Raw genomic sequence first — 72,089 nt, forward strand, 5'->3', positions numbered from 1 at the left:
GTAGTTATAGGGAGAGATTGGATAGGCTGGATTTATTTTTGCAGCTACATAGGAGGTTGAGGGTTGACCTTATAGCTATTTATAAAATTATGAGGGGCATAAGTAGGATAGATAGGAACTTTTTTTCACAGGGCAGGAAGTCTATAACTAGAGGGGATAGGTCTGAGGTGAGAGAGAAGAAATTTCAAGGTAATTTGAGGGGGAAGTTTTTCACACAGGGTGGGTGAATAACTGGAAAGAGCTGCCAGAGGAAGTGGTGGAGGCAGATAAAATTACAACATTGAAAAGGCATTTGGACATGTACTTGCATAGGAAAGGCATAGAGGACTACAGGCCTAATGCAGGCAAATGAGATCTGTGTAGATAGATTTCATGGTTGGCATGGATGAGGTGGGTGGAAAAAGCTCAGTTCTGTGGCGTATCTTTCTATGATTCTATGAATTCAACCTGAACTATCCAGGTAGTAAAACTGGCCAAGGCTTACAAATAACACTGCATTCCTTTCATGGATTATTGTACAAGAAATGGAGTGCTATGTGGGAGGGTTCATGATGGATATTAGAGCAGGATAAAATGTTGGCACAACATTGTGGGCCGAAGGGCCTGTACTGTGCTGTAACATTCTATGTTCTAAATATCACACAAACAACATTATATTTAATATGCTATCTCTTTAATGTCATGCACTACTCATGTACAGAGTTCCCCTTAACTCTCTTAGGTTTCAAACACCCCTTACCAAGCAGTCATTCAGATGTACAGGCGTTCAATTCATCTGAAGTTCAATGTTTGCCCTTAAATGCACCTTTTCTATAGCATAGAAGTCAAACATAAAGATTGAACAATACAGCTTCTCCCCTTTGATTGTAAACCTTTAATCTTGTCTATGTCTATAATATGGCTGATTTGATTCTCTCTCACTTCGAGGTTCATTGTCACCTTGAGGAAATATCTTTAAGTGAAATGTAGGTGTTAGATGAAGATTAGTTCTGAGTTTATCAAAATCATGAAAGATTGTTGAATGTGTTTAACTCTGGCAATAACTATCAACTTTAGCAGCGGAAACAAATTGATACTCAGTGGAAATACAGTTGTCCCCTATCTTGATTTGCAAATATTGGTATCAGTATAGCCTCAGGAGTTTTAAGTACAGTAAAGACAGTCAGATTTAAACAATCATATCATTGTGTAATAAAAAACAGAAAATGTTGTAAATGTTCAGTGAGTCAGACAGCATCTGTGGAAAGAGAAACAGAGTTAAAGTTTTAGGTTAAAGACTTCTTAGAATGGCATCTAAAGCTTTTTTTTCTAACTTTCAATATATCGTTGTGTGTCTGTTACTTCCTTGGTTAGTGTACTCAAGGCACACTAGTATATGAAGTTTGATCAATTAGATTTGTGACTGTTATAAAACTGCCTTTGCAGTATGACCTTCTGAACTCTTTAATCACGGTTTATTTTGAATTAAATGTGCCTTGTTGTAATCCTCACTCCTAAAGTACTCATATCTGTTTTATGGACAGTTACAGAGCACATGTTAATAGTTACAATGCATGAGAGCGATGACCTTACATAAAAATGAGTTGAAAGTCAGTGATTGTGTAGATGGAAATGAGCAAATGTCTATTGCCAGAGGGAGCTACAAGGTAAATGATCTGTGATGAATTGGAGTAGAGTTAAGAGGGCAGAGTGAGGGGATTGGATTAACGTGCTTTGCAGGAAGGTGGCACTCTTCTCGCATTATCTGACTTCAGGTAATTAAACAATGAGCAGGAGGGGAGAAAAAGTGCCCTCCTGGTGCTGACTTCTATTGTCATCTTCAACCATTTATTCTTGATGTTGGTTGTAACTTTCTTCCTCCCATTGCCCAAGAAGATGATGTCTATGTGGGACCTTAAAACACGCAGCCTGACATCTTCACTGAATACAGGAAGTTTTGATGTGTTCACAGTCCATTTCCCTCTCTTCATTGGCAGTGCAGGCAACTACAGAAAATTCAAGGTCAAAGTCCAGTTTATTGTCCTATGCACAAGTCTATATATGCACAGGTGCAATGAAAAACTTGCAGCAGTAGACAGAACTCCTGGTTTTAAAGCCCCTATAAAGTTCTACAAATGAGTGTGTGTGTGACATGATAATGCATGCTTTTTCAGGTTGTTTGGTAAATCCAGAACAAAAATGTTAATGAAATTCTGGAATTAAAGTTGCTCTAACAAATGCTCAATAAAAAGAAAATCCATTCTCTTCTCAGTGGTAAGTACCCTGTCTCCATTCCCAGCCAGGTGGGAGTTAAAATAATCACTGATTTCAGATAAACAAATATGGAAACAATTCCCAGTACAACATCTTAAAAATAGCATATGCTATAATTCAATATTTAGTCTATTATGTCAGGAAGAAATATTGATCAGACCAACATCCTGGTGTTTAAGTGCCGTCATCAGAGATTACATTTGTACCTATATAGATGTTTAGTAAACATCTCATCTCAAAGAATATTGTCATTACTGCAGTTTGGTCTCAGACTTGATATGGTTCTTAAATCCTTGAATGGTTCACAATTTAGAATCTTTTGTGTCCAGATTACTGATAGGATGACACATAGAGTCACACTAATGGATGATGTAAGTTTAAAATAATTAAAGAAACAAATGCTGCACCACAGGTTTGTTTGTGTATAGTAAACTCAGCATTAAAGTTATTTCAGCTGTTTATTATAGGAGGCAACACATTTACTGTCAGAAATTTACTATTTTGTTCTGTGAAAGTTAGCCAAGCTGCAATGATTCTTTCCCACTACACTTGTACTCTTTCATGTGATTATTATGAAAAAGTGCCTGGGCATAAAAATCCATTTTACTCTCTTGGAAGTTTTTATTTCATTTATTTTCAGATATCTGTAAACTAATGGTAAAAGATAATTTAATTAATTAATATTGTGCTGTAAAGCATGTACAAAAGTCTCAGATATGCAATGTATATAATAAAAATGATGAACTGACGTCAAAGGTTATGTGGGAAAGTGTTTTTTTAAGCTTGTAATAGCTCCTTCTCCTTCACTCATGCATTAGATAAAATGGAAGGCTAAACAACAAAATGTTACCTAGCAACCACAGTAGCACTATCAAATTGGTAAGGAAGAGAGCATTTAAATAACCAATTGAAATTATAATAATGGCTGTACTTCTTGACCTTATGATGCAATCTTCATTGAATCATAGTAGACATCGTTGTCTGCACTGATGAACAAAATATATTTTTAACAGATGGATCCCATTATCATTGCCAATTACACTGCAAACACATTCTCAATGATTAAAAACTACTAAAAGCTTTCACTTTTAACTTCTTAAATTTGAAATCAAGGATGTACCTGGTGTAGTGTGCAGATGTTTATGAAGTAAGGAAGAAAGGAAATTCTGCAAATAGCCAGTAAACATTCTTCTTTATATTTTAGTTGGTGCCAAGAATAGCATCATAATAATGATAGTTTATTGCTTAGGGAACATGTCAACCTGAATGAGGCAGGAGGTTGGCATTTGTAAACAAAATATAAGAACATTCGAAATAGGAGCATGAATAGTCCATTCAGCCTCTGGATCCTGCCCTGCCATTCAATCAGATTATTGCTGATCTTCTACCTGAACACAATTTCTAAACATTAAAGAATACAAGCTTAGCCTACTCAGTCTCTCCTCACCTCTCAGGAACAAGCTTTGTGAATCTTTTCTGCATTCATTTTTTTTTAGCAGAAATATCCTTTTTTTTTGTTAAAGAGACAAAATTTGAACACAACCCTCATGGTGTGTTCTCACCAAGGCCCTTTATAATTCTAGTAAGACACCTTGTACTCAAATCCTCTAACAATAAAGATCAACATATAGTTTGCCTTCTTAATTGCTTGTTTCACAAGCATGGTAGTTTTTAGTGACTTGTGTATACCTCAAAGATCCCTTTGAACATCCAAAATTCCAAATCTCTCACTATTTAAAAAAAATTCAATGTTTCTGTTTCCTCTACCAAAGAGCATGACCTCTCATTTTTCCCGATCACACTCCACATGGTAGATTGTTTCCCATTCATTTAGCCTATCTGTATCCTCTTGAAGCCTTCCTGCATCTTCTTCACTACTCACAATCTCACTTAGTTTGGTGCAGTCCGTAAACTTGCAAATGTTGCCTTTTGACCCCTCAGCCAAATTGTTGACATATATCATGAATAGTTGGGGTCCAAGTCCCAAGTGCTGAGAAACTCCACTCCTTACACCTTGCCAACCCTAGAAGGATCTGTTTATTCCTGTTCTTTGCTTTCTATCTTGAAACATTCTCCCAATCTACACTGGCATATTAATCCTAATTCCATGAGCTCCAACATTATTCAGCAACCTCTCATGTGGAACCTCAATAAAAATCCTCCAAAATTCAAAATATGCCATATCCAGTTATTCCCTGTCATCAATTCAACTGGAGATGTTCTCAGAGAAAGCCGATAGATTAATAAAGCATGATTTCGCTTTCAATCAATGTTGATTGTGCTCAATTATATTATTGTTTTCTGAGTGTCATGATATCACATTCTATTTATTACGTATTCCAGCATTTTCCCAAGTACCAATGTAAGGCCAACCGGATGGTAGATCCTGTTTTCTCTTTTCAACCTTTCTTAAATAGTCAAGTCGTATTTGCTCCCTTCCAATTGGCAGCAACCATTCCAGAATCTATAAACTTTTGGAAGATGATAACTAGAACATTCACTATCTTCATTGCCACCTCTTCAAAGCTTGGGATGTAGATCATCAGGTGATTTATCAGTTTTCAAGCTCAATAACTTCTTTCTATCATTCCCTTTATCCGCCCATTACCCTCCCTGACCTTCTTTGAATATCAAATATAGAACAGTACAGCACAGAACAGGAGGGATCAGCTATGTCAGTTTTGTGCTGACATAGCTAATCCTTCCTACCTACAGAATGCCCATATCCCTCTATTTTCCTCTCATTCATGTGTCCATCCAAGCCCCTCTTAAAAGCCCCAATGAACTTGCCTCCACCACCCTATCAGGCAATGCATTCCAGGCATCCACCACTCTCTCAGTAAAACACATACCCCTCACATCTGTTCTGAACCTATTCCCTCTCACCTTAAATGCATACCCTCTGGTATAGGATCTCTCAATAATGGGAAAAAAAGATATTGCTTGTCCACCCTATCTATGCCCCTCATAATTTTAAACACTTCCAACAGATCACACCTCAGCCTCTGCTGCTCCAGAGAAAAGAACCCAATTTTGTCCAGCCTCTGCTGATAGCACATGCCCTCTAATCCAGGCAGTAGCCTAGTAAACCTCTTCTGCAACTTCCCTAAAGCTTTGACATCCTTCCTATAGTGAGGTGACCAAAATTGTACGCAATACTCCAAATGTGGCCTAACCAGACTTCAATAGAGATGCATCATAACTTCTTGACTCCTATACTCAATACCCCAATTAATAAATGCAAGCATTCAATTAGCCACCTTAACTACCCTGTCTACCTGTGTAGCCACTTTCAATGAGTCATGGACTTGCATCTCAAGGTCTGTCTGCTCTTCAACACTGTTAGGTGTCTTGCCTTAAGAGTGAAGTATCTCTTGACATTAGTCCTGCCGAGTTGCAATACCTCACATTTATCCTGGTTAACCTCCATCTGCCTTTTCTCTGCCCACATCTGCAGCTGATCTATATCATGCTGTATCCATCACCAGTCTTCTACACTATTCACAACTCTACCAATCTTGGTATCATCTGCAAACTTACTAACCCATCCATCAACATACTCTTTCAGGTCATTTACGTACATTACAGACAACAGAAGTCCCAGCACAGATCCATGCGGAACACCACCATTCACAGGCCTCCAGCCTGAATAAGTCCCTTCAACCACCACCCTTTGTCTTCTACAGGAAAACCAGTTTTGGATCCACACAGCCAATTCTCCACGGACCCCATGCATCCGAACTTTCTTGATTAACCGATTATGTGGAACCTTGTCAAATGTCTTACTGATGTCCATATTGATGACATCCACAGCTCTACCTTCATCAAGAAATTTGGCATGTCCCCTTTGACACTCACCAACTTTTATTGATGCACCATAGAAAGCACCTATCTGGATGCATCACAGCTTGGTATGGCAACTGCTCTATCTTCATGGTACCCTGTTACCATGGCTAACTGATTTTATCTTGCTCTCAGTTTTGATGAAGGATCCCAGACCTGGAAAATTCACTGTTTCTCTATGCACTGATGCCGCGTGACCTGCTGAGATTTTCTAACACTTTCTGTTTTTATCCTATACATTTTAATATAGTTTCCTAATCTATCCCAAGCCAGTCTGCCCCGCATACATTCGTAGTATACTTTGTTTAGATTGGAAATCCCAGTTTCATTTGAACGGTATCACTTTCAAACTTGATATAAAATTCTACAATATTATGATTACTCTTTCCTAGGGGCTGCTTTAATCAAGGACCTCAATTAACCCTTTCTCATTGCATGGTACTAAATGTAGGTTAGCTCACTTCCTGTTTGGTTCCTCAACATATTGGTCTAGAAATCTGGAATACGGTCCAGGAATTCATTCTTTACATTATTAGGACTAAACTAATTTATTATCCTTGTTAGACTGGAATTGGAATTAGTATGGAATTGGTTTATTATTGTCACTTGTACTGACTTACAGTGAAAGGCTTGTCTTGCATACTGATCATACAGAACAATTCATTACACAGTGCATTGAGGTAATGCAAGGTAAAAATGCAGAATTCAGATTAAAGTGTCACAGCTACAGAGAAAGTGCAGTACAGGCAGACAATATGCAAGGTCATAACGAGGTAGATTGTGAGATCAAGAGTCCATCTTATTGTACTAGGGAACCGTTCAATAGACTTATAACAGCAGGACAGAAGCTGTCCTTGAGCTTGTTGGTAAGTGCTTTTAGGCTTTTGTATCTTCTGCCCGATTGGGGGGGTGGGGGTGGGAGAGAAGAGAGAATGGCTGGGGTGGGTGGGGTCTTTGATTATGCTGACTGCTTTACTGAGGCAGCAAGAAGTATAGACAAGAGTCCATTGTCGGGGAGGCTGATTTCCCTGATGTACTGAGCTGTGTCCACAACTCTGCTGTTTCTTTCGGTCCCTGGCAGAGCAGTTGCCATACCAAGCCATGATGCATCCAGATAGATGCTTTCTATGGTGCATCAATAAAAGTTGGTGAGTGTCAAAGGGGACATGCCAAATTTCATTAGCCCCCTGAGGAAGTCAAGGTTCTGGTGAGCTTTTTTGGCCGAGGCGTCTAAGTGGTTGGACCAGGACAAGTGATGTTCAGTCCTTGCAACTTGAAGCTTTCAACCCTCCGACCTCAGCATCATTGACGTAGATGGGAGCACGTGCACTGCCCGCCTTCCTGAAATCAATGACCAGCTCTTTTGTTTTGTTGACATTGAGAGAAAGGTTATTGTCATAGCATCATGTCACTAAGCTATCTCCTTCCTGTACTCCGACTCTTTGTTATTTGTGATACGGCCCACTATGGTGGTATCATCCTCAAACTTGTGGATGCAGTTAGGGCAGAATCTGGCCACGCAGTCATGAATATATAGGGAGTAGAGAACTGAGGATGCAGCCTTGCAGGGCACCAGTGTTGAGAATAATCGTGCCAGACATGTTGCTGCTGTGGTCTGTTGGTCATGAAGTCAAGGATCCAGTTGTAAAGGGAGGTGTCGAATCCCAGGTCTTGGAGTCTGGCAATGGATTTGCTTGGAACTATAATATTGACGGTGGGGCTGTAATCAATAAACAATAGTCTAACATAAATGTCTTGTATGATGCACATCTTTTCCCCTTCTTTACTACACTCGACATGAGTACTATAATTTAGCGAACTATAAACAGTTTGTACCAATGCTTTCTACCTCTTGTTGCTTCTTGGTTCCACCTAAACCTATTTTAATTTTATATAATGATCTGCCAGGCCAAAGTCCTTCCGAACTATTGCACTGGTATCTTTTCTTATTAACAGTGCTACCCCACCTCCTTTACCCTTTTGCCTGCCTTATTGTCAAATACTCTGGAATGTTTAGTTCTAAACTTTGGTAAATTTGCAACCTCATTTCTGTCATGAAAAATAGATGATGCCCATCATCTATGACGACTTGCACCATTAATTTATCCACCTTGTTGGGACGCAGCATAGATTTTCATACAGTGCCTTTATATTTTGTTTTTGAACATTTTTTGGTGCTCTGAGCTGTTTATTACTTGCCTTTGTTTCCTTGGCCTATTTATTTTCCTCACCACATTCCCATCTCCATCTTCCCCCTTTGTTTCTCTCTCTCCTCACTCTCTTCCCTGGTTCCCATGCCCCTGCCAAGCTTGTTTAAAACATTCACAAAAAAAAGAGCAAGAAATGATAAAAGAGCATCATTCCATTGACTTTTCCTTCAACAGGACATTGTGAAAAAATATTTGCATTATGAAATGCCATAACATATCTCAAAAGCTAACGTGCATTGGCCTTCCTTCCAGAGATATGTTGCAGAATGGCAACAATGAGATGAGAGGATGTATCCACAGAAAATCTCCCCCAGTCACTTGCATTACAGGTATTTCATTTCACAAAAGTCAGTGGAATGATTTTCAGAGGCAAGGGACTACAGTGTATCTGGCTGTACTGATTAAGGATGAAACTTCTATGCAGCATTTTCCCCTTCCTACCTTTGTACATTGGACAATTTAAGAACAGAGAAAAGAACAAAGTGGCAGGGGAATTCACATTCTCAAGCAGATACCCACCTGACTTTCTAAACAAACGGATGGAAGTCAACCAGACACCTTCTTCCCAACCCAAGCTTCCTTTATTTGTTTTTGATGCAAAATGCCTAAACTGGAAAACATATGTTCAGAACAATTTAATCATTGGGCAGAATCTTGTTGGCTGTGGCCAGCAGATTGATAGGAACTGCCATAATTCAATCATTCAAATGACTGTAAGTTGTGGATTTAATTGCACATGCTACTTTAGCTCTCCATGCCTTTCCTGGCTTCATTTTTCCACAATTTGAGAAATTCAGGAACCACCCTGTTTTCCACAGTGTGCAATCATTTCCATCATACTATGATTGAAAACATTCAGTCTCATCTTACCTGAGACACTAATTCAAAATGTCGACAATCCCTCCCCCCATCCCCACAGGTCCTGCTTGACCCACAGAGTTCCTCCAGCAGTTTGCTTTTTCTCCAGGTTCCAGTATAAGCAAACTCTTGTATCTCTGTGTTTGTTTTTGTTTTTTACTCAAAATAGCTTTTCCAGCAAATGAACTTTTTCTTTATTCCCCACACAGAGTCAGTTTTCGATCCTCATTTCCGTCTTTGCAATTTTCCATTGACTAGTCCAATATATGGCCCACCTCTGATCTTCTGGAACAGGCAATCTCTTGTTTCTTGATGAAAGTTATTATACAGCAGTATATTAATTTAGACAAAGCTGCAGTCTGCTTGGTCTGTGATAACCCTTGCAAGCCACAACACCAGTCAATGATCTGGCCAAACAATTATTGCCTGTTGTGTCTCACACAGACATCTGCATTATATCCTCAATGAACGTATCTGAAAGAATATCTTAAAAATTGTCATGGCTGCTTTTGAATCAAATTAGCTCACTTTGATCATGAAGATCAAATGACGTTCTTAAATTAATTTGGATTTTGACTTTTGCTGCAAGTTATCAAGTGTTTCATGCAAATATATGAGGCAAGGATAAAATGTTGACATAGTCAAGAGCTGCTATCAATGCTGTTAAATTTTTCCTGTGTCTTATTACCTTTCTACTATGTTCAAAATAAAATCAAAGCAAATTTAATTGGAATATGCTGTGAATGCAATATGCTGTATTAAACTTTTATGACAGAGATCAACGCTGAGTGGAATGCATGCCATTTGGAGATAGAAAAATTCTTGTGAAGAGAAGCCAGAAATAATCATTTTTTGATTGTGCTTTGGCAGAATATCTTTTAGGAATTATCCCCAGTGGTAGTGCTAAACACCCTATACAGCAGCAACTCACTTCCAACATGCAGTTCTAGGCGAAAGAGGTTAGAGCCAAAGCTCTAGAGGCCTTTCAATTCAATTGGTTTATACCAGTCAATATGAGCCTCCTTTCTCATTTCACCTTACTTCAATTAATTCATGAATACAAATATGGTTACTTTTTAATCCTTTAAACATTGAACAGAAATGCCTATAATTCAACATGAAGTTAGGAACTCCTGGAGTTAAATGTTTTCTTAATTACTGAAAACAGAATTATTTGCTGAAAATGTGAGCCTATAAGTTTATTGATGTCTGTAAGGGTGTGCCAAAGGTTCATTGAGAGGAGTGCCATTGACCAATACTGAGCTTACTGAGGCAAAACACAATAGTGAACAAAACCCAAGACCTTGGGCCTCACATAAAGGACTTCTCACATTTTGCTTTGCTCATTCCATCATTGCAAAGTGAGCAAAGGGAAATATCAGCTCAGGCCAGGAGATTTGCTAAGTCTGGGAGCTGACAGTGAGATAAAGAGGCAGAGAAGGCCAAAGGTTGCAGGTTACATTTGGACCACAGTCAGGAGTTGGCCGTCAAGTCTGGGATTGCAACCACAATTCAGGGGTAGTAGGAGGGTTGGGACTGAGGTAGGTGTTGGTGATTGGGGATTTAGCAGCCAGGGTTAGGAAACAAACTTATGGTTGGGGTTTGGAGCCAGTGTTAAGGAGTATTTAAGAAGTTGGAAATGTAAAGATCAGGGATATTGGGGTCAGGGCCTGATTTGTAGGGGTTAATAGAGTATTGTAGTGGGGATTAGAGGGGAGGGTTGGTGGTAGCGGGCCCAGGGGAAGGGAGGGGTATAAGAGAACCTACAAAAGCTGGTTCCAAGCTATGTGCTGGTTCATGCAAAGGGAGCAGTATGATTAAAACATGACTGTTCTGAGAGAGCTAAATGGCAGGCACACATCAGAACAAGATGATCAACTCTACCAGACAACACTCCCAAAGGAGTGCAACAAAGTGAATGTCGTTCCATGCTCTCCAAAACAAAAATCATTCCACAAGTACGGGAAGCACAATTGCGATCAGAATTGGACACAAGATTCTGAGAGTGCTGTGATTTGACTGGGAAATCATTTCAATCGCATTCCACACCAGACAGAACTGATTTTGATTTGCTTGCTGCTGAAAAACAGAAAACACATATGAATTTCTAACCGATAATGTGAACTGCATATAAAGTTATACTCTTTGCAACCTTTATTCTATGCAATTGTACAAATGATCTACATAAATATTGCAATCCTTGGTGGAATATTTCAAAAAACAAACTGGTTATACCATTGCTACATGGAATGACAGTGTTATGGATTAGGTTACTATTTGGTGAATGTCCCTTTAAGACATAGTACAGTAGTGTGTGTGTGTGTGTGTGTGTGTGTGTGTGTGTGTGTGTGTGTGTGTGTGTGTGTGTCTGTGCGTGTGTGTGTATGTGTGTGTGTTTGTGTGTGTGTGGCGTCATTACGACAACAACAGGAGATAACGACGTGCTGACATTTTGGCAGTCAGAAAAGAGAGAGAGGAAGAGAGAGACACTGCCTGCTGGTCTCTGTATCAATGGATGAAAAACAATAACTGTCTGACATGACGATCCACGTATGGATTTGTGGAGTAATCCAGTGGAGTCCACTTTGTCGTTAACCTGTAGAAGGAAACTGGTATTTCTGTGAACGACCATGTCTCAAATGCCTTTCGGGGTGGCAGATACATCGGAACATAGCAGTGGAGATCATCAGTGACTGACATGTCATATGGGTTCCATCGTGGAACATTTGGATTTCGTAATTTCTCTATTCTCTCTCCACATTTTCTCTTCAGTCAACGGTGGTTTTGCAAAAGCCTTTGCTCACGTTTCACCTTATGGCTTGCTGAACTGAACTTTGAGAACTACTCCTGGACTTGGAGTTTGGGAATTTGCCACACACACACTTCGGGTTTAGTTTTGGGGGTTAATGTTTAATATCTAACTTTTTTTTTCCTTTCTTATTATCATAAGTAGTTATTAATAAAATAGTTTCAACACTTATACACGACTTGGTGTGTTTCTTTTGTTGCTGGTACGTAACAACAGTATCATCTGCTAATTGTCTGGGCTACTTATATTTCTAACTCAGATATAATTAACATCAGCACCTTACATGGAGCTGCTTTCAGAAAAAAAAAAACACTATAGATTTCCCTGAAGTTAACAAAGTTTTGTTACAAATAATGATACAAGTTAACAGGAAATATATATTTTTACTAACAAAGCTGCTTATGGAAAAGCAATGCTCCATTCCTCCAAAGGCAATTTATCATTTCTAAGGAGCATTGACCAAACCTCCAAATGTGGTCACTGCTCATCATATTCCAATGATCTGAGTTCCTTTCCATTATTCTATTAGTTGACTAATTTCATAATGAATAACATTTTGCCTTTAATTTCATGAGCTTTAATTTTAGCTGACAGAATCTTACTGGATATTTATTAAATACCTGAGAACCCACATATATGAAGACTTTCGAGTTTTTGGAAATACAGGATTGTCACATGAGGAGAGATTGGTTCAACTGGGCCTGTAATCATAGGTGTAGAAGAATGAGAGGTGATCTCACTGAAGCATGTCAAGCTCTGACAGGGCTTGACTTGCTGAATGCAGGGAAGATATTTCCCCATGGCTGGGGGTCCAGACAAGGGGTCACAGTCTCTGGATATGGGATAAGACATTTAGGACTGAGATGAGAAACAAAAATCTTCCCGCGAGGTCAGTGAACCTGTAAACTTCTATACCATAGAAGACTGTGGAGGCTGAGTCACTGAATTTACTAGAAAGGAGATGGATAACTTTCTAGAAATCAAAGGCATCAGGGGTTATGAAGTGAGTGCGGGAATATGGCATTGAGATTGTGGATCAGCCATTATGGTATTGAATGACAGAGCAGACTCAAAGGGCAAAATGATCTGCTCCTGCTTCTATGTCACATGTTTTTATATTTCAATAAAAAGGGGATTAGATCTTGGCCCACTCTGAGGACACCCAAGTCAAATATAGTTACACTTCATATAGCAGGTTCTGAGGATTCTGTGTTCAGGAAAAGGTGAGAGAACAAAAGAATTTTCTCTTTCCTCCTTAGATGACAAAAGTAATGGAATATTGGAACATATTCCCACCTAAAACAGCCACTGGTTATGAATTGAATTATGCACCAAACTTTCCAAGGGTACGTAGAGATAGGAGTGTTCCAGCCATGACTGAAACCTATTTATTTCAGAGCTTCCAGAACCATGGAAATATCATGCAATGGGCTACCAATCTAGGGTGAATGATGTCACAGTCACATCTAATACTGGGAAGGTATTTTGGTGTGTCCTTTGATTTAATCTTTGAGAGCGACATATAGCAATTTGTACACCCGTCCTTATGAGATTAAAAAGATTCTCAGGGTCAAGACGAGCAGGTTGTACAAGCACTGTTGAATAAATAGGCTTGGTGGTCAGAATTCCTCTTCACATTCCATTGTTGCTAATGCTGTAAAGTTTGGAATACCAAACAATTCAAAACATCACAAAAAGATAAATTATTCAACAGTGAGCAATCTCTTTCAGGAATTAATTTGTCTGAAAATGCTCATGCACTGACAGCACCCTCCTAAGATCAATCTTTTGTCTTCAATTTCATTTCTGAATGGACCATTAATGTCTGCACTTCAATTGCTTCTCTTCAGGTGACTGGAGTTAAAGTACATTTATACAAGTACCAGATATATCAAACAGATGCTGTTAAGTGCATGAAGCCCAGACCTATGTTTGTCCTTAGCCAGACTGCATAAAATCAGATCTGCATGGAACTTCAGTCTGATCCTCAATATAAGCAAGTCCTATGGGGATAAAAGCAACTCCTGTTTTTTTTGAGTGAGAATGTATTTAGAATTTTATAAGTTTCAACCTCATTGGCAACTGTAGTTACTAATTATAGGTGCACATGCTCTTGTTTACATCAACTTCTCCATCACTTCTACTTCTTCAGGAGCCTAAAAAGATTTGGCAAGTTCCCTTTGACCCTCACCAATTTTTATCGATGCACCATAGAAAGCATCCTATCTGGATGCATCATGGCTTGGTATGGCAACTGCTTTGTCCATGACTGCATGAAACTGCAGAGAGTTGTGGACACAGCTCAGCACGTCACTGAAACCAGTCTCCCCTCCATGGACTCTGTCTAATCTTCTCACTGCCTCAATAAAGCAGCAAGCATAAGACCCCAACCATCCTGGACATTCTCTCTTCTTCCCCCTTCCATTGGGCAGAAGATACAAAAGCCTGAAAATACTTACCATCAGGCTCAAGGACAGCTTCTATCCCGCTGTTATAAAACTATCGAACAGTCAGTCTCCTAGTATGATAAGGTGGACTCCTGACCTCAAAATTTACCTCGTTATCACCTTGCACCTTATGGTCTACCTGCACTGCACTTTCTCTGTAACTGTAACACTTTATTCTGCCCTCTGTTATTGTTTTGCCTTGTACTGCCTCAATGCACTGTTATAATGAATTGATCTGTATGATCAGTATGTAAGGCAAGTTTTTCACTGTACCTCGGTACATGTGACAATAATAAACCAATTTACCAATTTATATTCTTAGATTACTGTTTCGTATTGCCAGCAGTCCTCAGCCATGACCTCTCTACAGTTCTGTACACTTTTCTTAGTGTTGGTGCAATGTCAGGCTTGAAATCTTACTGAAGAATGGTGTCCATAAGCTTGAAGTAAGAAGTTGACAACATGTACCTGAAAGGAGTTTCATTTGATCCTTTTGACACACATTTAAAAGTTATCAAGTGTGTGGTTGATATATTTCCAAACCCTTACATCATTACTGATGCTCCCAGCTGCAGATAGTTATTCAAAGGAGTTTAGAAATCTCAGACTGCTATGTCTTTAAATGAGATTAGCACAGATTTTGGAATAAGTTTTATTGTATGGCCTTATAGAGCCATATTCTGGCTGTTATAAAAGGTCTATATTTATGTAGCACTACCAATATGGCTAACTGCCAGACATATCTGAAACCTGTCTGCTTGAAACAATGCATGCACTTTGATTTGGTTTATTATGAACAATGTAATACAGTTTCAGTTCATCCATCATCATAAGACTACTTTGTATTGATTGGCCTTGTTGATGAAACAAAACTAAGTAGAAATGTGAGCAGTGATGAGGATGCAAAGAGACTCTTAGGGACAGAGATAAGCATGGTGGAGGCAGTACAATGTGGAACAAAGAGAGGTTATTCAATTCAGTGGGAAAAACAGAAAATGCTGAGTATTTTGTAAATGATGAAGATTACAAATGTTGATGTCCAAAGGGACAGATGTGTCCTTACACGCAATTCACTAAAAACTGAGATGCAGGTGCAGCAGGCAAGTAGAAAGACAAATAGTGTGTTAGCCTTATTGCATGAGATTCTGTGTATAAGAGTAAAGATTCAAAGATTCATAAATTCATAGAACAGTACAGCACAGAACAGGCCCTTCGGCCCACAATGTTGTGCCGACGTAGCTAATCCCTCCTACCCACAGAATGCCCATATCCCTCCATTTTCCCCTTATTCATGTGCCCATCCAGGCACCTCTTAAAAGCCCCCCCCCAATGAATTTGCCTCCACCACCCTATCAGGCAACTCATTCCAGGCATCCACCACTCTCTCAGTAAAAAATTTACCCCTCATGTCTCTTCTGAACCTACCCCCTCTCACCTTAAATGCATGCCTTCTGGTATTGGATCACTCAGTAAGGGGGGGGTAAAGATACAGCTTGTCCACCCTATCTATGCCCTCATTATTTTATACACTTCCAACAGATCACCCGTCAGCTCCACCACTCCAGAGAAAAAAGCCCAAGTTTGTCCAGCCTGTCCTGCTAGCACATGCCCTCTAATTCAGGCAGCATCCTGGTAAACCTCCTCTGCACCCTCTCTAAAGCCTCAACATCCTTCTTATAGTGATTGGTTTGTTGTTGTCAAAGGTGCAGGGGATCAAAATAGTGCAGAGCCTGGAGGCTAGGATAATATCGATTACACTCTAGGCAAGTCGTTCGATAACATTTATTTGATTGTACAACTTAACCCTGAGAAGTTAAGCCAATGGCATCACAAAACTTCCAAGCTGGCTAAATCTGTGCTTTCAATGGAGATGGCATCAAATCATTACATTGCCACTTTCTCCAATAAAGCTCTGTAGTACCTTGCTGAAAAGTACTCATAGTGCAGAGTCGTTTGGTAACATTTAGAACTGTGCAGCACAGAACAGGCCCTTCAGACAACAATGTTTTGCTGACATAGCTAATCCGTCCTATCTACGGAACGCCCATATCCCTCCATTTTCCTCTCATTCATGTGCCCATCCAAGCCCCTCTTAAAAACCCCCAATGAATGTGCCTCTACCATCCTATCAGGCAATGCATTCCAGGTATCCACCACACTCTGAGTAAAAAACGTACCTCTCGTGTCTCCAAGATGCTTCATTATAATTATGTATGGTTTTGATGATACCATATCTGGAATACTGAGTACAATTTTGGTCTTCTTACCACCCCGCCCCCCAAAATTTTTTTAACTTGTAATTGAGGGAGTGCAGGTCTGTCAACTGAGGAGAAATTGAACAGTCTAGGCCTATGATTTTCTGGAGTTTAGAAGAATGAGAGGTGACCTCTTTGAAACATACAAAATGCTTAGGTGGTTTGACAGGGTGGATGCAGAGAGGATCTTACCCCTTACTGAAATTACTTAGGCACTTAGGTAGTACTGAAGGCAGGAATCTATTTGAAAGAAAAGGTGATCTTGTTGAATGGCCTACCCCTGCTCCCATTCTTGCTTTCTTTTGTTCTTCACATGATACAGACCTCCTTTGGCACTTCATTATATCTCAATCTTTTTTTTTGCCAATAAATCTAAAGATATTCAACCAGAATGAAGTTATACAGCTTCTGGGCATCTAAACTGATATTCTTCAAGATTTCCCTTTCCTCCTCTTCTGGCCTCAGTCACCCTTGCCCGCTTCAGGCCCCCACCCCTGTAAGACTGCACTATGACTAAATGCCACCTCACTTTGGTATAATATCCGTCAATAATTTCCTGACTAGAAAAGAAGTAGTTAAAGAAGCCACAATCTATTCCTAAACTGTCAGCTATGATTTGAAGAGCATTAGATGGATTTACTCCAACAGCCTTGGCTTATCATATTGAACCTAGTTTGATTCAGATGCAAAGATGCATCAGCAACAACTTTGTGATTTATAACCATGCTCTTTAAATCTGTGTGTGTAAACAAAGGAAATTTTAAAAAATTACTACGTATAATTTCAAGGATTTTGTTGTTAATTTGCTTGTGCTGTTAAATGGTTTTTAAGGTCAATTCCATCTGCAATATAACACAGTTTTATTATATTAAGTATGGCTTATTTTTACAGTTTTATTGTGTCTATAGGTGACACAAAACAATATAAACACTGCACTTGGTATTTTGTAGAATTAGTCTACCCAGCCATTTCTATAACGTTGTAGAATATTGCACAGAAATTCAATTGCATAATGTTTTTTTTCCAGTGTTATGCAATTGAAAATGTCTTGCCCCCAGAGTGACACACAAGTTGTTTAGTATCACCGAAAATTTAATCAGGCATTTTATGATGTGAATCACCTTTGCAAGTCTAATGTAATTTCTGCATAAGTCAAGCATGGGTTGATATCAATCCCCATGCAATGTTCCTTCTGGAGCACTGTTGAGAACTAAAATCAGGCTGTCCCAGAAGCAAGTATAATTAGTCGCTCCTGGGACAACCAAGTTTCAGTCTGCCAAAATGGGACCTATGTTAAGCCTTGATGGCACAGTGCTCAACCAGCACGTGGCACTGGCTACCCTTCTGACCCACTAATCTCCCTCATGACCCCAAGCTCCATACCATGGTCCTACAATCCCTAAATGTTCCATCTCACTGATCATTCTGACCACATGACCTTCCAAGACACTTCCAGTCCTCCAATCTCTCAATAGTCCTATCACCTGGCATGAAAGTTCTAACTTGCCAAGGCCCTCTTGATGCTCCATCCTCTGCGTAAGGCCAGCTCAGTGATTCCCTGAGGCCTCCAATGTAGGACCAAATTTTCTGTCATTACTCATTCTCTGTCACTTCCCATCCCCATACAAACCTCAGCTCCTGGTCCTAAGCCCCACTCTAGCCGTAGGCCCATGATTCATGGCACTTGTGATCCTCAGACCTTCACAATATTTGGCCTTCACTTCCAAGTTTTCAATTCTTGCACCCCAACTTGATGACAATCCCACCCATTGCATTACCTCAGTCATTTATCCTACTCCACTGCCTTACTCCATCTCCAGCTGCCAACCTGCCATTCTTCCTCCTCACCACTGGATCCACAGTGGTTCAGTGTGGGAAATTCAATGTTGATATTGTTTACGGCTGAAATTTGCAGTGGGAGCCAATAACAAAACCATGGCAAAGCTAATCTTGCACATCCATTCCAAAGCAAGAGAATCTCCTGGTCTGGCCTTCTTTAACTTTCCATATCACTGGCACAACATAATCTACTTGGTGAAATGAAAAAGAAACTCAGTCTGGTATCAAGAAAAATCCTCTCCAAACCCCATAGACACTCAAAATTAATCAAACAAATTGCATTGGCACTGATCTGCATGACAGGATAAATAATTTACACAGTGATCTCCATCCCAGGCCATAGCTTCAATGAGCCAACATGCAGTATATGAGTTGTCATCCTGTCCCACATACCCACTAATCCCACCAAAGACCACTAATCCCTGGGAAAAGTAGATTTACCTAACACCCACCTATGCAAAAGTAAAACACTTTGGATGCTTGCAATCTGAAAATAAAGCAAAACAAAATGCTGGAAATCCTTAAGGGACCACATTATCTATGGAGGCTGAATTAATGTTTCAGGTATTAACTTTTATAAGAACTGAAAAAAAGTTAAGGATTTAATATGTTTTAAGCAGTTACAAAAACTGATAAAGAGGAAAAGAGGAAATAAACAAAAGTAAAGTACTGTGACAGAGCAGAATGCAGAAGAAATTAAGTGACAAAATGGTGACGCAAAGTGAAATCAATTGGTTATGGAACAAATGATAGAGATAGAGATGTAAATGGCAATAGCAGAATCTTTACAAATGGCAATTTTCTGAAAATGGGAACTGTATATGCTTAACCTGAAATTGTTGAACTCAATAAACTAGTCTGGAAGACTGGGTCTGTCAGTCTAATCCCTTCACCAGGATTGATGAGATCCATCACCTCTCCTGCTGATCTTGCCACCCAAACACAGTACCTATGCTTCTCTTGGCCATGCTGTTTGAGCCCTTCTGGATAATTTTCTATCTTAAACTTGAAATGAATGTTTCAGTTCTCTACTTCCTTCTCTCCAAAGCCTTAATATTCCCCACCACATGATGAAATCAAAGCTGGACACTTAAACCCAGGTTCTGCACAAGGATCATGCAATTTGCTTTGCTTTGGATTGAATTGCCTTCTGAGTATGCCATAAAGCCCTACATTCTTTATTTTTAGATTCATACCATTTGCCCTGGAGTTTAAGAGACTGATGCAACAAACATGCTGAATCACTTTCTTCTACCACTAACCTTACCTCTTTTCCCTGGAGGGCACGTTCATGCTCCAAAGTTCTCCTGCCTGGTCCCCATGCTTTGCATCCTCCATATGTGTGACCTTATCCAAGGATTGTGTATCTCAACTAAGAGCAAGTTAATTTGTCCATTTCCACTGTCCTCGCTGAACTGCAATGAATCACAGTTAAGCAAAACTCAGTGCTAAAATTCTATTCAATTTCAAAGTCCTTCCATTGCCTCGCCTGACCCTACCTCCTTCAGAACTTTAGAGTCAAAGAGTCATACAGCACAGAAACAGGCCCTTCAGTCCAACTGGTCCATGCCATTCCTGTTATCCTGGTCTCTTGCACTTCCTTGATTTTGATCTTTCCACCCCTTCCTAACTTTACTCTTACAAAATACAATCTCTGATTTTTAGGTCATGCTTCCTTGATTTCCTTGGTGTTTGGCACTTGACACAACCACTCCCATAGTACTGCTTATTACTAAGAAAATATGTCACATTTTGTTTGTTTATATAGAAATCTGTAATTAATATCACTTGGGACAAGTGACCTCAGTGTTTCTTATTAGCAGACAGTCATTTATGGTATGACTAAAGCAATCTTTTCCTGACTGATAGAATACAAAAAATATCAGGGTGAAAATTAGCATGTTCAATTTATTTTCAAGAAGGAGGCATTGCTTGTACAATAGCAATTTGATACAATTATGATAAGTATTTGCAGGATTGCTATCTGTTTGTTTCTCTCTCTCCTCTGAAGTGCTTTGGAACATTCATTATGTTAAAGGTGCTTTATACATGAGTTTGTTGTTTTTGTCATGTCAATGTAATTTTGTACCGTTTAAGCTCCATGCAATTAACTCAAGGTATCAAAATCATTGGATTCACATTCACTTTAACGTTATACGCTTTGACTTTTCAATCTGTGAATTCTAATCTAATGCCCTATGATATTTAATGTTTGTGGAGTCTAATGTTTATCTAATTTATTTTTACACTTTGTTTGATGGATCTGTTAGATGACTTGTTTCAAATGAGTTAATTGTCAAAACTTGATTGGAAGAAATGATGAATTAACAACATTTTCAGACTGATTTAGATATTTTTTGATTTGAATAGTTTACGATTTTATTGGAAAATGCATCTCTCTGGAAGTTATTTAATCCTTCTATTAATGTTGCTCTGAGAGAAGATGTTATGTATCTTTTTTCATTCTTTCCATCATTATTTTATGTTCACATCTCAGCACCACAGCCACTGCCTGATTCCATCACCATTCTTACGCCTGAATCCTAAAGGCAGGACATTGCCCTGAGAATTCATGTTGTGGATTTAATTAGCCTCTACTGATTCATCTCAACTAGTACTTACTATATTAATCTGAACAGTGAAATGAATCAGATGTTTTGGAAACCATTGCACTCATTACCAGAACTACAACACTTATTTCTCCCAGTATCCAACAAAAATCATGAGTTTCAAACCAAGAACAAACAAAAGCAACCAATATTGCTGATTATTAAGTTAAGGTTTGCTGAGACTAGAGCATATGTACTGTTATCCTTATTCAGATCAACTAAAACAATGCAAATTAAGTTGAACATCAACCTGTTTTCTTTGTTCATCATTCATTGTCACAGTCCAAGTTCCATTTATTTCCCAAGACTTCATGGTGATTCTACACTTAAAATATTTTTGTCAATAGTGTCATTTAATAAATCTGGAGGAAACTGAAGTCTTTCAAAACTACAGTCATTACTTAGGAGGAAAGATCAAGGTAAAGGTAAGGGAATGCAAATAATTGTATATCTCTTCCCAAGAGTCAAGGCAGGCAACTGATGTTTATAGTCAGCCTCAATGCTATAAGTTTCTGCAATTACCATTTGACAATAACGTAATAAACCAAACTATTTACAGTTCAGAGAGGTGTCAGATTTTAATGACAAAAGGTGAAGATATTTGATTACTTTATGCTGTTTCCTTCAGTATGACAAAATGCATCAATGTTTGCAGAGGGATTGAACATTTTTTATTGTGAAATGCAACACCAGACAATTTAGATGGCACAATATATCTATGTCATGTGCAGTGTAGGCAAATATTGACATCAGTCCTTTGGCGCTAGGTGTATTCAACTATTGCACTAATAAGCATGCACTGAAACCTCGCATTTAATAGCATAAAGGTCTCCCTACCTGTGTTTTTTAAAAGCATTCTAAGTAATGTGGTTCATTGCTGATTGAATAAGAATCATTATCATAGTTATAGAGATACAGCATAGAAACAGGCCCTTTGGCTTGCCGAGTCCACATTGACCATTACTGTTTTTTGAGAGATTGTTTATTGAAGACAAATGTAAACATGGAGTACTGAGATGTTAGTAAAGCCTTTATTGAAGCCTTCAGACTGAACCTGAATGGACGAGACATGGGACTATGAAGACTGTGCCACAGTGAGTCTCTCCTGACTGGGAAAATAAAGTGGAAACCAACTGAGAAGGAAAGAGAAGAGGAGAAGCAAGAAGATGAAGAGTAGAACCAGGAAGAGGAAGGCTGAGAGTGACATCGTTATTTTTTTAAATTTATTCTATTTTCTTGATCTGGATGTTACTGGCAATGTAAGCATTTATTTTCTTGAACATTATTTGGTCATTTCAAAGAGCTTTTAAAGGTACAACGACATTGGTGGGTCTGAAGTCACATAATAAGCTAGACTAGGTAAAAGTGCACTAAATGTACCTGATGACAATCCAATGTCACATAGGCTTTGTATTGGGCTTCCCCTTTTCCTATCTTCAGTCCTGAAGAAGGGTCCTGACCCGAAACATTGACCACCTGCTTTTCTCCAGGGATGCTGCCTGGCCTGCTGAGTTCCTCCAGCATCATTTTGTTTTTCATCTGCAGTCCTTTGTTTCTCTGGCCTTTCACAAGACCTGGAAATATGAAAAAATAAGCACATATTGGTTGCAGTAAAGGGGCATGAGTGGAGAGAGCAGAGGGAATGTCTGTAATTGGATAGAAACCAAAAAAATCCAAGTGACCCAATTACTGTTTGTGTCATCTAAGACAGAGTGATGAAGGCTTGTTAATCATGGATAATCTGTCTGGAGGAGCTATAAATGCAAGGAGATGAATGAAGATAGAAGAGAGAAAGACAAACAGTGCAGGAACTGAGAGGCGCAGAACACAGCAGTTGCTGGAAATCTGAAATAAGAGAGAACACAATAAATATTTAGCATATGAACATTCCTCATCCACTCCATATGCCAGAACCCATTCTTTGCATTGAGCAAACTGAATATCCTTGCCCTATTCTGGTCTGACAAAACATCTTCTGACATCTTCAGAGGGTAATGGCTCCTCTACAGAGCTCCATTAAGCTCCATTGTGTCTAGTTAAATTCCCAACTTGCCATTTTATTTCTTCAGATACTTGATAGATTTCTCACTGCACAGCAAACTGAATACCCGGCTTTAAGTTTCCCCTATGTAGTGCTAAAACAATTATATTTCCTCACAATTATGACTAGATATTATTTGCCTTGTATTTTTCCCTGTTCTCTGAAAGTATCTGCATGTGCTTCTGTGGGTTATGTGATGAAGCGATTGCCCATCTTGAAACCATTTGCATGATCCTTTCATGGTGTGCCTTTATCAATCCCAGCTGCTGTCCTGTACTACTTCTATGTATAGGTGTGATGTCCTTCTGATCTGCTATGATGAAATTCATATCACGGTTTTCTTGATTCTTTGAGTTCACCATCTTCAGAGAAGTCCTCCTAACCAGTTAATTTCCAAAGTGCACATTTGATACATGGGGAGGGGGTTCCTGCTCACATCTCTAATTCTCTCCTCCTGCCCTGTCCAGATCCTCCTGACCCACAGCAGGGACCTCAAAGCAGTGTTGAGATACCATCAAGGCTGTCTCTGCAAAATCCTCCAAATCCACTTGTAGGGTAAAGGAACCAGTGTTCAGATAGGGTAAGGGAAGGAAACCGAGGCCAACATCCCCAGCACTGAGGCTCTAAGTACACGCAACAGGCCACATCATTCACAATCCTGACACAAAACTACACAGAAAGAAATTATAAGTTGGAAGGAGATAAAGTTTCAAATTGTTCTCAAACCCTCTTCAAAAATATGTCACATCCCCAATGACTTTTGGTTCATGAGCACTTCAAAGAGAGATTTCAGATGGCATTAAAAACCTCATGTTCATGTTTCAGGAGCATACAAAAGCCCAGGTGAAGAATAGATGGAGCACACCAGCTCCCAAACTATCCACCCATCCAAATAAACACCTCCTGCCATCACCACAGTAGCGTCTAGCATCCTGCATTGATTTCATCAGCCAGCTCAGAACCCACAGAATTGAAATGGAAGCAAGTCACCTTCAATCCCAAGGAGCTAAATGAGAAGAAGAATTCTCTTTTTCTGATTCAACCCTGCATCTTAAAATGATTATTCCTGTTTGAGAACCCATTGCATTAAAATCTCCTATGTCAGAGGATTGTGGTCTTAAGTTTGCACTTCTTCCATGACCCCTGAAGTTGTCATGTTAAAAGGGCCAAATGATCGGTGATCAGGATATGGTATGGTCTCTCACGTGTATGCACACACACAAATACACGTACACACACACACACACACACACACACACACACACACACAGACAAGGTTTATGAGATCATTCACGTATGACCCTACAAGAAACAGGGACAACTCTTATCTTCAGTGCTGTCTTATATCGTATGTAGTTACAATTTCTAGTCCAAGTGAGTGAAAAAGGATGCCAAAATGCCAGAATAGTTGTTTGGATTTGCCCTCTGTTGAAGTTTATGGGAAATAACATTGTGGCAGCAGATACAGGTTGTTGAAACAGTTGAGTCACAATATGAGAAGCTGCAGGTTTACTGCTTTACTGATGCCACCCTGGAGACCTTGTTGGAAAGGGTGAAGAGATGATAAGGCACATTTTAACCTATGAAGGCCCAGGAACTCCTCCAGCTATATACCTCCATGGGCAGAATGAGGAGATTAACAAGGAAGTGAATGCCCAGAGTCAAACAGGACATGGTGGCCTTGGTTCAGACATTTCAATGAGCCCATATATGTACACACACAGTGAACACATCTTCAAACACAATGGCCCAGCAGTTGTATCATTGATTGCACTCTGCTCGATACATCGTGCACCACCCATAACCTATTCTGTTAATTAGTATTCATATCTAATATTCATATCCTTCACCTCATCCATTGAGTGGCAATGAGTACCAGAGTGCTCGTTTGTTTTCACTCCTCATTGGACTCTGTCCTGTTTGCAAACATTTTTAACAAGAATTAAGGAAAAATTATCCTGTTAGCAACTGAATATACCATTTTTATTTACAGAGATGTGTCCTCAGTCTCTAGCGTTAATGCACTCTACTTTTGGAATTGTATTGACCTTAATGATACTACAATTTGGAAGTGTAGTACAATATACAGAAGCTCTTATGCTGTGTATTCTAGGTATGTGACAAAGTCAAATTTCTACCACATTATTAACTCTTTGGAAGAAGGGATCTCCATTTTTTAAAGTTGTTCATTAAAAAAATTGCTAATTATTTTTCAACTGTTCAAATGACTGAACCAATCTCAACAAACCATTAGCTGGAGGTGTGCGGACTTGCCTTTAGAAAGGTGGCCAAAAGTAAGCCTAGCCCTGGATTCCCTTTCCATCAGGCATTATTGTAAATCTTTTTGCTGATATAAACAAAAGGATATCATGAGTTTGAGGAAGAGGGAAGTAGAATGCAGCAACGATTACGTAAAGAAAGCACCTGGATTACTAAATGCACAAAACAAAAGGAGGGTGTGGGCCTCGTACATAATAAAATGGTTGTTCCTAACCAACGAACAGAAATTGAACAGAGCTCCAAGTATTTTAGGAAACCTGGCGAAGAAGCTGGATGTACTGAGAGCTGGCAAGTCCGTAACAGAGCCATCGGTTGGCATCAGAGTGCATGGCAACAATTTCCAACTTCTGTGCATGTACATTGCAACACAGGTATTGGGAAAGTGTTGGAGACTCTTGTTCTGCCCCTGGTATGATCATTTGAGTGGGGTCACCAACCTTCATTTAAAAGGTATGCTGTGGTAAGAATTCTCTTTATTTTGAAGGGTACTCTTTTGAAATCAATTAACAACAAGCTTGTGTATTTTCAATTTAATTTTAACTTTAAAACAGATTTAATAATGTTGATATTTTAAATTTTGTTTTCACGTGTCCCTGATGTCTGGAGACATTTTAAAACTATGATTAGGCCTTCTGAAAGCATGAACCATATCTACACTGACAATCAGACAGGAGAGCAAAGGCAGTTGAATGGCTGCTCATGCCCTCTGTACTTGCCCCCAATATTTAATGCAGCTATTGAGCATTGGCTATGCCCATGAGCTGGGGACTGGGGGTTCAATGCAATTGGTATTGGTATTGGTTTATTAACCACAGTCTAATCAATTCAGCCTAATCATCTTCAAACTGATTATAGTAGGAAGATAGTACATTATATGTTACACCATGTGATATTTTCAGTAGCTGTCACTTCTCTGAGGGATGTCTCCTTTGGGTAAGGGGCACCTTCTACTTCTGTGTCAGCTCACACCAGTGCGGTCTCTACTGCACCAGTTTGACACAGGTGGGATGAGAGGTACCTCAACACCACTGGCCTCCTTGGAACAATGTTTGATTGTATGCCTCAGTCGGGGGATGCCTCACAGTCCAAGCCAACCTGACACAGAGACTTCATCAGTGCGTACTGCATGCTGCACAATCTTGTAAACAGAAGATAGCAACAGTTGTCAGAGAAAGAGCCATAAGGAGACATGGAGTCTCAGGGCCAGGAGGCAGACCATGAAGGAAAGCAGGAGCAAGAGGAGTAGGAGGAGGATGGTACCTGGGGGATGCCCTCTGCTCAACATCCACAGTCTTGTCTCTGACAAGAGTAGGGATGTATTGTCTGTGCAGGATATAAGGGACCTCGTGACAGACAGATGCTTTTTGTAAGATCATACTCTGCAACACAAGTAAATGGATTCATCTCCAATGGATACCATCAACATCAATAATTAGAGAGAAGAGCTCAACGACAATTAATAATCCTTCACGTGTTGCTTTGCAGGTCCATCTGCACTATGAAACCTTAATAATTCTTCCAGTGCCCTGGATTTGATCCTGAGTGGAATTTTCACATTCACCTGTAACCACAAAGATTTCTGCTGGGTGGGTGTTTCAATTCTCTCCTACATCCCAACGACATATTGGTAGTTTAAATAGCTAATGTAAATTACCCCTAATGTATGTGGATGGTAGAAGATTCAGGGGAGTTAAATGAGCAGGTGAGGGAAAATAGGTTCCAGGAAAATAAATGGGGAATGGAATTGATGGGATTGTTCTGAAGGTGACATACACTCGATAGACGAAGCTGCTTCTTTCATATTTTAAGGAAAAATGAAATATGAATCCATGACCTTATTGCCGAAGTGGCTTGTTTTCAGTGATCTTCAGCTCACCTTGTGAGGGCATGAAATTTATTTGTACACTGCTCAACTGGATGGGGTTTTGCACACCTGAAGAAAATAGCTGTAACCATTTGCCACCCTTTTCTTCTTTTGGCCCTGGCAGATGGTTTGCACCTCATTCCCCCACTCTCCGTCACCAGTCTCTCCAGCATTTCCTTTCTGGCATATATCTCATTGATGATAACATCTAGGCCTATTCATTATCTCTCGCCTCTACAGTCCCCCTCTCCTGAGGAGGTTGCCTGTGAGGGCTCCTGCACATCTATGATTGGTGTGCATCAAATTATTTGAAGCTGCATTCAGCTCTCAGTAAATGCACACAAGTCTATTTCACATATCGATGATTTTCTGTGGGCAACCCAAATTGACATTAACACAGTCGTAGTTTTGGTGAAAATAATAGAAGTCCAATCTTTAGGCATTTCACTCTAGGCAATTGCAAATGGTGTATAATGAGAATCTGAATGAATATTATTTGTTTTTCACCAACCCCCCAAGATCAATGATATCAAAGACAAACAGCATTCATTAGGTGAAATTTACTGTCCTTAACATAATTGCAACATTTGATCAAATCGACCATAAAGGAGACATGGACAAACTGAAGTCAATGAGGGACAAAAGTAACTTTTACAGTAGTTTACACAATGGATTGTCACTGGTCAGTCTTCATGACACTGGATCATTGCTTCAGAAATGGTCAGTTAATATGTCCTTGGTTAATCCATCTTCAACTGATTCTTTAACACCATTCCTCAACTGCAAAGACAGAAATGTGGATGTTCACTAGTAGACCTACAGGGATCAACTTCATTTACAAATCTGTTATTAAATAAACAGCCCATGACGGAGGACTGGAACCTTTACATTCATAATGGCCTGGCCTTGTAATTACTGTTGACTGAACAAAAGTCCAGACTGGAAATTTTCTTTAGTAAATAATAACAAACCAGAAACCCTTATTCTGTAGTGAAATGCCTTTATTAGAGGTGAGGGATTATTGCAATCTTGATATAGTTACTGATGCAAGGATTTTCTTTCTTTTCTCTCTGCACCTCCTGTCTACATTGTAGTTCCTGCAATGTACTCACCACAGTTCCAGTCAACAAGAACTGACTTCCAGTGAATGCTTAGTTTATTTCACTGGCTGCAGCTCCTGTCTTGGTAGTTTTTTGAGGAGTGACTAGCTCTCTCCCGACTGCAGTAACTTTGTGGTTGCGTGAGCTTACAATTAAACTAGAATCTTACTGCCACAAATAATAAAAACTGCAATTTTCTCTTTGGTCTAACACCATCTTCATATTACCACTGTCCTCCTCTCCTGGCTTTAGCGAACAATGCTCCAGATTTTTAAAGCCCTCTTTCCTGTCTTAGCTGTTATTACAATTTTGATGTTACAGTGTCATAATTTTAAATTACATTCCAGATGATCAAATACAATCTCAGTCATTGCAATGGGTATGTTTTAAGTGAAGATTTTTTTTAACTTTCAGCCCCTGATTTCTGGTGTTGAACCAAGTTAAACCCATGCCTGTGTGAATAAGTTTGTCATTATTTTGTGGACAGAATGAGCCTCTTGTTTTTGAGAATATTATCAAGGTCTTTTGATATTCATTGACTCCTAACTGCTGTTCAGCTTTTAAAACCCCACAGCCTGCATTGAGAACATTCTAAATCTCAGTTCTCTCAAAGCATGATCAGATGGGGAACCAGTTTTTCAGCGAATGTCACAAACTACACAGTGTAGGTTCAGCCTTCCAGCCACCTTAATGTAGGTTCAGTCAGACACTTCTGCTGTAGCTATTCTTACAGTGGTAAACTACAGCAGTATTGGACAATATCCAGGACTAGGCTCACAAATAGCAGATAACATTCACACCACATAAATCATAGGCAATAACTATTCTGAATAAGGGAATGGTCAACAATCTTCCTTGGACTTCTGTGGCATATTTATCACAAAGCTATTCACTGCCAATACCTTAGGGGTCACCATTATTCCAAATTTCAACCAAATTAGCTACATTGGTATTGGTGTTGGTTTATTATTGTCACCTGTACCGAGGTACAGTGAAAAACTTGTCTTGCATACCAATCGTACAGGTCAATTCATTACACAGTGCAGTTACATTGAGTTAGTACAGAGTCCATTGAGGTAGTACAGGTAAAAACAATGACAGTACAGAGTAAAGTGTCACAGCTACAGAGAAAGTGCAGTGCAATAAGGTGCAAGGTCACAACAAGATAGGTTGTGAGGTCAGAGTCCATCTCGTCATATAAGGGAACCATTCAGAAGTCTTATCACAGTCAGGTAGAAGCTGTCCTTAGGCCTGGTGGTATGTGCCCTCAGGTTCCCGTATCTTCTACCTGATGGAAGAGGAGAGAAGAGACAATGACCCGGGTGGGTGGGGTCTTTGATTATGTTGGCTGCTTCACCAAGGCAGTGAGAGGTTTACCAAGGCAGAATTACAAGGGGAGTGCCATTGCTGGATATTCTATGATGAATGCCATAATTCTCAAACTTCTGCAGTTTAGAAAGCTCAGGTCAGGTACACTGGAATATCTGCCACTGGCCTATTACCTGGATGGGTGTGACAGCACAAAACTCAAGGAACATAACAAGCACCATCATTTATATAGCATGTTTATCTGTTTATCAACACACATAAAATGCAGGGTTCTTTACGAGAGTTTTCCTGATCTTGCCAAATCTCAAATAAACTTACTGATCTTTTGCTTATAGACAAGATTTATCACCTTAAAGCATATTTGATGACACTCCTGAGGAACCCAACCCAAAGACGTACACATTGGCACATCCACAGCCACCTAAGAGGCCTCACTGGGCAAGTTTTGGGGGGGGGGGGGGGAAGGGGGTGGTGCTGAAGCTGCACTTCAGTTGTCTCTGCTACAGCTCTTCAGCTAGTCTCCAGAATGGTGTTGGTGCATTACGCTCTGCAGAACATTGTGCAGCAGCAAGAAGTTGAAATGATAAAAGGCACAAGCCAAAGAAAACAGAACAAGTTTTCAATGGAACTGAATTTGCTGGAGGTGGATACAAAGAACAGCTAACACTCTGACATGCACTTATCACTAGTGATCAATAAAGACTTTCTTCCCCACTCAGCCCTCAATTTCTTTTCTAAGAGACTTCCAACACATAGGATAAAGAAACATCTTACAAAAGCAATGGTGCCGTTGCAGGTCTTACTGAAACAATTTACCATTACCTCCTTGGATCCCAATGCCACTGCTATTTAATGTTGCTGACGTGGATAAGCTCCAGAAGCCCAGCATGTCTGTTCACGAATTGCCAAATGCCAAACAAGATAGAAGTTAATGGGTAATTAAAACTGAAATTGCCAACCTAATTCCTGAGGGATTTCCAGTACATCGCTTGAGCTGATTAATTTAAATATGAAAATCAACAGACAGGATTCAAGTTTCCAACACAATTATTTTTTAGCACTGTTAACCATTGCAAGCTCCTCCAACCCCACCGCTCCACGCAAACCCACCCAAACCATCTACTCCAAATGCTGTTAACTCCCGGGATTTAAACTTCCCTCTTAATCTCAGACTCCTGAGTAGTCAGACTTTTAGCGCTTAATACTCTCGGCATTTGACAATGCCTTTAACAACTTCAGCGTAACCTTGATAGTCTTGTACTTGAATAATTTTGCAATATAAATCAGTATCCAATTGTTTTGCTTATCGTCTGTGCTCAATTTTTAGGTATAATAGTGTTAAGAAATAGCTTATTGTGTAGATCTCACAGTATCACTACACATTAATATAAGAGGCCGGGATTAGAGTTCTTAGAGATGCACTGGAAGGAAAAATTTAATAACAAAAGATCAGAGGAAGACAGGGCAGATTGCATTAGAGGCAGATTTACTTAACATCAGATATGTTACATAGCTATCGAATTATGTACATAGTTATAGATAATATTGGGAAAACAAAATGGTGTTATAAGCTCACACAAAACTCAGACTTGAATTGAGTTATACACCATACTGCTCAAGGCATTAGTATTTAGCCAGTGACCAGAAGAAGTGTGCAAAACAGGCAGATTAATCCAATCAGCACGCAACCCGGAATTAGTCTCAGTATTGCATTTTTTGGAATTCAAAATTTTGGCTTATGCCCTCTATTAACTTTGTATGTCTGAACACTTGTTAAGCAGTAAAAAGGGCACCCATAAAAAAAGGATCATAAACCACATCTGCTGATCAGTTACTGATTGATTCCTTCTGGCAGATGCTATCATTTTGGAGTTGTTTGGTGCTTTCTCTGGTTATTTCAAGATGCAGATCTACAGAGAGTGATGCGGTGTGCCAGGTGTGAAGAATTTTTTGCTGACTTCAAGGATTTTGCAAAAAGCAATCACTACCAGGCATGGGTGCATAAATAGCCACTCTCCTTGTAATAGTTCTGGAGCAAGAGAATGACTGTTAAAGGCATTGCGAAATGCTTAGAGTATTAAATGCTGAAATGTCCAGACATGTGATACTATGGAAAGTATCAGCTGGAGACTTTATCCACTAAAGTGCTCACCACCTGAACCTTTAAAGGATCAAAAGGTGAGAAATCTACAATAAAGTAGTTGTCACTAAAATATACTACCCGCTTCAGCCACAACTTCAATTACTGAAGAGGGCAAAAATAACAGTGATAGTGGTTACTGAAGTGGCCATGCCAATGAACTTTAATGCATCCTCAAGTTAGGAGCAGGAATATTTTGAAATTTTCAGTTTTTTGGTCTGTTGGGAAGATGACTGAAGTTCTCTTTTCAAAAACAGTTGGCTATCTTTCATTAACTTTTATCAGGGGCCAATATTCAGAGAAAGCACCTGAATGCTTACCTCAGAGTGCCAGTGGATACATACATATTGTTTTGCAGGCCTCAATAACAATATATATTGGAACTGAAAGAACTACCGCTCTTTCAATATACAGATGATATGCAATCCAATGTCATATAAAATGCAAGGCAATGTCTGACTACACATATCATATTCTGTGGCAAAGCACAGTGGCATCTATACTTGAGGCAACATGACAAAAGGTGACCATCTGACAAAAAGGTGTCCACAAATTATATGGTCTATGACAGTTCTGTAGAACCCACATGCACATGTGCAGCATACTTATAGTGGGCGCATTGCTGTCACAAAGTAATTGATGGAGCAGAAACAAAAATATTGTTGATTAGGCCACGCTAAAGTAAATGATGATGTCAATATGCATGATGGTCAGATGCATACTATAGACTTCACTATCATGACAGAATGGCCATTGTCCCAAATCATATGACAAGCAGGATAAGGAACAGAAGCACAAACAAATACAACAGGGGATGATGAGGCAAAAGGGAACTATTGGTGGAAGCCAGTGCTTTCCACTTTGGTGCTCTGTGAGGAATTAATTGAGGTGTTACTGGTAATGACAACCAAAATTCCCTTCCCCATTCCCCCCAAGTTCCCCACTTTCCTATCGATCCAAGATTATACAGAATCCTGCTCACTTGATGCAATGCAAGAATGAAAGCCATCAGAAAATTAACATTTTCCGGCTTTTGCTTTCTAGTGATTCACCAGGGACTGCAAATGGCCTTAGAGAAAAATCTATGGAGTAGTTCTCAGCCTAGAAGGCTGGCTGCAGACTGTAATGTCTTATCTTGTGTGACAGCAGTCCGAACAGGGAGGCAAAATGGCAACAATGAGGATAATGGAAGAATGGGCAGGTCTCGGAGTATCGAAAGGTGACAAGAAATGATGACTTTGCCTGTGGTGAAAAATTCACTGGCAGGGTTCTAAAAGTAATTTTGGGACTTCAGCTCAGAACTGTCAACATTTCTGGCAAGTTTATGGTCCAAGTTCACATTCATAAATAAGACAATATTGTGATTTTGATCAGACTAATTCCACATTCTGTTGTTGTTGCATTATGTTATTTGTTGTAAACTGGCTGGAAAATATTATGTGCAATAATTTTGTAAAATTTGTGTCCTTATATTCCAAATTGCTTGACTATCCAGGACAGGTCTGTTTGAAAACCACTGTCCTTCCGCAAATGTCTCTTTTTTAAACCTTAATGATTGATGCCAAAAAAAATACTTCCAGAAATACTATAGATTTTACGGTTCATTTTTGTGGCACTTAAAGCATTGTGGAGCTGCAGATCTTTGCCTGGAGCACACAACAGGCAACAAGGTATTATCCAACTGAACTAGCAAATCACTCATCTTCTATCACCTCGCTAAACAATTTTCAGTCCTGAATCACCATTGAACTGTTGTGAGCTCCCAATAACATGAAAAGAGCTTGCTTTTATTTGTGTCCTTGACATTCCCAGAATATATGAAGGCATCTTACAGACAATGAATTACATTTGAAATATTGTTACAAAGCATGCTGCTTTGAACAATTTGAGCACAATGTGGCCCCATAAACTACAAAGAGATAAATGACCAGTTCAAATGTTTTAATGGCACTAAATAAGGATTAAATATCAAAAGCCCAATTTGTTTCTATTAATAAGTTAGGGGTGTTTCAGCCTTGGAAACCTTGAGTACAATCAGCAAGTGTGCATTTTGCAGTACCTCCTTTCTTTATGGTCTGGTGCTGTCTGTATAAACATTGCACTTTCCCAGTGACTGTGTAGGTTTCTTCCAGATATTCTATTTTTTTTCTGAACCCCAAGAATGTGTAAATTAGTAGTTTAACTGGGCACTCTAAATACTCCCCAGTGTAAAGGTAGGTGGTAGGATCTAGAAACAGGGGAGAATTAATGTGAATACACAGATAACAGGTTTCATTGATAATTAGTAGGGGAATGGGATTGCCCTGTGACTGACATTAACTGGATGAACCAAATGGCCTCTTTCTTTGTCAAAAAGAAATATGGTACATGGTCTAGCTTCATAGAGAAAAATCCATTCAAGGGACAATTTGCACTTGTAATTCCTTTTATCCTCCCCTTTGTTATATCCAGATCATCCATGAAGTAGAACTTATTCTTTATCCATGACTAAATGTTATGCATTGTTTCAAAATGACCTTGCCAAAGATTAATTCAAATACCGTCCCACTGATGTCTCTTCATAACATGTTAACTGTCTTTAATGAATTGAAAGCCCTTCTTGGCCTGCTCCATGAGTTCAGTGTTGCAGAATGGAGTTTGCTATTTCAGGTGTTTGGTGCATGTCTGGTACCGCAAGGAATCTAAGCCAGAGGAGACACAAGAGACTGTTGATGCTGGAATCTGGAGCAACAAACAATCTGCTGGAGGAACTCAACAGATCAAGTAGCATCTGTGGGAGGAAAGGAATTGTCTACATTTCAGGTGGAAACCCTGCATCAGGGCAGTTTTGATGCAGGGTTTTGACCTGAAACATTGACAATTCCTTTCCTCCCACAGATACTGCTCGACCTGCTGAGCTCCTCCAGCAGATTGTTTGTTGCTAAGGAACCTAAGCCAGCTACTCATTACCTGAATAATTGTAACGTTACTTCCGTTCAATTTTTCTTTAGCCAGTCTGTGCTAAGATCAAATACAAATCATAGGATATTCAAATAAAGTTTAAAATTTATATTTTTATTCATTTTTCAAGTTCTCCAAGAGTTCTACATGTCACTTGTTGTAAGGGAATGTTCCATCTACCACCCCAAACTAAAATAATGAGTAGGGAAATTTGCCTGTTATATGAATCATTAATTTGACAGATGATACAGGATTCTTCCAGGGTGACCTGCAACATCAATTGTAATTAGTGTAGATGATTTAAGATCCTCAAGGAGTCCTGCAATATTAATTGTAATCAGCATGAAATGATTTTGGAACCTCCCTAGTTGAATAAGAGGCACTTAAGTCTTACTTCTCTATCACCGTTACACTATTAAGTTCTCCATTTCCCCTTTGTGATTGTACATCTCCTTCAATTTTTCATTGATTTTCTTGAATGGAAATGGAATCATTGACAACAAACAGAAATTAGTATGACTGCGAAGAGAACTGTTTGTTTCAAATAATCATTATATTGACTAAGTGACTACAGTTCCATCTATTAGTCAGCTGAGGACAGCCACCTATCAACAAATATTAACTGTCAGTAAACAATCCAATTAAAGCAGCAAGTACTATAACATCTACCAGTCCTCTTCCCCAGCAACATGATTCAAGTCTTTTGAGTGGATTTGTTTTTCTTCTTGTATCTTAGAGTACATCAATAGAATGTTAGAAAGTACATAGTTTTATAACCATCTTAACCTTAAGATTGGCATTGTATGTTTTGCATTGTTCCACAATGTTGCCTTCTCTTTTCTATGTAGCTGAGGACTAGACTTCTGTAACATTATAATGCTTCCAACTTTCAAAAGCTCATGTTTGTGAGGGAGACCTGGTTGACCAACTCCTGACCTTCCTGCTCTAGTGGTTATATGAAACCCATAGGAATCTACTTCAGAGATCAATCAGTCACATGTAATATTCATTTTTGCTTGTTTGATTTTACTTTACTTGACATGATTCAAAAAAAATCCATATGGACTTTTTTTTCTTTCTAAAGTTCAGTCACTGAAGGGAAACGTGAATAGCCAAATTGGTTTTAAAAATGTCTTAAAATATCCGCAATTTTAATTAACACCACATTGAGTTTGCAGTCATTCTTCCTGCTCTGACTCAAAGAGTGCGGCTATTACGTGAAAATGGGAAAGGTTTTAAGAAATATATCAGTGGAAGCAGTATTTATGTGTTTCAGCTGTTGTTGACTGAGCAGGTCTATCCATATATCAATGTTTTGCCAATAAAATGAAAGGAAAGCTATTGCCTATAAGCCAGCTCAACTCTTTGCAAATAATTGCAATATATTTCCACTATTGAGTACTTCCAATGTTCTAAAAAGATCAGATATGACACATATACCAAGTTATACCTGTAATAAAATTCACAGTCACAAAATGTAACATTGAAGCAGAACTACCCAGTCCAATACTAGTCATTGTTTTTCCACATCATTAACTGCTGAATGTAGTTCTGGTACTGGTGCAGTCCAATTATTAATTACTGATGTGTAGCTAACATAGTTCAGTACAACAAGAAAATGTAAAGCATAGAAGTGTCAGGCAAGGCAGAATCACAGCTGGAATAAAATGCCTCTGCATTTCTGCTTTATACAGTTTACCTATTTTAGCTCTGGGTTTTGTCTGAAGCATTCTGGAAAAAATGTGGTTTGATTACTTAGATTCACCAGATTGAAAGCAAACATTAATCAAACATGACCATCATTCTGGGCAGTAGCATATTAATTAGTTAATGTTAATGGAGAATCTGCAGACATGGCAATAGTGAATTGCATAACTAATCAAAAACCAAAGGAGATCCACAAATTGATGGTACAATTGCACAATACTGAAAGCCACAACATTGTTACTGTGAAACAAGGTCCTTATATGTGAAGTATATTTGTGAATGCAGAGCTTGACTCTTTGCATGTCCATAACAACTGTTAGGTTCTAGACTTTGATGGAACAGAATATCTAGAAAATATCTTATCAAATTGCTATTGAAATAAACCAGCTTCATTATGTTGCATTTCATGTACGATAATTTTTGCAGATTATATTCTTCCACATCCATTGTAAAATTGACGTTGACCTTCTGGGTAGCTTGGGTACAAAAACTATTAAACTGATTTATTGGCACATTAACATTAAACTAAATAAATACTTAACTATCCATAACAATTCCAGTCAATAAAAAATAACCTTGACAACACCAGCTGTTACATACATTGAGTCGTGATGTTCATCTGAGACAAAGGACTACTGAGGACATGGCACTACAAACATCTTGAATATTTTTGTCTTGATTATCTCTATTCTTAAGAAAGATTCTTCTTATCTTTTATTCCTTTATTTATCAAGGTTTATGCATGAATGCTCAATATATATATAGATGCAAGTAGCTAAAATGAATAAACCATCATACTATTTTCATTATTTGGAAAGATGCTGCATTAACGTTTTGATCTTTTGCATGATCTGTTTTCATTTGTGAGATGCCAATTTACATGCATTATATTATTGGCATAAGAGCTACTGTTAAAGTTAAATTTCTGTTTGACAATCTCCTAATGAATATCATAGCCTTTTTCACAATTTGAAGTTCCTAGTGTGAAGCTATTGAGAGTATCCGCAACCAGTAATTGATTGCATATTTCAGAGTTCTCATGCCTCTGCAATTGAAGCATTCTGAAGAACAGGAACAGATAAAAACTAGTAGGTAGTCATAACTCCTGCCCAAAGACTGTAGCAGATGGAGAAGGGCACAGCGTTGTCTCTTCTTGGCTTGACCTTGTTCTGCAGTTTTAATTATTTACATGCAGCATTTTTGTGCCAAAATTATACAGCCTTTGAAGCCTTATGCCATGGGTCTCAGCATTTCAAATCTGAGAGATCACACTTTGTTTTTAATACAGTGAAGAAATGGGTGTGATTTAATAAAGAAAAAAATATTGAATAATTGCATGAAAATACATGAATGGCATGGAGAACTATCACTGGAATCTTGGTTTACAACTGCCTCATAAAAATTGGCTGAAGATCCCTTTTTAATTTTATTATTTGCAGTTTGTCATTTTAATGAAAATTTTAAAGTCGAGAAATTAGATGGCACTTGGATAAACGTGTTAATTTGGCAGTGCATAGTATTTAGCTCAAGCTCATGAGGTCCAAGGCATCATGTGTGACAAGAGATTTTGCACAATTTGTGCATTTAGACAGTTTCACTTTTCCATTGCAAATGAAAACAGATAAGTCACAGGTTCAGATTCCTGTTGCTAGTGATGATGGGGTGGATGTATGGCAGGAAAGAAGGCTCTGGGATAGGCAGTGGAATATTAGGGCATGAAACACAGATGTTTGGAATCTCAAGGTTTGGTTTTGGTCGTGGAGAATTGAAATAAACTGCTGAAAGCTGGCAAGGGTCAGGTTCACAATGATAGAGTCAGGGCAAGGGCTGTGCTAGTGATTGAGGGTGGCGGTGTGGCTCTCAATTGAGTGTTGATGACCAGAAGCAGACTTTTAATCAGGAAAGCCATTGTGGTCAGGCTCCCAATTGGAGCTAGAGTCTTTGGAGCCCAAGGAGAACATCTACAGCTGTTAAGTATGTTACTAAAGAGAGCTACCTGAGGCAGATGCCCTGGTCAAGCAGGTCCTTTTTAACTAATGGCAAAGCTAGCATTGAAAGCACTGTGCACCCGTGACTCTATGGACCGTACTGTGGGCACATCTTCTCCACAGGCCACACCTGTCTAGACCTGAATCACAGACTTGACACCTGGATGGTGGCCTTCTCTCTACAATAACACATGGAGGACCCAGAAGGAAAATTATTGAGTTTATGGAACTCACAATAAGGTTCACCACTTTCTTTTGCAATTGTTTTGTTTTATTAGTATTGACTCATGTAACATTGCATTATGTAATACTATTTCTGACTGTAACTCTACTTGAACATAGAACATAGAACGCTATAGTACAGTACAGGCCCTTCGGCCCACAATGTTGTGCCGATATTTTATCCTGCTCTAAGATCTATCTAACCCTTCCCTCCCACATAGCCCCCATTTTTCTATCATTCATGTGTCTAGCTAAGAGTCTCTTAAATGTCCCTAATGTATCTGCCCAATGTGTAATTTAATAAAGAAAAAAATATTGAATAATTGCATGACAATAGATGAGTGGCATGGAGAGTTGAGTTGAAATGTTTATGTCTGCACTCAATTTTGAATGAAAATTGGGCACATGCTGACAAGACTTGTGGCTCAACCATCCAGCAAAATTTGAATATCTCTCTGGATCATTACTAAATTTACCGGGTGCAATTTTAGGTAACTAACATGGGTGCTTAATATACAGTAATGTTCGAATCTTTACATGCAAATAAAAGGTTTGACACTAGTTAAAATACAAACCAATGCAGAGTGAGTGGTAGACCAATCCAGCACATAAGTTGTAGTGGTCACTGTGGCCCCAACACATACTTTATTTCAAAGTTGCATCAGAAAGGGATGTTCCTGTCGACACTGGAGAAGTAAGAGTGAATAACTGACTTCTCAGATGCTTTGATGGCCCCAGGCCCATGACGGGAACCAACGCACTTCTTGAACAAGAGCCCAGCGTGCAGCGTTTGCATTGTGCAGCTGGCTGTGAAAGGGTGGCAGTCATCCATAAACAACTTGATCAAGCACATTATTGGAATCTAATGCCCAACTTTGGTTGGGTTGTGGACTGTATGAAGTTGAACACAGACACAAGACTTTACAAAACAAAAAAACAAACTCCAAAGCATTATTTTACTCTTGTTGTTGCACCAAAGCATTATTTTACTCTTGTTGTTGCACAGAGTGAAATGAGTTATATCCACATGATATAGTGATGACATTCCACAGGGAACATTATGAGTCCATGCTGTGGACAGGAATTCACTCCTGTCAGTTAAGTAATTCATAACTGGAAAGTCATGAACCCCCCTGATGTTTCAGCTCAAGTGGAGGAAGAGGTTAATGGGAAAAGAAGGCTTCAAGAACATCCTCATCAGCAGAGTGCAGCACATGAGTGCTAAAGGCAAAGCTAAAGCATTTGAAACTACATTCAGCAAATGTGCAGAGTAGATGATCCATCTCAGCTTCCTCCTGAGATCCCAACCATTATGAAAAACAGTCATCAAACAATTTGATTCATGCTATGTGACATAAAGAAATGGCCAATAACATTGGATACAAAGATGTTACAGAACCAAACAATATTATGGCTGTATCACTGCATTAAAAGTTCATTTCCTCTGCTACCAAAGTACTATGTGTGCCAGCTACAAAATGCATTGCTGTTGCTCACTTTGGCTAATCTGACAGCACCTCCCAAAACCACAGTCTTTACCATCAAGGATGTCATGGGCAGCAGGTATTTGAAAACAACATAACCTTGTGGTTTCCCTCCAAGTCACACGTGAAAATTATCATTCTTTCATTAATAGGCTTACCTCGTGGAATTCCCTACCCAACAACATTGAGAGGGAATGTTCACTATAGCAATTCAGGAAGGTGGTTCACCTTCTCTAGAGCGATCAGGGTGAGGCAATAAATGTCAGCAATGCTAGTATTTCAAAAACTGAACCAAAAAAATCCTACCTTTAATGTTTTATTTTGTTATTATGTCAGCAGTTTAAATGGTCCCATACCACAAATGGTGGAGAAGGAATTTGACCTAACCCCATAGTTAGGCAGCTAAAATGTTAGGAACTTGTGTTTTTTTTTCTGTCACTAATCCCAATATATTCTGAAAGAGTTTAATTATTTGTAATTTTTCAAAGGTATCTGTTAGTCTCCTATATTCTGTAACCCTGAAATTCTTGAAGTTGACTGCCATAACTTTGGCAGGATGCTTGTCTAAATATGATAAAAGTGATTAAATAGTCTTTTATGTCCCTTCTGTGAATGTCTCAGCAATATCCCACTCTAATTATCTAGAAGATGACTTCTACTTCTCTAATACAATTAACTGCTCATCTACAGATTCTATAACTGAGTTCTTGGGTAAATAAAATGAGGAAAGTATCTCACTGAAAGAAAATGTAAAACTAAAAATGTTTCTAATAAATGAGTAACAATGAGAAGATCTCATTTCTCCCTACTAAGCATATCATCACAAATCAGAAGTCAAGTTTCCTGTTCAAGTTTTGAGATATTATGATCATTTTGAAAAATGATTCATGGAACTAAAATATCTATGCCTGTAATGTTTGTGTATGCATATTCCATTTCTTCTACTTGATTTCTGTTATACAATTTTAATATAGATTTTTGATTTTTTTTTACCTGATGTTTTAGTTTCCCTTTTGCCTATAAGATGGTCAACATTTCTGCTGATTTATGGGATATTTGAAGTTTTCTGTGATGACCTTCTTGTGCAATTGAGTGATGGTTGACAGTGTTCCTTTTGGTGAATGGCAATTATGTTAGGTATTTGACTGCGGTGTTTTTAGTTTTCTTCAATACTCCACCCCTTGCACCTTATTGCACTGCACTTCCTCTGTAGCTGTGACACTTTACTCTGTACTGTTATTGTTTTTACCTGTACTACATCAATGCAATTTGTACTAATTCAATGTAACAGCACTGTGTAATGAATTGACCTGTACGATCAGTTTGTAAGACAAGCTTTTCACTGTACCTTGGTACAAGTGACAGTAATTAATCAATACCCATACCAATACCAATACATCATTCAGCCCTTATTCTTGAAGAAGTCTGAAAATCTAAATTTTCTTAATCCTTCTACTCAACTTTGCCCTGCAAAATTAGCATCCCTTGCATACGCTATCTTCATGAGAATAAAGTAATGCTATCTTTTCTTCACATGTAAGTGAGTTCATGAGCTCCATCACTAGACCATTGTTGCAGGAACAGTTTTCAAATGGAAGGACGGTTTTCAATTACCTGTTCCAAATGAAGCTGATGATATGTAATATATCGATGCATATATCTTGGTCAATAAAAGGCTGACCATAATAGTTAGAGCTTGCATTTAACTGGACAAAAGATTCTCAAAGAAGTCGTGATGCTTCCTATTGCCCATTAGTTGCCTGGGAAAAAGATTGATCCCAGAGATTTATCAAGGCTGCTGTGTTCAAGGCTCATAAATTTAATATTGCATTTTATTCTTGAAGCTAAATTGTTGGAAGGAATCATTGTTTTGAACAATTCCTGCCAGGTTGCAGAAAGGTGCCCATAATTAGAGGTGGCAATGGTCAAGGCTAATCTGCGACGTTGTATGTTTATTTGGAAGAAGCATCTCAGACAGACCCTTTGAACCATCCCAATGTTGAAGAAACTCTGCATGCATTGATTTTTTATGGGTTATTTATTCTTGCATAGATGGTTGTGTAATTAACTGACCATGAACTGAAGCTAAACACCATATGTAGCTCCAGGAAACCACTGGAAGTTAGAAATGTATTTGGTGGTGAGGTGAAATGGAGTTGAAATGTCCATGTTTACTCTATGGGGTGTATAATGAAAATGGCTGGTTGTGTTTGTGAACACTAGTAGATGTGAAGTGTCCTATTCCTACAATCCCTCCTGCCTTTGTAATTCTTCCTTTGGTTCCTCCTTCTCTTCCTCTTATTGGGGTCCTAAGGCAAGTGCTCTGCTCTCCTGTTGGCAAAGTTGTGTAGGAGAAACAGACAACAATGGAGTCACAGTAAGAGATTCCACATTGTAGCTCTGGCTAATGATACTGCTATCACCAGTCACCTTTGATGAATGGACACCCTGAGAAGCAGGTGACAATGAGTTATGAAATTTTATCTGGAGAATAGTGCATGGCATCCCTTGATTGATGCACACAGTATGGTTTTGTCCTGACAGGGCCAATGAGTACTTCTGCAAAGCTCTTAACAGTCTGTTACGCCCAATGGCTTTCTTTAAACAGTGTTTATCTGCTAAATATGGAGCACAGACAAGAGCCACAAGCAAAAAAAGGATCGAACCCAGCATGGAAATGGCAATGAAAGATGTTAGGCGAGATGTATTGCTGAAGAACGAAGGAGTCATATGAGCTCTCTGGATACTGATCTTCAGCTGTAAGAGAATTTCTCTCATGATAAACCATGACTTGACTGCTGAAGGAATGTAAATCCCTTTAATTCATGAATAACTCTTATGTTCTGAATGGGAACCTGAGGTGCTACATGAATTCAGTCTAACACTAGCTGAATCTTAGGAAAGTTCACATGCTTGCAAGTCCTCCTAGCATCTTCTGCACCTTAGTAAAAGTGCTGGAAGTTCCTTTTCCTTATGCATAGACCTCCATAATGGTACAGTGAATAAAACATTAAGAAATGTAGTTTTGATCAGCGGTCGTTGAACGCTGGGATATTGAAGGTGACAGTGACCTTGACCTAATATGGATGTGAGATTAAAGGGCTGCAAACAGAGGGACATATTTCTTGGTGATGAGTGCTTCATTTCTACCAGAGTGAGCCTTCTGAGTCTTCCCCTTTGGAATTGCTGATCTTGCTTATTTCACTTGCACCATCTGTCCTCCAGTTGTAAATCATCCAACAGGTCCAATGATAGGAGCATGCTATCATTCAGAACAGTGCTTTGGGATTTCAGATGGTGTTGTGGCTCAAAGGAAGTCCCCATCCTAGAATCATAGCAACATGCAGCACAGCAACAGGTCCTTTCAGCCCACCTTGTACGTGGCAACTGTGATGTCTATCTGCATTGATCACATTTGCCTGCATTAGGCCCATATCCCTTTGGTCAATTCCTATCCAATGCATTTTAAATGTTGCAATAGAATCTGCCTCCAACACCTCCACTGGCACCTTGTTCCAAATATTCACATAGCCTTCAATTCCCTCTTCTATCAAAAATGGATCTGCTTCCTCTTTTAAAACTCCCTATGATCCAGCCTCCACAACTGTCTGGGATAGAGAATTCCAGAGATGAAATGTCCTCTCTGAGAAGAAGTTCCTAAACAAATCACTTTTAAATACCCCCTAATTTTGTAAGTATGTCCCACTTGTTCGAGATTCTCCCACTAGTGGAAACATCTTGATATCCAGCCTGTTCTGCCTCCTCAGAATGTTATATGTTGCAATAAGATCACTCCCCATTCTTCTAAACTCTAAAAAATATAGAACTAATTTGTTTGGATGCTTGAGTTAGGACAATCCTCTAATCACAGGAATTAGCCCAGTGAAACTCCTTTGAATTGCTTCAATTGCCAAAATAACCTTTCTTAATGAAAAACATGATGATGCCGGAGGAAATCAGCCTTCTTAAGTTGGGATACCAAAATTCTGCACAGTACTCCAGGTGTGTCCTCACAAGTATCTTACATAATTGTAACAAAACATCCCGATTTCTAAACTCCAATCCTCTTATAACAATGGTCAATTTGCCATTTGGTTCACCTACCTGCTAACAGGTTGCAATTTGTGGACAAGAACACTTGGATCCCTTTATACTTCACTCAGCTGGGCACATTGCAGCTTGTTGGACTCGGTATTGAATTCTCCAGCTTTAAGTAACTTGCTCTTTCTTTCTGCCTATCTCAGAAATGAACATTTCTGCCAGTGATCCATCTGTGATTTTGGCTCAGTTTTTCTCTCCCTGAGTATAGTCAGGTCTGCTGGACACATTCCACAGCCTCTTCATTAACGACACAACATAGACAAAGAAGCATATAGTGTTTCTAACTACCATATTAACTCATTTGAATTCACCCTCTTAGAATGACTCCCTTTGTTTAGTCATCCGTCTCCCACCTTCTCTTTTCCACTTGTGGATTTAAAAAGTTAACTCCGTTTCTCTCTCCTAGATGCTGCCCGACTTGCTGATTATTTTCAGCATTTCCTGTTTTTAGTTCAGATGTCTAGCATCTACGATTTTGTTTTTATTTTCATCTTTGACTTTGATTTCTATTTCTTGGTTATTGTATCAGTGGTGTGATAAAACAGCAAATGTGACTCTCTCTGGGGAATGGAAATAGCAGCACACTGCTATTCTCCTCACCTACAAAGAAACAATAACAAATAAGATCCGCTTACCTCCTCATCCCTCTTTTGTGATTTGGCATCTATATTTATAGTACTGTTTACAGATACCAAATGTATTGTGTGCACCACAATGGCATATAGATTTTTGCTACATTTTCATTCAATTGGTCACATATCTCCCTAAAACCTTAGAGTAAAATTCCCAACTGACTTGTAAGCAACAGCACTTATTTTAATGCACCACATCCCATGCACACTTTGGGGACAGGGAAAGAGGTGGATATTGATGGAGGAGAAAAGAAAAAGTCTTCTAATTGTATCAAACCATTGCACTGGCAACAAAAGATGGCAAAAAAAGGAGTCACCTCATTTGTCTGAGCATGGAATTCATTCAATGTGCAGATTTGATAATTGCTTTTATAATTGGCAAGATTCACCATAGAAACCAAAGTGCTTTGCTACTGTTGCTAAAGCTTCCAGTAGACAAATGTTAGTTTAATGGATGAAATTACCGTAATTCATGATGATAGTTCAAAAAAGAAAATGGTGATTCTTTTCACTGAAATGGAACTGGCTATGTGAGGACATAATGGGTAAGGGACATCTAATGCATTTCATTAATCAAAGTAATTGAATAATGTTAATACAATATGAAAATCTTGAGAGAGATCACCCTAGCTAAGTGTGAAGACTGATGTTCTTATTCATGGAGAAACAAACTAACATAAAGTTTGAAATTAAAAACACTAAAATAAGACATTATATTTCCTTGACCAGATTTAATATCCACAGAGGCAATTCTGAGGAAAGCTAGAAGTGAAAGGTTTATATGGTCTGCAGCTGCCCAAATGAGATTGTGTAGTGAGATACATTACCCATGGATAGCATCCAAGACATTTTACATCGTTCTGTGGGCCTGAGCATTGCAGAAAACTGTGCTTGCATGGTGAAGCATGGCAGATTACATACATCCATTAAGACAAGATCATAATTTATCACAAGAGCATAATATCAATTCATATGATGGCTTTCAGCTCAAAGGCCATTCTTGCAAAGTTCAATGAGAAAACATGAAGTATAATCAAACAGAAGTGCTTACTTAAATAATGTTAATCTTGTTTGATATTGTAAACAAAGGAAAAGCACAAGTGAACTATTGGTCATGAGAATCAAACTGAGGATGGAAGTTTGCAATTTCAAAATGCAAGAAAATGATCATATTGGTTATAATCTTAGAAGACACTGCATGAAATTTGGGGAAAGCTTCAATCATTACACAGAATTTAGAGCAGGTTCAATTATTGTGTAAGATCCAGAGTGAGGTTCAATTGCTGCACAAGATCCAAGGTTAAGTTCAATTATCATATGAGATTCCGCACAGTGTTCAATGATATCACAAATATCAAAGCACAGTATAATGAGAACAGGATCAGAGTAAATGATTGCATGAAATTCAAAGCAAGGGTCAGTGGGAGCTTAAGAGATGGAGCAAGTTCAGAGATTGCAGAGAACTCAGAGCAAGATTCAATGATGTTATGAGATTCAGACCTGGTTACTAAGTCTAGGACAAAGTTCATTGATGACATAAATTACAGGGCAAGGTTCAACTGTTATCTCAAGATCAAATGCACTGCTGAGGAAAAGAGGAAAATGAATTCAGGAAACATAAATAAAAGCAATGTTGCCTGAACTTTGGACCTATTATGCCTGTTTTTTATGGGATAGGTATTCCTTCAAACATACAAAATAGCATCTTTAGTGTACTTGTACGTTTATCAGATAAACGTCAATTGAAAACCATGCAGGCGAATGTGTTACTGCACACACAGTGATCACCTTCTGCATTATAAGTTACTCAGTACTGAATAACATGGATAATAAATTAGTTTGCAACTACGATTTGAAGCCAGCACTTCCATTTTAGAGCCTCTCTTTGCTAATACTTTATTTTGAACTTGTACATGTTAAACAATAGGGGGGATAATACCCACCACCATATTCTACAATTTAAAGGAGTCATCAAATACTCACAAGTTAGGTGTTGATGAAGTTCTTCTGGCAATTGTTACAGCTCTACAATATTTGGTGTTTATGGTGTGTTATGAAGTTACCAAATTCCTCAGGGAGGTGGTAAATACTGAACTGATTTTCACTGTGTACAGAAACCAGTGGCTCCCAGACAGTTGTTAGCATTATCCTTGATGGAGAGTGAGCAAAAAGCTTCATAGAGAATGAGCAAAGGGCTTACACAGATGGGAAAGTTGCTGGAAGAGGGAGAAGGGTGGGAAAGAACCTTTTTAGTGCAGCTCCATATCCAGATAGGATGTTCAGGTAAAATTTCTCCAATATTTACCTTAATAAGGATTACCTGATTCTGCTTAAAATCAGCTATTATTTCAGCAATGCTGTAGCTTGAGAGTGGGGCAAGCGGCAGTTGAGGTGATTGTGCTAATGAATGTTTATGCTTTTAGTTCTTTCCAAGACTGCTTTGGAGATAAGCATCTCTCAGTTGCCCATTGAAGCACAGGAAATCACTGACCCTATTCAATGAGCAAAACCTAGGTTTCATTTTCATTTGCCAGAGACCAGGAATTTACTGGGATTGCAGGGTTCCCCATGACTCAGGACATCATTGATTGTATTCTGTTATTTTACAGGTGCCCCATGTCAGAAACTAAAGGGATTCCACTCCCTCAGCATCCTGGTATGTGACTGTAGAGAGCAATCCCAGAAATTTTGAGCCAGCACATCAACCAAAGAGTGGCTAATGGGCAATAAGAGCTTTCTGTTGATGACATGGCTGATGACTTCATTACACACCTGAGAATCTTGCTAAAAATGAAGGCCAATGCACCACACAAAACATGATGGTGTGTCTGTGAAGTTCTAAGGAAAAGATATTGACCAGAAAAGTTAATTATGTTTTTCTTTCCACGGTGCTGCTGGATCTGCTGAGTATTTTTAGCTTTCAGTTTTACTTCAAATTTCCAGTATCTGCAGTATTTTGCTTTTCTACTACCATTTAATTCACTGCCATTCCTTTTTCAGGAATTCTCACAATGAAAAAGCTGTGTTCCTCTGCCGACAGGACTTCCATTTGTTTCTTTTACCTTGTTCACTTTCACTGATTTCTGTTTCCCTTCATGTTGTTGGTGTGGTACCTATGATTGCTTTCAGAACCAGAATTCCGAAGAAAGCACATCCACTTGAAATATTAACTCTGTTTATTAATCTTTAAAAACACAGTTTGACCTGCCATACATTTCCAGCATTTTCCATTTTATTTTCTGATAAAGCTGATCAATAGTACACTGAAGCAACATTTCTGCTGCCTCAAATGAAAGCAGGAAACACTCTGCAGTTTAGGCAGCATCTTTGGAGGAAGGAATAGAGTCAACGTTTCAGGTCAATGACAGTTCCTAGGGACAGATCTGTGGCATAGCGTGTAGAAGGTCGAAGACTAACCTGCTGAATGTTTCTACCATTTTCTGTTTTTATTTCAGATTTCTGGCATACATGGTATTTTTGTTTTTTGACTTCTGTCATGTAGTCCTCTCTCCATTGGCACCACCAGCAGTTAGCAGAGATGGATTCTGATTCTTCTCGACTTGCTGCATGGTACCTCCCCATGATGAAGTAGACACACAGAGAACACTAGAGGAATGGAAGCATGGAAAGGATGAGGAGCAGAAAGAGGAGAAGGAGACGACCCAAATAACCCTTCCCTGCCCAGGTCAATACCGATAAGAATAACGTTTATTTTACTGTTATCAGCAGTCCAAATCTTATCTTTACTTTGTTACTGATTATTACAGTAACTACTTGGCTGCAATACAAAAGTAAAACCCACAACAAGGTAAGTGTTCCAAACCAAGTGTTTACTTGAAATCACAAAACTTCATGCAACAGTCAACCAATCACTTTTGTGTGTTCCCTCATGATTTTTGGCCGTTAGCAGGATGTAGTCGTAAATGACAAGGCCAGCATTTATTGCCCCCCTCTAACTTTCCTTGAGAAAATGGTGGCAAGCCACCTTCGTGAACTGGGTAGGGAGTTTGAAGATTTATAGCCAGCGAGAGTGAAGGAGCAATTATATCAATCCAAGTCCGGGTGCTGTGTGATTTGGAAGGGAGCAAGGTAGTGGTGTTCCCATGCTTGTGGTGCTTGCCTTATCTACACATTGCCCCAGTAACGGTAGCATGGCTTGCGGAAGGTTATGGAATTGGCTTTGAATTGTAATCTTGAGTAGATCTGGAGTTAGAAGGGTCTGGTGAAGGCTGCGTCATCATTGCATAATTAACAGTAACCTAGGCTGATTAGCTGACAGGAAAAGTCATTGTGTTTCCCAGAGTTTGATTTCAGTACCTTCTGAGCATGTGTCTGGAGAACCCCCTGGCCCCTACAAATCAGGACACCAAAAATCCTGAAGTCTGCTCTCTCCATAATTCTACATTCACAGTTCAGCTTCACATGTGGAATACTTGGAACCACCTGCTCAGATATAATGCACCTCCACTTCATGACATACAGATTAGTTATAAGCAATGCGGGCTGTTGTGAGACAATCGGAATATTGGACCTTGATGAAGCTTCTCACCCACTGGTATTGGTATTGGTTTATTATTGTCACTTGTACCAAGGTACAGTGAAAAGCTTGTCTTACAAACCGATCGTACAGGTCAATTCATTACACAGTGCAGTTACATTGAGTCAGTACAGAGTGCATTGATGTTGTACAGGTAAAAACAGTAACAGTACAGAGTAAAGTGTCACAGCTACAAAGAAAGTGCAGTGCAATAAGGTGCAAGGTCACAACAAGGTAGATTGTGAGGTCATAGTCCATTTCACTGTATAAGGGAACTGTTCAATAGTGTTATCACAGTGGGATAGAAGCTGTCCTTAAGTCTGGTGGTACATGCCTTCAGGCTCCTGTATCTTCTACCTGATGGAAGAGGAGAGAAGAGAGAATGTCCTGGGTGGGTGGGGTCTTTGATGATGCTGGCTGCTTCACCAAGACAACGAGAGGTCAAGACAAAGAGGGGAGGCTGGTGTCCGTAATGCTCTGGGCTGTGTCCACAACTCTCTGCAGTTTCTTGTGGTCCTGGGCAGAGCAGTTGCTGTACCAAACCATGATACATCCAGATAGGATGCTTTCTATGGTGCATCTGTAAAAGTTGGTGAGAGTCAAAGGGGACAAACCAAATTTCTTTAGCCTCCTGAGGAAGTAGAGGCACTGGTGAGCTTTCTTGGCCATGACTTCTACATGATTTGACCAGCACAGGCTATTGGTGATGTTCACTCCCAGGAACTTGAAGCTCTCAACCCTCTCGACCTCAGCACCATTGACGTGGACAGGTGCATGTACACCGGTCCCTTTCCTGAAGTCAATGACCAGCTCATTTGTTTTGTTGACATTGAGGGAAACTGGCAATGTAGTTAGTGCCAGAAGAATGCTGCAATCATGAAAATGAACCGGCAGTAAGGAGATGGTAGCTGCCTACATTCCACTCAATTGCCACAGATTAACTGCACGTTGTGATCTCACCACTGTTTTCTGGTGCTATCCAATTTAGCCCCTGGGTACTGTGGCAATTTCAGGAAATAGAACTTTGTCTTATCTTACCCAAGTGTAATGTGTCCCTATCACACTTCTATTTTATCTCCAAATATAAAAATATTAAGATTCTAAAACATAGAAAAAAAACAATGTTATACAACAATATCCAAAACTTTACACTCAAATTAAAAATTCCAAATGCAGCACTCAGAAATCATTGACTTCCTTTTATCTCTGAAACCTCTGTCAGAGGAGACTGCCAGAGGTGGCTGTGTTCCATGTTAGTTCTGTTGTGTTCAGCCATCAGGCAGTTCTGGGCGATGTGGATGAAGTGTGGGTGGCCTGAACATTCACCACTAATTTATCCAGATTAAGATCACAACTAAAATTTCTTCCAACCTCATGAGAACCTCGGAAGATATCTTAACATAATGGCAGCTTTGGGAAAAACGCAAGTGAGAAAAACAAAAGGATGGAGCTTGCCAGTACCTGATCCTCATTTGTTTATTGCTGAACCGGAGGTGGTGTTTTATGAGCGAACAGAGGAAGGCCCAAACTCTGTGCAAATTCATGTCACTGTTTTAACAGATTGCAAGATGTGGAGCTGGCTTTCAGTTTACAGCTGATTATTACTGTCTTTGGATGTATTTGCCTTGTACCAGAGATTAGCTCTTGAAGTCCTGGAAGCAGATGGCACTCTTCTCCATATGACTCTCTGATGACCCTGACTGTGTGAAGTCATTCCCCACATCCATTGCCAAATAGATGTGCCAGGATTTTCGGATATGGATGGTGGCTTTTTGGCAATCTCCCACATAATGTCGCTGAAAGCATAATATAATGTGACAAGGTTTGCTTCCAAACAATCATCCATTACAATGATTCAGCTTTTCACCCTGGTGCTATTTAATCTGTTAGTCCAACTTCTATGGAGAGAGGAGTATTTATATTCACTGATCATCTGCTGAAACAATTTAAATAGGTGCCCATGATTTTCTTACTTGAAATATACAAACACAGATTCAATCAGCAATTTATGGAGGTACTGAAAAACAAATGGAAAACTAAGTGTTCCAAACCACTGCATCAGAGGACTGTGGTTGGGCTGTTCAGATGATGTATGTCCTGTTGCACACCATTGCACATCATCAACCTGTTCCAAAAACTCTCCAAGAACTCACCAGCGCAATAGGACACAGCAGAAGAAAGGTTTTGCCAGTTGGCACACATTGTGGCAGGTAAGCTTGCATGAGAACAGAAATTGGAACAAGTGTCAATGGAATTCTCAGATGCCTGACCTGCTGCAGGTTAAAACAACAACTTGCGAACGTAAGTGGCTTGTATTCTTCACCAGAGCCATTCCCTGGAATATATCCAGATAACAGAGCCAAAAACAAACTGGGAACCCACACAGTTTAGACAGTGGAGCAAAGGACCACAAGACCACACTGACTTAGCAACACCATTTATTTCCACCTGTTCTCTTGTTAGCATCCATTCACAATGGGTTTTTTTGCTTAATGTGGGTATTCAATCAAGAAGTTCAATCAAGCTGGAAAATCTGATGATACCAATGGTTGAATGACTGATGATAGTTCATCCTGGAGTTGCTGGAAGATGATATTCATGTATGGATCTCATGAGAGTACTGATTGAAGTCATGGCTGCTTCTCTTAAAGAAACAGTGAATGCTGCCAACACCCACTGATGGAAGTTATAACACGGGGAATATTCACTGCTCCAAAATCAAACAAGCTACAGGTGCTACTCTGAAAAGAGATTCTTACTGCCCAGGGGCACATGAAGCTGTGTCCAGCTGAAGTGAAGCCCCTTTGGGAGGAGGCTGTTAGGGAGGTTGATGATGCAAATCATACCAGGGCTGATGCTACCAAGAACATCACTGTGCCAGATATTTACTAACCCCAAGATCAGTGAGCACATCAACAAATCCTACACAACCACACTCACACATTCCGGAGACCACAGTCAGTGCGGATCAGTAATAACTTCTCCTCCTCACTGACTATCAACACAGGCATATGTCAATGATGTATGCTTAGCCCTCCGCTCTATTCTCTCTACACTCATGACTGTATGGCTAAGCTCAGTTCAAATCCATAAATTTGCGATGACACCACTGTTGTTCGCAGAATCTCAGAAGGCAATGAGGAGGTGTTCAAGAGTGAGATAGATCGGCTGGTTGAGTGGTGTCACAACAATAACCTCACACTCAATGTCAGCAAGACCAAGGAATTGATTGTGGACTTCAGGAAGGGGAATTCGGGAAAACACACACCATTGAACAGTCAGTGGGGGAAAGGGTGAACAGATTCAAGTTTCTGTGCGTCAACATCTCAGAGGATTTACCTTGGGCCCAACACATTGATGCAGTCACGAAGAAGGCATGCCAGTGGCTCTACTTCATCAGGAGTTTGAGGAGATTTGATATGTCACCGAAGACTCTTGCAAATTTCTGCAGATGTACGGTGGAGAGCATTCTGACTGGTTGCATCACTGCCTGGTATGGAGGCTCCAATGCATAGGATCAAATGAGGCTGCAGAGGGTTGCAGACCTAGCCAGCTCCATCACGGGCACAACCCTCCCCACCATCGAGGACATCTTCGGGAGGCTGTGCCTCAAGAAGGCGGCATCCATCATTAAGGACCCTCACCATCCGGGATATGCCCTCTTCATGTTACTACCATCAGGGAGGAGGTACAGGAGCTTGAAGACCCTCATTCAATGTTTCTTCCCCTCCGACATCAGATTTCTGAACGATCCACGAACCCATGAACACGACCTTATTATTCCTCTTATGCACTATTTATTTATTTTTGTAACTTCTAGTAATTTTTATGTCTTGAACTGTACTGCTGCTACAAAACAACAAATTTCACAACATATATCAGTGATAATAAACCTGATTCTAATTCTGATTCACAGACGTCACCATGCACCATAACCTCACATAATTCACCACTTCAACACACACACTCACACACACACACACACACACACACACACACACACACACACACACACACACACACACACAAACCTCAGTTTCTATACAATGCCTGCTATTCAACCATCACAGGCACATCAGAGAGACAAATTGCAAAATATGCACTCAGAGGTTTTCCACTTTCTTTTGTATATAGTGGAAGGTGGAGTCTCACAAGGAAATGAGTAACTACCGCCTATCACTTAATTCTGGCAATTCTCCTGAGATATTGAATGACTAAACAATAAACAAGCATAAGTAGATCAGGGAAAACCAGTATATTTTTATTGGGCTAACAATGCCTTTCCTGCTTCTAAACTTACCTATTTCAACAATTGGTGCCCATCATCCCTTGTTCTACCATCTGTAAACTTGTGGTTATTCAAAATCTTGCAGCCCACATCCAAATTCACTCTGGTTCACTCATCAGTTTTGTGCTTGCTGGCCTTTGTTGGCTTTCAGACAAATAGTGCATTAATTTTGAAATTCCCATTCTTGTTTATAAATTCCTCCAAGGTCTTTCCCTCTTTTTTTCCGTAATCTCCTCTGCTCCTCAGTGAACTTGCATTTTGGTACAAAAAGTCATGGGGTTCCAAAAAAATCATTATGTATTACAGCAATGCTCCAATAATTCACGATCTGACAATATGATAATCCCAGTTGTTTGGCATCTGACTCACCAGGTAATATTGGTCATATTCTCTTTCTGCTCCTCCGGGGCCCAAGGTCTCACACCTGTATGGAAACAACAACTTACCTCACAAGACAGCAGAATCCACTCCAGGGTTTCCAAGCTTACCTCCCAGTCTAAGTGATCCACTCCAGGTCTTCCAAGTCTGTTCACTGGCAGTCACTTACCTTACAGTCCAGGTCAATCCGCTCCAGGTCCTCAAATTCTAGCAAGGAGAAGCTACTTACCATCCAGTCCATGGGAATCCATTCCAGGTCTTACAGGTCTGGCGCAAAACAATAACTTACCTGGTGGCTCCACTTCAAGACAGAAGAGTCACCACCGCATATCTTGGATATGTGGCAAGAGGGCTGGGCTGCAGGCGAGGCTGAAACAATGTGGATACTCATTGAGAACAAACCTGATGAACTAAGGGCAAGACTGACCTACCAAAGAGAACTGAGGGACTGTTTTGCACTATGTCTCACTGAAACATGGCTCACACCTGCCTCACCTGACTGTGCTATTCAACCTGAGGGCTTCTCAATTCATCGAATGGACCGTACAGCATCCTCAGGCAAAGTTAAAGGCGGAGGGGTCTGTTTCTTAATCAAAAACTTGTGGTGCTCGGATGTGACGGTCCTGGCGAGCTCCTACTCACCCAGCCTGGAATGTCTAATGGTGAAGTGTCGACCATTCTATCTACCAAGGGAGTTCACTTCAGCTATCCCACCACGGACGGACATGAAGCCTGCACTCAATGAGCTATACTCAGTGGTCAACAACCTTGAGACAGGATGCCCTGAGGCCCTCTTCATCATCGCAGGGGACTTCAATCAGGCCAACCTCAAGGGCTTGTTATCAAAATACTACCAGCACATCTCCTGCTCCACCAGGGGCGCCAACATCCTTGACCACTGCTAAACAACCATCAAAGATGCCTTCCGAGCCACCCTTTGTCCTCACTTTGGGAAATCAGACCACCAGGCTGTGTTCCTTCTCCCTGCATACAAACAGAAACTGAAACAGGAAGATCCGGTACAGAGAGTCATGTAGTGCTGCTCTGAAGAAGCAGATGAGCTCCTACGTGACTGCTTTGAGGCAGTGGACTGGTCCATGTTCAAAGGCTCAGCTGCCAGCCTTGATGACTATGCCACCACCATCACAGACTTTATCAGCAAGTGTGTGGAGGACTGTGTACCAAAGAGGACAATACAGGTGTTCCCAAATAGGAAACCATGGATGAACCGGGAGATCCACTCCCTACTGAAGTTGAGGACTGCTGCACACAAATCTGGTGATCCTGATCTGTACAAGAAATCCAGATATGACCGTTGGAAAGCTATTAGGGATGTCAAGAAGCAATACCGACTCAAAATAGAGTTCCAGGCCAGCCGTCAGCTATGGCAGGGCTTACATGCCATTACAGGCTACAAGACAAAGACAGGCTGCATAGCTAACAACAGTGCATCCCTTCCTGATTAACTTAACGCATTCCATGCGCATTTTGAACAGAAGAGAAGTGGATTGTCACCACCCACCCTGACAGCCTCCAATGCAACTGAACCCATGGTCACCGTTGACAACGTAAGATCAGTCTTCCAGAGAGTGAACACGAGGAAAGCATCTGGCCCAGATGGTGTCCCTGGCTGTGTACTCAGATCTTGTGCTGATCAGCTGGCAGAAGTATTTGCAGACATATTTAACTCTCCCTGCTTCAATCTCAGGTACCCACCTGTTTTAAGAAGACCACTGTCTTCCTGGTACGGAAGAAAAGCAAGGTAACATGCCTCAATGACTACTGACCAGTGGCTCTGACATCCACCATCATGAAGTGCTTTGAGAGGTTGGTCATGGCATGCATCAACTCAGCCTCCCAGATAATCTTGACCCACTGCAGTTCTCCTATCGCCGAAACAGGTCTACAGCGGATGCCATCTCCCTGGCCCTACACTCAGCTCTGGAGCACCTGGACAGTAAAGACACCTACGTTAGACTATTGTTTATTGACTACAGCTCTGCCTTCAATACTATAATCCCAAGCAAACTTGTCACCAAGCTCCAAGATCTAGGACTCAACACCTCCCTCTGTAACTGGATCCTTGAATTTCTAGCAAACAGACCACAATCAGTGAGGATAGGCAGCAATACCTCCGGCAGGCTTGTTCTCAACACTGGCGCCCCACAAGACTGTGTCCTCAGCCCACTACTCTACACCCTATACACTCATGACTGTGTGGCAGATTCTGCTCTAACTCCATCTACAAGTTTTCAGATGATACCACCATTGTAGGCTGTATCTCAAACGGCGATGAGTTGGAGTACAGGAAGGAGATAGAGAGCTTCGTGGAATGGTGTCATGACAACAACCTTTCCCTCAATGTCAACAAAACAAATGAGCTGGTCATTGACTTCAGGAAAGGGGGTGATGTACATGCACCTGTCTACATAACGGTGTTGAGGTCTAGAGGGTTGAGAGCTTCAAGTTCCTGGGAGTGAACATCACCAACAGCCTGTGCTGGTCAAATCACGTAGATGCTATGGCCAAGAATGCTCACCAGTGCCTCTACTTCCTCAGGAGGCTAAAACAATTCAGTTTGTCCCCTTTGACTCTCACCAACTTTTGTCGATGCACCATAGAAAGCATCCTATCTGGATGTATCACAGATTGGTACGGCAACTGCTCTGCCCAGGACCACAAGAAATTGCAGACAGTTGCTGACACAGCCCAGAGCATCACGAACACCAGCCTCCCCTCCTTAGACTCTGTCTTTACCTCTCGCTGTCTTGGTGTAGCAGCCAGCATAATCAAAGACCCCACCCACCCGGGGCATTCTCTCTTCTCTCCTCTTCCATCAGGTAGAAGATACAGTAGCCTGAGGGCACATACCACCAGACTTAAGGAAAGCTTCTACCCCACTGTGATAAGACTATTGAATGGTTCCGTTATACAATGAGATGGGCTCTGGCCTCACGATCTACCTTGTTGTGACCTTGCACCTTATTGCACTGCACTTTCTTTGTAGCTGTGACACTTTACTCTGTACTGTAATTGTTTTTACCTGTACTACATCAATGCACTCTGTGCTACCTCAATGCACTCTGTACTAATCCCATGTATCTGCACTGCGTAATAAATTGATCTGTATGATCGGAATGCAAGACAAGTTTTTCACTGTACCTCGGTACAAGCGACAATAATAAACCAATACCAGTACACTCAACTTTTCCTCACTAGGGCCCTGGTTTCCATGCTCCATCTCCACTCACTGGGGGCTTAGTTGCCATGTTCCCTTTCCACTCACCATGGTCCCACTTCCCACACTCCCTCTAACAGACCAGGCCCCTGGTTCTCATGTTCTCTTTGAATTTATTGGGGTCCCAGTTCCCGCATTGTCTTTCTCGTTACCGAGGCCCTGGTTTATGCACGTCTTTCAACTTACCTGGTTCACTAGAAAGTTTATTATCATACTGAATAACATCTAAAGAACTGAATTTTAAAAAAATATTGAGACATTCATAGAAAGAACATTTAATAGTCCAGAGTATCTGCTAATTTGGCACCATCAAAGCAAGCCGGTTAATTAATGTACTGCATTTTGTAATAAATATAAAACAATAGGAAACTAAACAGGTTCGACGACCAAAGGAATCTTCGGATACAAATACACAAATCACGAACAGTTATGATGTAGATCAATAAGGCTCTATCAAAATAAAACTCAGAGCTAGTGTTTAATTGTCGAGGGTTAGAATGGAAAAGAAGTTAATTTCTGCCAAACACGCATTAAGTATTGGTTAGACCACATTTGGAATACTGATTGCCATATTATAAGATGAAGATAGATGCAGTAGAGAGATTCCAAAAATAGTTTTTACAAGGCTGAGACAAAAACAGGGATGCTATGTATTAGGAAAGGAATAACAGTTTGTGTTGATGTTCTCTGGATTCACAAAGTCTGACGAATGAGGATTTTAGAAAACTGAGAGTGAGTGTTTGCAAATAGGGAAGAGAAATACTAAAAATTGAAAATATAGAAGTCATCAAGAAGTCAAACAGGGAATTTAAGGGAAGTTTCTTTACTCTGAGTGATGGAATTTGGTACCACAAGGAATAGTTTAAAAAATTAGCTAAATGACTTGGATGACTGAGTCATGACTTAGATTCAACAAAACCACATTGACTTTTGCCGATCCCCCCACATTTGTCACAATACAGTCACACGATACTTAAAGACAGACTTCAGTACCTTCTCCATATCTTACATAATGCAGACAGGTCAGTACTTTCTTGTGTTACCTTTCTCACTTTACCCACACTGCTCCAGAAATATGTGTATCAATAGAGGAATCGAAATGACAATATATTCTTAAAATTAAAGTCTAACCTTTTAAGAATCAAATTAAAATGCATTTTTGATATATTGCAGAGAAAATCTGAAGCTCTCTCTTCAAAAAGATGTGGACATTGGGTCAATTGCTATTTTCAAGTCTGAGAAGTCTGAGGAATATAGGACACAGAAATAGGTAAAAATAATAATGTTGTCATCATGAACTAATTGAAATGTGGACCAGGGCTCCTGCTATTCATTTGTTTGCAGTATGCTTCAATTCAAAAGTAGTGAATAAGTTGTGTTGTGTCGTGGAAGCTGACCTCTAATCAATCTCTTCTGCAGACCCAGCCAATAATTGTTAAGATCACCACAGCCTGAATTTCTATGTATTTAGCTCACTCTGTGCTGTTTCAAAGGTGATCCATGACATCAGTAAATGTGCATTTCAAGCCAGTGACCGGTGTGATATTCAGCAAGATTTATTTGTCCTAAATACATTCAGATCTGCATGTTAGGTTTATATTGATTTGGCAAGTCACTTTATGGATACAGTCTGGTCATTTTTATTTAATGCAGGATTGTGCCCTGACATGCCAAAGAAGGCAACACACATTTGTTGCACTTGCTGAAAGAGGACCTACTGAGAGTTTTTTTGTGTCAAGATGCCATATACCTCCGCAGAAAGCCATTGGAAAATATCAGAGCACCTATGTGCTGTTTGCTGATCTCTTTTTTGGTAAACTCAGAGGCAATGGATCAATAAATGAGTGATGTCTTGTGAATATTTAATACTTGCACATTTTCCCAGTTATAACAGATCTAATGCTCACTGGTCCCAAGGTGCATTATAGTGGTCACAAGATCACAAGATCACAAGACAAAGGAGCAGGAGTAGGCCATTTGACCCATCGAGTCTGCTCCAAAGAAAAGAAAGGGAAAAAGAAAAAAGAAAAGGAAAAAGAAAAAGAAAAAAGAAATGAGAAATGGAGGAAAAAAGTCTGCTCCATGAGCTAAAGGGAAAAAAAAACACTATTCCTTTCTAGCCCCAATTTCTGGCCATATCCCCATATCTCTTGATACCTTGACTAATTAGATACCTATCTATCTCCTCCTTAAACGCCTCCAATGATCGGGCCTCCACTGTTGTACGTGGCAAAGAATTCCATAAATTCACTACATTCTGGCTAAAGAAATTTCTTTTCATCTCTGTTTTAAACCTGTACCCTCTCATTCTAAGATTGTGCCCTCTGGTCTTGGACTCACCCACCAAGGAAAACAGCTTGGCCACATCTACTCTGTCCAGTCCTTTCAACATTCTAAATGTTTCTATGAGGTCCCCTCTCATTCTTCTGTACTCCAGTGAGTACAGTCCAAGAGCCAACAAATGCTCATCATATGTAAGCCCTTTCATTCTGGGAATCATCCTCGTAAATCTCCTCTGAACCCTCTCCAACATCATCACATCCTTCCTAAGATATGGGGCCCAAAATGGCACACAGTATTCCAAATGAGGCCTCACTAGTGCCCCGTAGAGCCTCATCAACACCTCCCTACTTTTATACCCTATACCTCTCGAAACGAATGCCAACATAGCATTCGCTTACTCCCGACCCGACCCGGTGGTTAACCTTTAGGGTATCCTGCATGAGTACTCCCAAGTCCCTTTGTACTTCTGTACTTTGAATTTTCTCCCCTTCTAGATAATAATCTGCCTGTTTATTTCTGTTTCCAGAGTGTACAATGGCACATTTCTCAACATTGAACCTCATCTGCCATTTCCTTGCCCATTCTCCTAAACTATCTAGGTCTCTCTGCAACCTTCCTGTCTCCTTTATACTCCCTACTCCTCCACCTATCTTGGTGTCATTCTGCAAACTTAGCCACAGAACCATTTACTCCATCATCCAAATCATTAATGTACAAAGCAAAAAGAAGCGGCCCCAACACCGACCCCTGCGGAACACCACTAGTAACCGGTAGCCAACCAGAACAGGATCCTTTTATTCCCACCCTTTGCTTTCTGCCAACCAGACAATGCTCCACCCATTCTACTATCTTACCTGTAATTCCATGACCTCTCATCTTATTAATCAGTCTCTTATGAGGCACCTTGTAGAAGGCCTTTTGAAAGTCTAAATACACAACATCTACAGCCTCTCTCTTATCCACCCTACCTGAGATTTCCTCAAAAAACTCCAATAGGTTGGCCAGGCAGGATCTTCCCTTCACAAAATTATGCTGGCTTGGACCTTTCTTGCCTTGCACCTCTAGGTATTTCATAACCTCATCCTTGAGGATCGATTTTAATAACTTTCCCACCACTGATGTCAGACTACTAGGTCCTTTATGCTACCTCCCACCTTTCTTATACAGCGGAACTACATTTGCGACCCTCCAGTCCTCTGGAACCATGCCGGAGTCTATCTATTCCTGGAAAATTATCACCAGTGTTTCTGCAATCTCTAAAGCCACCTCCTTCAGAACTCGGGGATGCACCTCATCCGGTCTGGGAGACTTATCTGTCTTTAGTCCATTTAGCTTCCCTAGCACCTTCTCTCTAGTAATCTTAACTGAACTCAGTTCCATCCCTTGAGACCCCTGACTATCCGGTATATTGCTGATGTCCTCCACAGTGAAGACCGATGCAAAATACTCATTTAGTTCCTCTGCCGTCTCTTTATCATCCATTATAATCTCTCCCGCACCATTATCAATTGGTCCTATATCAACCTGTGTCCCTCTTTTACTCTTCACGTATTTAAGAAAACTCTTAGTATCTTTTTGAATGTTATCTGCCAACTTCCTTTCATAATTCATCTTTTCTTTCCTAATGACCTTCTTAGTTTCTTTCTGCAGGTTTTTAAAAGTTTCCCAGTCTTCTGTTTTCCCACTAATTCTTGCTTCCTTGTATGCCCTCCCTTTTCCTCTTATTTTAGCCTTAACCTCTCTCGTTATCCACATCTGTGTCTTTTTTCCATTCAAAACCTTTTTTTTTGGAATATATCTATCCGGCATTTTCCTTATTTCTTGTAGAAATTGTATCCATTTCTGCTCTGCCGTCCCTCCAACTAGCTTACTCTTCCAATCAATTTGGGCCAGCTCCTCTCTCATGCCACTGTAATTTCCTTTGTTCCACTGAAATATCGATACACCAGTTATCAGCTTCTCCTTCTCAAATTTGAAACTGAACTCAATCATATTGTGATCACTAGTTCCTAATGGTTCCTTTACCTTTAGTTCCCTAGTCACCTCCAGTTCATTACACAGCACCCAATCCAAAACAGCTGATCCCCTGGTGGGCTCATCAACAAGTTGCTCCAAAATGCCATCCCGTAGACATTCCACAAACTCACTCTCCTGAGATCTACTGCCTTGCTGGATTTCCCAATCCACCTTCATGTCAAAATCCCCCATAATTATCTTAACGTTGTCACTCTGACATGTTTTTTCTATTTCTAACTGCAACTTATAGTCCACATCCTGACTGCTATTAGGAGGCCTATATATAACTGCTATTATTGTCCTTTTACCCTTGCTATTTCTTAGCTCCACCCATAAGGATTCCACTTCTTCTGACCCAATGACCTTCCTTTCTATTGATTTTATATCATTACTAACCATCAGGGCCACACCACCCCCTCTGCCTACCCACCTATCCTTCCTATACACTGTGTACCCCTGGACATTTAGTTCCCAATCACATCCGTCATACAGCCATGACTTGGCGATTGCCACAATGTCGTATTTATTAATCTGTAGTTGTGCCACTAGGTCATCCACTTTATTCCTAATGCTATGTGCATTTAAATATAGTACATTTAGGCCAGTATCTGCTACTGATTTTGTTGTACTTCTATTGTTCAGCAAAGTATCCTGACTTTTCACCCGCCTATCCTTCTTACCGTCCTCACTGCGCACTATCTTGGACTTGTTTCTATAAACCTCCTCCTCTACCCTAACATCTTGTATCCTAACATCCTGGTTTCCATCCCCTTGCCAGGGCAATTAGATGTTCCACAAATAATTGGAGTTTCAATGTTTACATACAACCTGATACTTCTATTTCTCATATTTTTTCTAAAATAATCGTATTATGTACTATAATAGTCCATACATGCTTTGAAAAATAGCTGGGCAGCATTACAAACATATCTTGGAAAATATTTATTTGTTTCCAGTCTGATACAGTTACTGAGAAAATGAACACGATCAGGAACCTCTTTCCCCAGTGATGCACATACATGAAACATTGTTGAATGTCACTTTCATCACTACTGTACAAACTAATCACCAATCAGCCCCTCCACTTCCAGCCACACCCCACCCCCATCATAGCCCCACCTCTATTAATCCTGGTAATCTCGATGGCTCCTCTCCCACTTTTGCTTCTCTGCTACCCGTCAAAACCCTGAACGGGGTAAATTGCATTCTTACGAGAATGAAACTTGTACAAAATGGCCAATATTCATTCTGTCAGAAGTTTGGATGGTAAAGAAGAAAGCAAGATGGAGAACAGCAGCAAAAGAAAAGTGACATAGAAAATGTCCAGTAAAAAACAGAAAATTTGTTTAACAGTGTAGATATTGGTATCATTAGCCCCAGATTCATCTGAAGCGGGTCTGTTAGATTGACTTTTATTTTCTAAGCATGGAGGCTGGGGAGTTGGGGTGTAGTCGGGGTAGGGGGGGATTGTGGTTGGAAAGAAGGAGGAGGTGAGAGATCCTGGGTGGATCAGAAGGAGAGAGAAAGGGACTCAGTAGGTGCGGGTTATCTGAAACTGGAAAATTCAAAGTTCATGCAGTTGGGTTGTAGACTACCCAGGCAGAATATGAGGTACTCTTCTTCTAGTTTGTGTTTGGCCTCACCCTGGCAGTAAATAAAGCCGAGGACAGACAGGTTGGAGTGGGAATGGGAAGGGGGGGGTGGTTGAAATAGCATGTAACCAGGAGCACCAGATGGCCATTGTGGACGGACCCCATTACCTGGTTTCCGTCCCCTCCCCCACCAAGTTCCATCTGCCCATTGCACACATACTTAACCCACTGGTTCTCCTATCCCCTCCTCCACTGGTTCCATCTCTCCATCATCCCTCCCTTATCTGGTTCCACTTATCACCTTCCAGCTTCTGGCTTTATCTCCACTCTCCCCTCTGCCTGACTGGCTCCATCTGCCCCCTTTTTCTTCTCTATCCCTATCTGTCTCTATCTATCACTCACCAGCCACTGTCTCCTGACTCCACCCCTGCCTGTCTCCCATCTGGCTCCATCTGCCCATCATCTCCCTCCTCGCCTGGTTCCACCTATCACCTGCCAGCTCCAGCCTCACCCTTACTTGTCAGCACTTCATACTGGCTATCTCCCCTCTACATTCTCAGTCTTGATGTAGGGTCTGGACCTGAAACATTGACTATCTCTAGGCCTCCACAGATGCCGCCTGCCCTGTTAAGTCCCTCCAGCAGTTTGTGTTTGAGAAATAAGCAGATGGACTGAGAAGAAAGTAGATTGTCGTGGGTAAATTCAATGTCAGATCAAATATAAAGAGAAATCGAGAGAGAGGAAAAATGATTAAGACAGAAAGAAAGAATAATTGGAATGAGTAAAATAAGAAAAAATGTAAACGTAGGAAAACTGTAGAAAATGTAAATATCAAGAAAGGCAGCAGGGATAAGCCAGGAACTACAGGGCAGTGAACCTTACAGCAGTGGTAGGGAAATTATTGAAGAAATCCGAAGGGATAAGCTGTATGTACATTTGGAAAGGTGAGGGCTGGTCAGGGATAGCATGGCTTTGTGCGGTTGAAGTGCTGTCCCTTTAATTTAATTATGTTCTTTGAGGGGGTAACTAAGAAGGTTGATGAAGGCAGAGCATTGGATGTTATCTGTATAGACTTTAGTGGGACATTTTTCAAGGTCCTGCATGGTAGGCTGGTCAAAAAGATTAAGGCACATGGCTAATTGGATCCAAATTTGGCTCAGTGATGGGAAGAAGATGGTAGTAGTTAAAGGATGCTTTCTGGATAGGAAGTTTGTGACCAGTCAGGTACTTCAGGAATTAATGCTTGGACATTTGGTATTTGTGATATGTCTTCATGACTTATATGTGAATGTAAGAGGTATGATTCATAAATTTGTATTTGACACGAAAATTGGTGGTGTTGTGGATTGCATTAAAAATTGTCTGGGGCAGAACATATATCAGATGGAAATTAGAGCAGAGCACTGGCAGACGAAATTTAGCCCCGAGTGTGAGATTTTCATTTTAGGATGTTAAATAGGGGTAGGACATATACAGTAAATGGTTGGGTGCTGAGGAATATAGATGAACAGAGGAGCCTTGGACTCAAGTCCATTATTCCCTGAAAGAGGCAATGTGGGTAGATGGGTGATGAAGAAGGCATTGCCATGCTTGCCTTTGTAGGTCTGGCCACAGAACATAAAGGTTGGGATGTTATGTTGTGAATTTACAAAACAATGTTTAGACTGCACTTGGAAGATTGTGCGCAGTTAAGTAGGATGTGATTGCAGTGGAGAGGGTGCAGAGGATATTTACCAGGATGTTGCCTGGATTGAAGGACTTTGATGGGGAGATTTGCATCCTTACTTATGGCAAGAAATTGGATAGTCTGGGCTTGATTTCCCTGGAACGAATGAGGCTGAGGAGTGATCTGACAGAGGTACAGGTATATGAGGCATATAGTCAGAATCATTTTCCCATTGTATAAAAATCAAGAGGACCTAGGTTTAAGGTGAGAGAAAGGAGTTTTAAAGGATATTTAAGAGGATTTTTTTTTGCAGAGAGTAATTGATATCTGAAACTTACTACCAGAGAAGGTGATGGAATTAGATACAATCATTGCATTTAAGAGGCACTTAGACAGGCACATGAATAGACAAGCATAGAAGCAGATGGACCTAATGTAGGCAAATGCGATTAGCATTGATAGTCTTGGAAATTCATCATGGATATGATGGGCCAAGAAGCCTATTTCTGTGTTGTGTGAACAAAAAATGCAAAAATCTCCATCAGGATCCCAGTTACCTCCTCTTTGAGGTAGTCTGGGATATCAGTCATCTTGGCCCTGGAGATCTATCAACCCTTATGCATCTCATGACATCTGATACCTCCTCCTTCTTAATACTGACCTGCTTTAGATTATCCACATATCCCTCCCTGAACTCATGACATTCCATGTCTCTTTCCTTGGTGAATACAAATGAGAAGTATTCATTCAGGACCTCACTCACATTGACTGGCTCCATACATAGATTACTTCTTTGGTCCCGAAGGGGACACACTCTTTCCCTGGTTACTCTCTTGCTCCTGATATACTTACAGAAAGTCTTGGGGTTCTTGTAATTTTAATTGCAAAGGAAATTGCAATGTTCATTTTTCCCCTCCTAATTTCCTTCTGAAGTTCTCTCCTATACACTCTATATTCCTCAAGAAACTCCCATGATCCCAGTTGCCTCTATCTGCCATGTATTTTCTTTATTTCCCGATGAAACCTACAATATTATTTGTGATCCAAGATTCCCTAATCTTGCTGTCTTTGCCTTTCACCCTTACTGGAGTGTGCTGGTCCTGAACTCTTACTAACTGTACACACTGGCCCTGAACTTTTACTAACTAATGTGCCCATACAGCAGCTTCAAAAATAATATAGGGCGGTTCTGGGCAAAGTGCCTCTTTCACATAACTAACAGTGCAGTGATGCAAATCACCAGCAATTTGTGGTGATCGTAATTCATAGGATTTCTCTTCCTTGTCACAAGTTGCTATTTGATTTATGCATTAATAGTAGTGAGCAATGTTCATATACTTTTGAATCTGTTTTGTAATGATGTATTCTGTAATAAAGGTTCCTTTTCGATAGCTTGAATTCTGCATGTGATTACATGGAAAGCAAACGGCTCCTTCCAGGGTCTCGTCTCTCCTAGAAAACATTCTCCTCCTTTGTATCAAGTCCTATTGGTTGTATGCATGTTTCTCCTTTGCAAAGAGCAATAAATTAGACATTGTCAGGATTAGTTTTCCATGAATGTTCACCCAGCTGGACATTATCAGGTGGCTTCCCCAGCCAGAGGGTGCAGAAAATGATTATTGAGACAATGGAATGGTGGAACAGAATTTCTACCCAAATAAAGGGACATGGGTGTCTCCTGGTGTTACAAGAGGTCCTGGTCTTTCTATCTAAGGCATTATATGGCCCTGGAGACCCCAGAGAGGATTCATGTTTCAGGCAGTACATTGACATTTACAGTAATATTTTTGACTTAACCAAAAGCATTCCTGACTTGAATATCTTCACTGAGGTCTACTTTGAATGCAATGGATTGAGGAAAAGGGTATTCAAAGATCAAGACCTCAGACCGGGCATAGAACTCAAAGTTTTTCTGAGCAGCAGACTTGTGTGACTAACTGCAGGCAATGGAAAAATGCCATTGACATTGTCTCCACAAAGTCCTCCAAATTCACTGGAAATACAGGCAATACAAATACAGGAAATGTTAGGGTCTCCTCCCACGTCAACATCTACAGCAAATAATGTGGCAAGGACTTGAGGACTTTCAGCTGACTTCAACTCACCTACATAAAAGAGTTGCCTCCAGAATTACAAGCCTTGGAAAACAGTACACTTAGTAGAAATCAGGAGAAGCTGTTAAAGAAGAGAAGAGAAGGCTGAGGAGCAGGGCTGTCAGAAGAAGGTCCTCTTGTCTCAGAATCTTCTCTTGTTCACTCACTAAGAAACTGGTGGATAGTTGGTTATTTTATTAAACAGAAGAACTTACTTGTGCAGAGTAGCATTTCTTATTGTGACCTTCTCTACGGAGGCAGACAGACACTATGGCAATTTCTGCACCACACACCAACACAAAGAGCAGTCACATGATGCAATTCTGAAGCACCCAATATTATATAAGCCAAATGTGCCACAACATCCATCCAATCTCCTGAACTTCAGCAAGGAATAATGTGTAAGATCTCAGTATCACAGTAAGAACGCCATTACTGAAGTTTGTCACCTGCTGCAGTGACAGCTGTAACACCAGTGCAGGGCAGAGGGTATATTGATAGTGGCTGTCAAAGTGACAGTATGCTGCAGACTGCCATTGACTTCATGCAAATTAATTTGCATGACATTTCAACTCGCTCCATATCTTAACTGTTTCAATAATCTCCCATTAATGTGTTGGAAAGCATCTTGTGCCATTGTGGAATATATCAGCCTTCAGACACTGCATCAAATCAAGTTCACTGTGTGAACAGAGTTGATCATCAGTTCTTGGATGGAAAGAATGTACACCAAGTTCTGGGGTCATACTTGTGAACCTCCATGATCCCTGACATTCAATGCAAGTTTGTTGACAAACTTCCCAAATATTTTGGTGTCTACCAAGTCAGTTTTCTTTCCCATGTGTTGATTGTATTGAATTCAAGCTAAAGCAAAACCCTCTGAATGTCATCATACAATAAAAGTATTGGCAAAAAAAGAGTTTCTGTCTCAAAAAAATTAAATCCGCATGAGACTTACCTCAACAACTGATCAGGCTCTTCATACCATGCCATTTAAATAATTCAAGAATTATTGTAATGTGATTCTGCATTTGTCTTTTTGATATACCTGTAATTTAGTGCAAATTGCACTGTATTTAAAACTCTGATTATCCACGATCCAATTGTTCAGAAATCCTGATAGCTCAACATCTGCTCACCAGATATTATTTTCTGCATTCTCTTTGAGGCCCTTTGCTCCAGCTCCCTTTAAACTCATTGTGCTGCATTTCCTGCACTCCCTTTAAACTCAAAGGGTCAAAAGGTTTAGATTGGGCAGAATTTGTTGGATGTGTACAGGAAAGATTCCTGACGTAGTATGTAGGCAGGATGACTTGAGGAGAGGCCATGCTGCATCTGGTACTAGGCAATGAACCTGTTCAGGGTAGAGACCTCTCGGTGGGCAAGTGGGAAAGTGGCAACAACTCCCTGACCTTTATCGTGACCACAAACAACGACAGGATCTTGTGAGATATGGGACTTCTGGGAGACCTCCAGTCTCCCTGATAGCTACATCTGCACAAGGTGCATCCAGCTGCAGCTCCTCACAGACTGTGTTAGGGAATTGGAGCTGCAGCTGGATGACCTTCAACTCCTACGAGAGAACAAGGAGTTCATAGATAAGAGCTACAGGGAAGCAGTCACTCCTAAGCTGCAGGAGGCAGGTAGCTGGGTGACTGTCAGGAGAAGGAAGGAGAATAGGCAGGTGTTGCAGAGTACCCCTGTGGCTGTTCCACTGAATAACAGGTACACCGCTTTGGATATTGTTGGGGGGAAATGACCTACCAGGGGAAAGCAGTGATCAGATCTCTGGCACTGAGCCTGGCTGTGTGGCGCAGAAGGTAAGGGGGAAGAAGAGGAAAGCAGTAGTGATAGGAGATTCCATAGTAAGGGGGGCAGTCGGGAGATTCTGTGGACGTGAAAGAGACTCCAGGATGGTACGTTGCCTCCCTGATGCCAGGGTCAGGGATGTCTCGGATCGGGTCCACAGCATTCTAAGGTAGGTGGGCGAACAGCCAGAGGTTGTGGTACATATTGGTACCAATGACATAGGTAGGAAAAGAGATGAGGTCCTGAAGAGGGAATATAGGGAGCTGAAAAGCAAGACCTCAAGGTTAGCAATCTCTGGATTGCTGCCTGTGCCACAAGCCAGTGAGGGTAAGAATAGGTTGATTTTGCAGATAAATGCATGGCTGAGGAGTTGGTGCAGGGTTTCAGATTTGTGGATCATTGGGACCTCTTCTGGGGAAGGTATGACCTGTACAAAAGGGACGGGTTGCACCTGAACTGGAGGGGACCAATATTCTTGCAGGAAGGTTTGCTAGAGCTGTTGGGGAGGGCTTAAACTAGTTTTTCAGGGGGATGGGAACCTGATGGATAGATCAGAGGTTTGTGCATTTAGTGTACAAGTAGATGCAGCATGTAGAAAGACTGTGAGGAAGGATAAGCAGTTGAAAGGGCAAATTTGCAGTCAGTTGATGGGCTGAAGTATCAGGAACAAGGCCAATGAATTTAGAGCATGGGTAAGTACGTGGAACTATGACATGGTGGCCATTACAGAGACTTGGCTATCGCAAGGGCAGGAATGGCTGCTGGATATTCTGGGGTTTAGATGTTTCAGAAGGGACAGGTATGGAAGTAAAAGAGGTGGGGCAGTGACTTTGCTGATCAGGGACACTGTCACAGCTGTAGAAATGGAGGGATTGTCCACTGAGTCAGTGTGGGTGGAAGTCAGAAACAGGAAGGGAGCGATCACACTATTGGGAGTATTCTACAGAGCCCCCCAGTAACAGCAGAGACACTGAGGAGCTGATTGGGAGGCAGATTTTACAGAGGTGCAAAAATAACAGGGTTAGTGTCATGGGTGATTTCAACTTCCCTAATATTGATTGACACCTCCTTAGTGTAAAGGGGATAGATGGGGCAGAGTTTGTTAGCTGTGTACAGGAAGGATATCTGACACAGTATGTGGACAGGCCGACTGGAGGAGAGGCCATACTGAACCTGGTACTAGGCAATGAGCCTGATCAGGTTTCAGATCTCTTGGTGGGAGAACATTTTAGAGACAGTGACCATAACTCCTTGGCCTTTACCGTAGCCTTGGAGAGGGATAGGAGTAGATGATATGGGAAAGTATTTAACTGGAGAGGGGGAATTATGATGCTATTAGACAGGAACTTGGGAGCGTAAATTGGGAACAGATGTTCTTGGGGAAGCGCACAGTGGAAATGTGGAAGTTGTTTAAGGATCACTTGCATGGGGCTCTGGATAGGTTGGTCCCATTGAGGCAGGGCAAGGATGGTAGAGTGAAGGAACTGTGGTTAACACAAGATGTAGAATATCTTATCAAAAGGAAGAAAGAAGCTTACCTGAGGTTTAGAAAGCATGGATCAGACAGGGCTCTGGAGAGTGACAAGGTAGCCAGGAGGGAGCTTAAGAATGGACTTAGAAGAGCTAGAAGGGGGCATGAGAGGTCCTTGGCGAGTAGGATCAAGGAAAACCCCAAAGCATTCTACATGTATGTGAAGAATAGGAGGATGACTAGAGTGAAGGTAGGACCGATCAGGGATAAAAGAGGAAACATGTGCCTGAAGTCAGAAGAGGTAGGGGAGGTCCTTAATGAATACATTGCTTCAGTATTCACCAGAGAGAGAGACCTTGACGTTTGTGAGAATTACGTACGACAGACTGATATGCTAGGGCATGTCGAAGTGAGGAAAGAGGATGTGCTGGAACTATTGAAAAACATTAGGATAGATAAGTCACAAGGGCCTGAGGAGATATATCCAAGGTTATTACGGGAAGCCAGGGAAGAGATTGCTGTGCCTTTTGGTGATGATCTTTGTGTCCTCACTGGCCACAGGAGTAGTGCCAGGTGATTGGAGGGAGGCAAATGCTGTTCCTTTGTTTAAGAAAGAGAGTAGAGATAACCCTGGGAATTACAGACCAGTGAGTCTTACTTCAGTGGTGGGCAAATTACTGGAGAAGATTCTTAGAGACAGTATTTATGGGCATTTAGAGAAGCATAGGCTGATTAGGGACAGTCAGCATGGCTTTGTGAGGGGCAGGTCGTGCCTCACGAGCTTGATTGAATTCTTTGACGATGTGACAAAGCACATTGATATGCTCATCAAGGTTGCTAGGCAGGTCAAAAGGGTTGTTAAGAAGGCATATGGAGCGTTGGCCTTCATTAGTTGGGGTATTGAGTTCAAGAGCCGCAAGGTGATGTTGCAGCTCTATGGAACTCTGGTTAGACCACACTTGGAGTATTATGTTCAGTTCTGGTCGCCTCATTATAGGAAGGGTGTGGAAGCTTTAGAGAAGGTGCAGAGGAGATTTACAAGGATGCTGCCTGGATTGGAGAGCATGTCTTATGAGGATAGGTTGAGCGAGCTAGGGCATTTCTCTTTGGAGAAAAGGAGGATGAGAGGTGATTTGATAGAGGTGTACAAGATGATAAGAGGCATAGATCAAGTGGACAGTCAGAGACTTTTTCCCAGGGTGACAATGGCTAACACAAGGGGACATAATTTTAAGATGATTGGAGGCAAGTATAAGGGGGATGTCAGGGGTAAGTTTTTTACACAGAGAGTGATGGGTGCATGGAACGCACTGCCGGCAGAGGTTGTGTGGCAGATACATTAAGGACATTTAAGAGACTCTTAGATAGGCACATGAATGATCAAGAAGTGGGGAGCTATGTGGGAGGGAAGGGTTGGGTAGATCTTAGAGCAGGATAAAATGTCGGCACCACATTGTGGGCCAAAGGGCCTATACTGTGCTATAGGTTCTATGTTCTATGTTCAGGGAGTACTTGCATGGGCTTCTGGATAGGTTTGTCCCATTGAGGCAGAGTAAAGGTGGTAGAGTGAAGGAACCATGGTTGACAAGAGACATAGAATATCTTGTCAAGAGGAAGAAAAAAGCTTAGCTAAAGTTCATAAAGCAAGCATCAGACAGGGCTCTGGAGAGTTACAAGGTAGCCAGGAGGGAGCTAGAAGTGGGCATGAGAAGCCCTTGGCAAGTAGGATCAAGGAAAACCCCAAGGTGTTCTAACACTTATGTGAAG

The sequence above is a fragment of the Pristis pectinata genome, chromosome 11, assembly GCF_009764475.1.
Source record: "Pristis pectinata isolate sPriPec2 chromosome 11, sPriPec2.1.pri, whole genome shotgun sequence".
Classification (NCBI taxonomy): Eukaryota; Metazoa; Chordata; class Chondrichthyes; order Rhinopristiformes; family Pristidae; genus Pristis; species Pristis pectinata.